This window comes from Rhineura floridana, chromosome 3, assembly GCF_030035675.1.
Source record: "Rhineura floridana isolate rRhiFlo1 chromosome 3, rRhiFlo1.hap2, whole genome shotgun sequence".
In the NCBI taxonomy this organism is placed as follows: domain Eukaryota; kingdom Metazoa; phylum Chordata; class Lepidosauria; order Squamata; family Rhineuridae; genus Rhineura; species Rhineura floridana.
The window spans coordinates 206,395,528-206,450,830 of NC_084482.1; the positions used below are offsets into that span (position 1 = coordinate 206,395,528).

Sequence of the window (55,303 nt, forward strand, 5' to 3'; positions counted from 1 at the left end):
GATCTGACCATGACACAGGAGTGGAAAGAACCACTCCCAACTTCAGAGCACTTTTCTCCTCTCCCAGGACAAACACAAGGTCGAGAGCATGACCGGCTACATGGGTGGGCCCAGTATTACTGAGGTGCAGTTCCCAGGAAGCCATGGTTTCCAGGAAATCCCGAGGGGCTCCAGTGAGAGTGGTCCCGGCATGCACGTTGAAGTCACCCAGCACTAACAATTCTGGGGACAACGCCCGTACAGCCGAGACCACCTCCAGCACCTCGGCCAGGGAGTCTGCTGTGCAGCGGGGTGGGCGGTACACAAGCAGGATCCCTAAACTGCCCTTCGGGCCCAACCTCCAGTACATACAGTCAACAAACTTGGTCCTATGGAGAGGAGATCTGGCAAAAACCAAGGACTCCCGGTAAATGACTGCCACACCCCCTCCCCGCCTACCCACCCTCGGCTGCTGTGCGCAGCGGAAACCCGGCGGACACATGGCATCGAGAATGGGTGCAGAGGCCTCATCCAGCCAAGTCTCCGTAATACATGCCAGGTCTGCACACTCATCCAAGATCATGTCGTGGATGAGTGAAGTTTTTTGTACCACAGACCTGGCATTGCACAACAGCAGACGAAGGTCGGTAGGAACCTTGCGTCCCCCAGTTATCATCTGGTTTTGGGCAGACCCGGAACAGGGGATGGGTATAATGCATCTACCCCCTGTTCCCCTATGCTGGCGTGGTCTGCCCACAGCACCTTTCCAGCGCCTGCCGCCCAGTCTTTCAATGACTTGGCCCCTCACCTCCCCTGTCACATCCCCTCCTGACTTGCACATACTCTATCCCTGCCCGCCAATCAACAGGCCACCCAGTCTAAAACAATAATAGACCATAAACCCACCCCAAGTGATAAATAACAAAAATAAAACAAAATAAAATACAGTTAAAATCAATATAATTAAAAATTACATCTCAGTCACACATCCAGACATCCATGTATCCATACACACTCCAGTCAACCCAGCACAATATCCTTCCACACCAGCGTCCAAGCCCCGCTCCACAGTAATAGCGGGCAGCAGCAGCAAGAGCCGCTGCGATGGTAGCCCAGCAGCGACAAAACGGACCCGAAGCGATCCAACAATGGCAGAGCAGCAGCAACAGTCACAGCAGCCGCACCCAGCCGCACCAAGAACGACCAGCAGATGGCAGCACCAAGCCCGGCGAGAGAGGTTGCAGCGGCAACAACAGCACCAGAGGCCCCGGCGCGATAGGCCGCAACGAAAAAGCAGTGGCGGGAACGGCGGCGGCAGCAACAGCACGGACAATGATGTTCTGGGCGGCAACACAACCGGGCGAGCTAACGACGGCGGCGATAACACCAGCGACGGGCAGCAGCACAGTCCGCAGCAACAGAAGCGGCGACACACGGGCGGGCAGCGACGGCGATGATGTGGCGGATCCGGCTGCAGCAATGGCGTCCCGAGGGGCGGCACGACCGCAACGCCGCCCCAGGCAGCAAAGCCACGGTAGCGACGGCGACAACGGGCCGGCAGCAGCACAGCCCAACAGCAGCAACAACGCACACAGGCGGCACCAACAACAACAAAAACGAGGCCGGCCCAGGCAGCATGCCCCGCGACATCAGCGACAACAGCGAGCAGCGGCAGAGCCAAGGTCCCCAGCCATGCAGATAGACAACAATAGCTAGTCCGTGGTGACATGCAGACAGGTAAACAGGCAGATAGATGGCAATGTAGTAGGTGGAATAATGGCATCTGAAGGTTTTTTAAAAGCTGAAACGCGGAGCTCCCTGCCGGGCGTCCGTCTCTGCTGCCATCTTAGCCCAGACTAAATAAAAATGTTGAAGAGCACTGGGACCAGGACTGAGCCCTGTGGTACCCCACTCGTTACTTCCGCCCAGTTTGAGCAGGAACCATCTATAAGCACTCTTTGAGTACAATTCTGCATCCCCTGTGGATCCACCTGACAGTTGTTCCATCCAGCCCACATTTAGCTAGCTTGCTAATCAGAATATCATGGGGCACTTTGTCAAAAGCTTTGTTGAACTAGGTGGCGACCATCGGAGCAACAGGGTAAGCTGTGAGCTCTGCTAACCCTGCAGCCTTTTCTTCGAAAAAAAGCCTTGACACAAATTCCAAAACTCCTCTTAAAAATATCTGACGGAACCAGGAATATCTCCTGCAGAGTTAGATCAACAGCAGTAGTTCTTATCTTGACAAAACAACCTCTCGCTGGACACATTGTGAATCAAAGCAACCTGAAAACCTTAAAATGGCGGCGAAAACATCAACATCATCAAAAAGTGAGTTAATACAACCCTTAATCCCTGACTCAGAGCAAGACCCAGCTACAAGCCTCCTCTCTCCGCAAATTGCCTCCTTACAAAGTTCACTATTTCAAAAATGGGACGATAGCTTTAAAATCTTAGATGAAAAAATCTCATCCTTGGCAACCAAAATGGCCAACGTTGCTAAAACTGCAGATGAGGCCTTAGATTTAGGCACTCAACACACAGAGGTGATCAAACACATTATTCTCAATCAAAAAGAAATATTAACCCGCGTCGATGACCAGGAAAATCGAAGCCGTCGCCGGAATTTAAGAGTGCGTGGGATTAAGGAATGGACTGATAATAAAAATATTATTCAGGCTTTAATATCTTGGTGGTCAGCAACCATGCCAGAAGCAGGCATTATTGCATCAGACATAGAACGCGCACACAGAAGCCTGGGTCCTCGCCCAAAAAATAATGCCCCTCCTAGAGACATTATAATTGCATTTTATAATTTTGCAAAAAAAGAACTGCTTAAAATTGCACGTTCAAAAACTCAAATCGAATTCGAAGGCAGTCCCGTCTTATTTCTACAGGACCTGAGCACTGCAACACTGCAAAAACGTAAAGCATTTCGCACTGCTACAGAACTACTAAGAAAAGAAGGCATTAAATATCGGTGGGGCTTCTCATTTGCGCTAATAACAGAAATTGATGGCATTCCACATAAAGCATCAACTAAAAAAGACATGCTAAATTTACTGGCACTATTCAACATCAACTCTCCGTGGGACGAAGAAGAAACAGAATCAGATGAGCTGTTCAATATGTTACTGGACTGTGACAATTTGAAATCCTTCCCTCATACCATGAGACGCAGAAGACGTCCAAGAGTGGACACAGTCAGCAACTCAATGACTACTCAAAGAGCACTGAGATCCACATCTACAAGGAAAAAATGAACATTCACGGATGGAACACTACAAGAATCAACATACAAACAGATTTCTCAAGGACAAAATCACAAATTTCTAATACGCACAAAGGCTAAGTTGGTGCAATTTATCACAGGCCAGGGTTGGCAGAAACATAATGAGCTATTTAGTTAAAAGTTTTATCTATTTGCTACTATTCAAATTTATACTATTTTATTCTTCTCAGAGGTAATAAACCTCAGAAATTTGACCGACTAATACAGGGCTGTCAATGACAACACCTGTAAGCAGAGTAAGTTTACTCTGTCTTCTATTAGTCAGGTACGGGGGCTACATGTTGGGGGGAAAGTTATGTTTTACTTGGGGTTCTCAGAGCTACACATTCAATATAAGCTATAATATATGGTTAAATACAGAAATATTAAGATGGAAATGGTACAAAGATAAAGGATATTGGTATGTTCAGGTGATCAAAACAATCAATGTACTTATCTCTAATGGCTGAACTTAAAATACTAACTCTAAATGTAAGGGGCATGGGAGACGTAATCAAAAGACGGAGAGTTTCAGACTATATCAAAAGTCAACAACCCTCAATTATATTTCTTCAAGAAATATATAAACCAAAACCTAACTATCATCTTCTTCCACATAAATATTTTGGTAAGCAATTCCTAGCTACGGGAGGAAATCACTCAAGAGGAGTAGGAATTGTTTTTGCTAAAACATTAGATTTTCAGATTCAAAAACAACACATAGACCCAGAGGGCAGATATATATTCCTCTCAGGAATATTACAAAATCGTAATTACACTCTAGCTTCAATTTACTCCCCTAATACTAATCAGCTAAATTTTCTATCTAAAACACTCAAAAAACTCCAGAAATTCGCCACAGGTGAAGTTCTTATAGGCGGAGATTTAAACATGAGCAGTGACCCTATACTAGACAAAAGCATAGAACTACCAAAATCGCTTGCAAAAACGTCATCTCCCATGCAAACTCTACTACAAAAACACGGGTTAATAGATGCATGGCGCCACATAAATACTAATATCAAAGATTACACATATCAATCACCCAGATTTAAAACTTTCTCGAGACTAGACTACATCCTAGTATCTTCCACACTCCTCACTAATATCACCAAAGCAGAAATATACCCCAAATTGGTATCAGATCATGCTGCAGTAGGAGTAAATCTAAACACCCTAAAATACACTCCATACAACTCAATATGGAGATTTGATTCCTCCCTTGTTACTGATCAATCAGTCACTAACACACTACAAGAAAAATTAAAAGAATATTTTTATTCAACACCACCCCTGACATTACGATGAACATTTTATGGGACGCAATGAAAGCAACAATGAGAGGTCACTGTATAAATGAAATGGCCAAAAAGAAACGTCACACCGACCCAGTAAAACCCAATTATTAAAAGAAGTGGACAAACTAGAATCTCAATATAAACAAAATAATTCAGACACCACATTAGGAGAACTACAACAGAAAAAAAAAGAATTAGAAGCTATAGACTCTACGAAAATAGCTAAATCACTCTGGTATACTAAACAAAAATACTATGAATGGGGAAATAAACATTCCAGATTACTAGCTCATGCTCTAAAATCACAATATACAGCCACTACAATTACAACAATTTCACATCAAGAGAACATGACCTCTGATATTAAAGAAATCAATAAATGCTTCATGGATTTTTATAATAAACTATACAATACCACACCTATCAAAACAGAGGAACTTCACAATTTTCTCATTGACTTTTCCCCACCCACTCCTTCAGATGCTCAAAAAACACTTCTAAACCAAGATATAACAATATAAGAGGTTTCTACGGCAATCAAACACCGCAAACACAATAAGGCACCTGGACCAGATGGCTTTAATAGCACATTTTATAAAATCTTCAAAGACATACTAACCCCACACCTCACACAATTATTTAATTATATCTGGTCAGGTGGAATTATCCCAGAAACCTGGAAAACATCCCGTATAATAGTTATACCTAAACCAAATAAAGATAAATCAAAAGTGGAATCCTATCGCCCAATAAATCTTCTTAATCAAGATCAAAAATTATTTACTTCTATATTAGCAAACAGAATCAATTCAATGATAACTGATCTTGTTCATGTAGATCAAACAAGATTCATTAAAGGAAGTCATATATCTGACCCCATCAGAAGACTGCTTAACATCATATATCACGCCAAAACAAACAAAAAAACATTAGGTATTTTATCCTTAGATATATACAAAGCCTTTGATTGTTTAAACTGGAACTACCTAATTAAAGTACTAGATAAATATAAATTAGGAAATAGGATACTAAAAATGATTAACCGATTATATGACATCACTACTGCAGTAATTCGCACTAATAATTTGGATTCTGACCCCATAATAATACAAAGAGGAACGAAACAAGGATGTCCTCTCTCACCATTACTATTTGCTCTGGCTCTGGAACCTCTAGCCATGAAATTACGCTCACATGCTCAAATACAGGGTTATAAAATTAATAAAACTGACGAAGAACATCTATTAAATTTATATGCAGATGACATGACATTAATGTTAGGAAACCCATCACAATCAGCCTCAACACTTAAACTGATGCTTGAAACATTTACAGAAATATCTGGTCTTAAAATAATTTCAACAAATCCTCTATAATGTTTTTTCATGTTGGACCTCAAGACCAATTGATCACCCGCAAAATATTGGGAATTAATATATGTAACTCTGCTTTTAGATACCTGGGAGTCTTGATTCCCAAAAATACATCAAAACTGTTTTATATTAATTATTACCCTTTAATACGAAAAATGAAACTAGATCTCAATAAATGGAAAAAACTCAATTTAACCATAATAGGCCGAATAGCGACCGTTCGCATGAAAATAATCCCCAGATTTCTTTACTTATTTCAAGTACTCCCTATTCTTATCACACATACTACTATTCGCAAATGGCAAACCATGATAAATAACTTCATCTTTCAAAATAAAAGACCAAGACTAGCAATGACATCCTTTTACACACACACAAATTCTGGAGGTTGGGGTCTTCCGAATTTACATTTATATTACATAGCATTTCAACTTTGCCAACTTAGCTTCATCATAATGAAATCAAACAAATCTTGGATTAGACTAGAAGAAAATAAGTTATCGAAAGACAATCTACCCTTCTTACCAATCAACCACAAATGGATTAAAACTATTAATAATCCATATACAAAATCCACATTCTCCATCTGGAAACAATGGCAATTAAAATTATCTTCAATATATTCCCCTTTAACTCCCTTACCCGCTTACCCGAAAGTAGGAGACGATTTCTTGAAAAAATATATAGAAATAGGAGAGGAGAAAAATTATTTTAGATTGAGGGATTTTTTTCCACAAGGTAACCCAATCACTATTCAACAACTAAAAATTGATATTCCAGCTTGGAACTTAGATTGGTTACATACATACCAATTACAAACTATCTTAAAGGACCCTCAAATCAAAACATACGCTACTAAAAATATCACACAATTTGAAAAAATATTACTAGATAGTGGTCACTCTGGTAAAGGAATAGTCTCTAATCTATATAAAATGTTACTAGAAATTGATATGGGAAAACTGACAGGTCTGAAAAACCAATGGGAAAAAGATCTGGGATATCAACTAGAAACATCTGAATGGTCTTCAATTTTTCATTCTAAACATAACAAAACATTTTCTGCAGCACATAAAGAAACTCTGCTGAAAACAATTCACAGATGGTATTATACACCAGTACAACTCTCTCATGTATCTTCATCAACATCCCCCTTATGTTGGAGAGGATGCAATCAGAAAGGAACATACTTCCATCTGTGGTGGAGCTGCCCACAGATCAAAAACTTTTGGACTTCAGTTCATACCGAACTTAACAACATTACGAAAGAAAAAATACACTTAACACCGGAACTATTTTTATTATCTTTGTTCAAAGATGAAAACAAAACATTAAAATCAAAACATCTGCTATGTAAACTACTCATAGCAGCGAGACTAACAATATTACAACTCTGGAAAAATCAAGATGGACTTAACCTGCAAATCTGGTTCAACAAAATATGGACGATAGCTATACTAGACAAAATCACGCTACATCTTCGATTTCTAAGAGGTGCTGCAAAACCGGAATTGTTTACGTCAGTATGGTGGAACTACATGGAATACACCTCACAACGAGACCTACATACCCAGCTTTCTTCATCTGCAAAAACTATCTGGTTTTCCTAAAGAAATAATAATACTCCTACAATTTTAAACCATCTCATGTTAATATTGTATTTAATTTTCATTCACTACAATAATCACCTGTATACCAATACTTACCAATATACTTTCCATAACATAGCACATAAACCGAATCAAAACAGGAATTGGCTCTAAAGTAGGGGGAGGGGGAAGGGTATTAAAGATAAATTGATGTATTTTTGTATCATTATATTATTCATGTTAAATTACTATAAAATCAATAAAAAACAACTTAAAAAAAAAAAGCTTTTCAGTGGTGGCCCCTAATCTGCAGAATGGTGTCCCCAGAGAGGCATGCTTGGCACGTTCTTTATCCATCTTTAGGTGCCAAGGAAAGACTTTCCTTCTTTTTGGGGGTTTTTAGATTTTTGTATATTGTGTTTTTAAAATTCATTTTATATCATATGATTTTAAAATGTGTTGTAAATCACTCAGAGACTACTAAGTATGCGGTGACTAAATAGATAAGTTTAAATACATGGAGATCTTAGTATATATCAGGGAACTGATAAGAAGGCCAAGTAGAGGAGGGAAATTGGATGTTACCAGTGGGTCAGATCCAGAACAGGCCCACCTTCCATGGACCTCTTTTGACAGGTGGGTGGGGTCAGCTGATCACCAGGTCCAGGTGGCATCCACCCAAGAGTTCCCAGAGAACTCAAATGTGAAATTGCTGATCAAAAATGTGTAATGTCGCTAAGATCAGCCGCGTACCTGAGGACTGGAAAGTATTCAGTTTAACACCAGTTTAAACATTTTTAAGTGTAAATGCATTAAATCTCTCCTTCCAGCTCCCATTTTATTCCTGTAGTCGTGGTGCTGCAGTTTAGATGAGATTTAAAAATACAAAATTGCACATGCTCAGAGGTATTCCTCTTTTTAGCAGGGCTGGCAAACTGGATTCTGTTTCTTTGCTACTCTAAGGTATCAGGAATGCAGAAGCAGTTGTAAAGCATGGAAGGTTGTAAAGCATGACAGAACTCTATAAATTAAGCCTGGTGTGGAGAAAATGGATAGAAGATTTTCTCAGAATGCTAGAACTCAGTCGGGTTGGGACATCCAATGAATGTTGGAAGGTTCAGGACAGACCAAAGAAAGCACTTCTTTGCACAGCGCACAGTTAAACTCTGGAATTGACTCCCACAAGAGGCAGTGAGAGCCACCAACTTGGATGGATATAAAAGAGGATTAGACAAATTCATGGAGGAGAAGGCTATCAGTGGCTACTAACCCTGGTGGCTCTGTTGTACTTCCACTGAATACCAGGAGGGAAGAGAGCTGGTGCACTCTGGTCCTGCTTGTGGTCGCCCCATATGTATCTGGATGGCCACTGTGAGAATAGGGTGCTGAAGTAGATGGCCCACTGGCCTGATCCAACAGGCTCTTAGGTGCTTATGAAAGGTGGTTGCGCTGGGGAATTAGGTCTTGCCAGTTTGTCCAGAGCCTCCAATTGATCAGGCTTGGAGGAATGGGATACTAGCCTGAAGAGTCTGAGACCACACCACTGTAGACGTTTTAAAAGGTTTATTGAAAATTACCAATGAACACAGCCAGGATGCTCTTGTGAGTCATCCAATGCAAGTAAACAAGTGTGCAGAACTCAGGATGCCCAATAGTCCTAATCTTTCACACAGACACAATCACACAAGCAGTGGTGGCCAACCAGTTGCTGCTGCGGAAAGGAGAGACTTGGAGAAGGAGGTGGTACGCTCACTGGGTCTCTGTTGCAGGCCGTGGTGGAATACTTCCAGAATATTCTGTGAAGATGGGGCTGTCTTTATAGCCAAAGTAACCTTTGAAGTTTTTTAATGTCTTCACCGAGTCCCTGGTATCTCACCCATCAATCTGTGAATTGGCATTCATGATGTCAATATCCTGGCACATCTTTGCCCTCAGGAGCTCATGCCTACTTTCCTTTACCAGCTTGGTGCCTTGTCAAGTCTGCTGATCACAGGATCTTTTGAGGTACATTCCAGTTGTAACATTTGTTTATATTTGATGTTCTCCATACACCCCCAGGACCTGGCCTCTCTCTTTATGACCTTCAGTGCCCTTGAAGTCTCCTCCAAGTCTGGCCTTGTTGCCTAGAAAGAAGAGCCATTCACTCTTCACACCCACACATCCACTACATCCACTACATGTTCTTGCAGGATTCAGGTCATGCTCTCATTTCTGGCCTTGGAGCAATCCGTTAGTTCCGAGTTACATGCAAACATTTGGTCCACTTCAGACGTTGTTATTTAAACAGAATGGAAAGAGATGTGAACCTTCCCGGCTTTATCTGAAATGCTCCTACATTAGAGGAGGCTGTGTCAGATGTTAACCTCTAAAATATACAACCATGGTGTGAAATACGGCACTGCAATAATGCTTCCTGTTATTAAATTCAGGTGCGCTTACACTATGGTTTAGAACTAACAAGCAGGGTAACAAAATAATGCCTCAACAGCCTATACACAGATCCATTCACTAATACTGCAAATACATGCTAGATAGAAGCATATAGTGGTATAGTTCAAAAGAAAATAGAAATATCGTGCATACCGAAATGGGAAAATAGGCTTTAATTCGTGTCAGAGAGTGTGGGAGTGCAAGAAGAAAAAAGTTAATTATGTCCCTCACAACTGACGGGAAGCACCCAAACACACATACACCCCACCTCACAGCTTGCTCTGTAGCCTCATGCAGAGCTCGAGAGCTGGGTTTCTCAGTGGGGTGAGGCAGGAGCCACCAGGGGGCCTTGGCCTCTGTCTATGTGGGTCTCCTGCCCCCTGCCTTCTCACTTGCCGGCACCATCCACTAGCCATCCCACAGCCTTGTGGTTGGACCAATGCCAGCACCAGCACCTCCTGACATGCTGAATAAAGGGGCCCCAGCAGAAAGGGCCAGAGGAGATATTGAAGGAAATGGAAAAGGACAATATTGGTATTTTTTTTAAAAAAAAAAAACCCTGCTGGGAATAATAAATAAACAAAGTAAGTAAGCAAGGGAGGGAATGAGATGAAAGGCATTCTAGGGGAAAGAAGTGAATGTGAAGGGGCCAGGAAGGAGGGATGAAAAACTGGCAATTGTGTGTGTGGGGGGAATAAGGAACAAGGAAATTACAGGAGACAGATAAAAATAGTTTGGTTTTATCCAAAGTAGCGCTACATCACGGACCCATTCGTGCAAGCATTTCTGCTTGTGGAACAAGACTTCCCCCAGTTTCTCCTCCCTTCATGCCCCAGGCCGCGCAATCTGTTCTGGGGTTCCCCTAACCCTCTGGAGCAGAAACGTCCCATTGCACAAACAGGAATCCTTGGGCGGAGTGGACATGAGAGGCATGTGAGGGGGAAGTAGAAAAAGGCTTCTGCACTTGGATACCTTAGATACCTTCAGAGCAAATGTGTGTATTTCACTTAAGGAAAGCTGAGCTAAGGAACTCCTTGCCACAAGGAAAATGCTGTGGCAAAGAATATTGGTATTTCCAAAGATCAATTAGATATCAATAGGAAATCCGGTTCCTAGAGAAGCAGGAAGTTTGATCAGTGGGGGGAGACAATAGGGCATGCCCCCTCCTTTCGAGTAGCCTGGGTGGGAAAACGACACTGAAGTTGGTTCCCAGTTCCTTATTTGCTTGAAAGTTCAAAACAATAAAAAAGAAGAAAAGTTGACAGCTACAGCAACTCCAAGCCAAAGTTAACATGTCTCTCAACCCCAAAATATATGTTGGGGTACCCCATGTGATATATAACTGTGATTGGGGGACTCTCCCCGTCAAGAATAACAATAAATTTATTCAATCAAAATGATCAGGCTTCTGAAATTGTCATAAATGCATAATGATGTCATAAAATCATAAAACAATAAGTAGCTGTGGGTGGCCACCCCACAACCTGCTCTGGGCCAGGACAAATCATACACTCCAGGAAAGGGGAGGGTGTCCTCTACAAGACACCACTGCTTCCCGCCTGGCCCAGGGCATCTGCTGGGCGCAGGGCACGGATAAGGGCATCTACGTGCAACCAAATTAGTCAAAAACATGCAGGAAAAAATAAGTAACGGGGTGCTCAGGAAAAATGATACACCCCAGGAAAGGGGAGGGTGTCCTTTATAATGTCAGAAATAAAGAAGGGGGAACCCCCAAGATACTGAAAAATGTGTAGTTTGTTTCCAAAAAAGCCCAATGCGTTTTGGCCACTGGATAATCTGGCCTTCATCAGGGGCTATAATTGAAATTACAAAGCCACACTACATTATTACAATTGCTTGAAATTCTTGACGACCACAAAGAACTCACATGAATTCACATGAGTGTGCTTATGTGTATGCATCTAAATCTCTTAAATCCAGTGTGACTGATTGAACATAGGGGAATTAACGAGCAAATGAGGAAAAGGAATGTAAAAGGGATCATCAATAATTGTAAAAATTAATAAGAGAGGAAGAAATTCTAACCTAGTTTCTAATTTCTTCCTCTCATGAATTTTTACAATTATTTTCTAGTAATTTTGCTAGAAAAAGAACATTGCATACCACTCCATGTATGTAAAAACATATTTGTACAAATTAGTTATGTAAGACATGGTTTTATACTGTAATGTATTTTGTGTTATATGTGTAATAATGTAGTGTGTCTTTGTAACTTTAATTATATCCCCTGAAGAAGGCCAGATTATGCAGTGGCCGAAATGGATTGGGATTTTTTTGAAAATAAATTACACATTTTTCAGCATTTTGGGGTTTCCCCCTTTTTTATTTCTGGCTCTTCGGATGCTTGCCACTTTCTGTTTTTGGTCCTCTGTAATGTGCCAGGGCATCCTGTCTGGCCCAGGGCATCTGCTAGGGGCAAGGCACGGATAAGGGCATCTGTGCACAACCAAAATGGACAAAAAGATTCAGAAAAAAATAGGTAACTGAGGGTGCCCACCCCAAAATCTGCTCTGGGCCAGAACAAAACATACACCCCAGGAAAGGAGAGGGTGTCCTCTATGAGATGCCACTGCTTCCCGCCTGACCCAGAGTTTCTGCTGGGCACAGGGCATGGATAAGAACATCAATGCACAACCAAAGACAAAAATGTGTAAAAAAATAAGTAACTGGGGCTGCGCATCCCAAAATCAGCTCTGGGCCAGGACAAATCACACACCTCATGAAAGGGATGGGCAACCTCCATGAGCTGCCAGTGCTTCCTCACCCAGAGTTCCTGCTGGGTGCAGGGCACAGATAAATGCACCAATGCCAAACCAAAATAGACTAAAAAGTGCAGAAAGCAATAAATAATTGAGGGTGCCCACCCGAAAATCTATTCTGGGTCAAGACAACTCATGGATCCCATGAAAGGGGAAGGTATCCCCTATTATTTATTTATTTATTTATTTATTGTATTTATATACTGCCGCATAGTCGAAGCTCTCTGGGTGGTTTACAGTAACTAAAAACATTAAAAACAAATATACAAATTTAAAACATCTTTTAAAAACAATTTAAAAATTCAAAACAATTTAAGAACACATGCTAAAATGTCTGGGAGAAGAGGAAAGTCTTGACCTAGCACCGAAAAGATAACAGTGTTGGTGCCAGGCGCACCTCGTCACAAATATCATTCCATAATTTGGGGGCCACCACTGAGAAGGCCCTCTCCCTTATTGCCAGACTCCCAGCTTCCCTCGGAGTAGGCACCAGGAGGAGGGCCTTTGATGTTGAGCATAGTGTACGGGTGGGTTCGTATCGGGAGAGGCGTTCCATCAGGTATTGTGGTCCCAAGCCGTAAAAGGCTTTATAGGTTAAAACCAGCACCTTGAATCGAGCTCGGAAACAAACAGGCAGCCTATGCAAGTTGATTGGAAGGGGTGTGGCTTGTTAGCTATTGGCTTAAGGGTGTGGCCTGAGAACTGCTGAGGGCAACAAGCAGCAGCTGTGTGTGCTGGGACTTTCAGTCTGTTTCCTGACTCACAGCAGAGCAGAGCAGAGCAGAGCAGAGCGAGCTGTCTCAGTTGGTCTACAGGTGAGGACATATAAACAAGCCAGCTTTCAGAGAGCGAGCGAACAGAGTGAGCGAACAGGGCGAGCAAACAGGAGTTTGACAAAGGAGTTCTGCCAGGAAGGTCAAGGGGGAGGTCCCTAAAAAAAACAACCAGACACAAATTACTAATTCTCCTTGTACAGCGCACCACATACCAGTGGGACTCTCAAGTTTACCCTGTAGTAGGACAGGCCACTCCAAAACAAGTAGAAGAAACAAAAGATAGAAGAAAGTATGGATGGGAAGGATACTCCAGTGGTTGTGACCTGCAAGGTGTGTGCCATGTTTGTTTTCTTGCCTGAGAACAACATGGCGTACAGGTGCAACAAGTGCAAGCTGGTGGCACTGTTGGAAGAAAAGTGAGAGGCCTGGAACGGCAGGAGGCCACACTGAGAACTGTAAGAGAAGACACAGAGTTCTTAGACAGAACGCTGGAACAACAGCAGCAAAGAGAAGTGGATGTGGAAAAGCAACAGCATGTGGTAGCAGAAGAGGAGACTGCTTTGGAGAGGAACAACAAAGTGGAGGAAACTCCGTGGGAAAGGGTGACAGTTAGGAGCAGAAGAGCTAGAAGACACCCTTCACCAGTGGAGCTATGGAACCGCTTTCGACCACTCGAGGAGAAGACTGGAGGACAGCCTGTGGTGGAAGAATTACAGGAGACCCCGTGTGACAATGAGCAAGAGGCTGAAGCTCAATCAAGCAGGGCCAATGAAACCTCACCCCACAACAACAAGAAGAGAAGAGTACTAGTAGTGGGAGACTCCCTAGTGCACGGGATTGAAACCCAAGTATGCAGAGAAGATCCGTGGACTCGCCAGGTATTCTGTCTACCAGGAAAACAGATTAGAGATGTGACGGAAGGGTTGCTATCACTCATCAAGCCCACCGACAGGCATCCCTTTCTCCTCATCCACGTAGGAACAAATGATACTGCCAAACGGAGCAATGAAGAAATCACATCAGACTTTGAAGCTCTCGGAAGGAAACTCAAGGACTTTGGGGCCCAGATAGTTTTTTCATCCATCCTTCCAGTACTTAGAAGAGGAGTAGAAAGGGAAAGAAAAATACTCCATGTGAATGAATGGCTATGAAGGCGGTGCAGACGTGAGAGATTTGGATTCTGGGACCATGGGCTATGGTTCCTGGAAGATGGATTGCTGGCAAGTGATGGGTTGCATCTCACAAGGACTGGGAAGAATGTGTTTGGCCACAGTATGCAGAAGTTCATCAGGAGGGCTTTAAACTGAATCCTAAGGGGGAAGGAAACGTAAACTTGGTGGTAACGACTGATGAAGGCTTGTGCACAGTAACGGAAACAGAGAAATCAGCTGTAATAGGGACCAGTGACAGTCCTCAGAAAAATGTAGTAAGGAAGCCAAGCCATAATTCACATGGTCTTTGATGCCTGTATACTAATGCACAGAGCATGGGAAGCAAGCAGGACGAACTTGAACTCTTAATACAGGAGGGCAATTACGACTTGATAGGTATAACTGAAACTTGGTGGGATGACTCCCATGACTGGAATACAGCAAGTGAAGGATATAACCTTTTCAAAAAGAACAGAAGGAATAAAAAGGGAGGTGGAGTCGTGCTATATGTTAAAAATATATATCCCTGCACAGAAATACAGGAAGGTGAGCTTGGTAGTTCCACTGAGAGTATCTGGATTAAAATTAATGGGGCAAGTAATAAAAGGAACGTGGTGCGTGGAGTCTATTACTGACCACCCAATCAAGGAGAAGACAAGAATGTAACTTTTGAAAAGCAAATTGCCATTGTTTTGAGGAGGCATGATGTAGTAGTAATGGGGGATTTCAATTATCCCGATATCTGTTGGGAGACAAATTCTGCCAAACACGGCCCCTCCAATCAAGAGGCAGCTGGACAGCCATCTGTTGGGAATGCTTTGATTTGCATTCCTGCATTGAGCTTGATGGGCTTATAGGCCCCTTCCAACTCTACTATTCTATGATTCTAAGCGGGCCAGAATCAGTTTTATATGTGTGGACCATCTGGTCCCTGTTACCAATCTGGCCGCTGCATTTTGCACAAGCTGCAGTTTCCGAACTGTCTTCAAAGGCAGCCCCACGTAGAGTATATTGCAGTAATCTAACTTGGAGGTTACCAGACAACTGAAGTCCGGTTACCCTGTCCAGATAGGGGCACGGCTGGGCCACCAACCAAAGTTGGTAGAAGGCACTCAGTGCCACCAAGACTACCTGAGCCTCAAGTGACAGAGATGGTTCTAGGAGAACCCCCAAGCTATGAACCTGCTCCTTCAGGGGGAGTGCAACCCCATCCAGGACAGGTTGGACATCCACCATCTGGTCAGAAGAACCACCCACTAGCAGCATCTCAGTCTTGTCTGGATTGAGCCTCAGTTTATTAGCCCTCAACCAGTCCATTGTCACAGCCAGGCACCGGTTCAGCACATTGACAGCCTCACCTGAAGAAGATGAAAAGGAAAAATAGAGCTGTGTGTCATCAGCATACTGATGGCAACGCACTCCAAAGCTCCGGATGATCACACCCAATGGTTTCATGTAGATGTTGAACAGCATGGGGGACAGAACTGACCCCTGTGGAACCTCATAGTGGAGAGTCCAGGGTGCTGATCAATGTTCCCCAAGCACCACCTTCTGGAGCTGACCCACCAAGTAGGAGCGGAACCACCTGTCATGGTCTCCCGCCCCCACAGGGCACGGATTGCATGCTTCAGACCCAATTCCCACCCTTGGGGCTATTGATCTGGAACCCAATCACCAAATTCTGCTTGCCAAGGCTGTGCAAACCAACACCAACCCTGCAAGGTAGAAGATAGGCTGCCACCACCCCTTCACTGGTTCAACTCTGAACTAGGGGAACTCAGAGCCCAGAAATAGGTAAACCAAGGTTCAATACAACAAGAGCCAAACTCACACTCCTTGTCCAGAAACCTCTGGTAAAACCCCAAAATATACTTAGGCTTAACTTCTTTGTCCTTGGTAGTTTCGTGGTCAAATGGTCAAGGTGCTAGATTCAGAACCACCCTTACCCTCAATGAACACACCAGGTTAAATGGAAGTAGCTTTATTGATAATATAAGTGCACATCAAAATATATAGCAGCAAAACAATTCCTCAAAACCACACACCCAATCAAGGGTTCAGATACAACATAAGAGGTTTCAACACACAAGAAGAAAATAACAAACTAGCTATCCTGTCTGCTTACTTAGGAGGTAGTTAGTTGTAATCTCATTTCTCCTCAAAGAGAATAGCATCAGGTAAGAAACAATGGAACCCCACCTAGGTGACCACCAGCAAGATGGACACCCAAAGAAACCCTCCCAGGGAACCCATCCAGGGAACCAAAGCTGTGGGTCTCAGACCCTATACTTAAGGAAAAAGAAACCCAATGGTCCAGGATTAATTAACCAATCAGGGGCTTTCTGATGTAATCAGATTCTTGAAACTTCTTCACTTTTTCACGCCTCGCAGGCCCCCCTCCCAACTGTGTTCTTCACCTTCTCAGGCCTGCATGTCCTTGAGTACCAGGCTCCTACTGATCAGCAGAGATAACCAGGTGTTTCTATTCAGGCCTCCCCAACTGCTTACAGCTGGAAACAAAACTTAATTTTTTTTCCTTTGCAGAGGCCTGTCTCCTGATAAGATGTAACTCCCAGAGTTCTTTGTAACTGAGCCATGATATTAAAAATCAGATTACCAAATTCACAGAAATTTACAATTTCATGACAGAGACAATAGTCAAGAAATCAGAAGAAGGCAAGGACTGGGGAGGGCAGCTGTGAGAGAACTAGAAAAGGTCCTCAAATGCAAAGATGTATCACTGAACACCAAAGTCAGGATCATTCAGACCATGGTATTCCTGATCTCTATGTATGGATGTCAAAGTTGGACAGTGAAAAAAGCGGATAAGAGAAAAATCATTTGAAAGATGGTGTTGGAGGAGAGCTTTGCGGATACCATGGACTGCGAAAAAGACAAATATTTGGGTGTTAGAACAAATTAAACCAGAACTATCACTAGAAGCTAAAATGATGAAACGGAGGTTATCATACTTTGGACACATTGGGTGTTAGAACAAATCGAAACAGCTGGTATAGCATAGTGGGGAGGAGAGCCTGGCTGGGAGTCCAGAGTCTGTGAGTTCAAATCCCCGCTCGTGTCTCCTGAGTGTAAAGGGCCAGCTAAAGATCACCCCCACAGGGAGTGGCTCAGGGGTTACGTGCCCTGCCACCTGTGCAGCCGTGGGCAAGTTGCAGAGTCCCAAGGAGCCCAGTTGCCCCCCAGCTGGCAGTTGCGGACAAGGAAGGGGCTGGCTTGTGCAGCTGTGGCAAGCTGACCAGGCCCTAGCCAGCTGGGGAGGACCAGCCTCAGAGGGAGGCAATGGGAAACCCCCTCTGAATACCATGAAAACCCTCCTCATAGCGTAGCCGTAAGTCAGGATCGGAAGGCAGTCCATTTCCATTTTCCAGAACAGATTAAACCAGAACTATCACTAGAAGCTAAAATGATGAAACGGAGGTTATCATACGTTGGACACATCATGAGAAGACCTGATTCACTAGAAAAGACAATAATGCTGGGAAAAACAGCAGGGAGTAGAAAAAGAGGAAGGCCAAACAAGAGATGGATTGATTCCATAAAGGAAGCCACAGACCTGAACTTGCAAGATCTGAACAGGGTGGTTCATGACAGATGCTATTGGAGGTCGCTGATTCCTAGGGTTGCCATAGTTGCGATCGATTTGAAGGCACATAACAACCTCCCAGACAAAGGAACAAGACATAGTCTGACCTCTTGTTCAACTTACAAACTGTATGACAACAGAGGATACCACTCCACCTTGCATTGAACTCACATTACAGGATGCAGCTTGGCCTTGCCTTCAACTTTGCGTTATCCTCGTTACTATGGCAACATCTCCTCAGTCATTTCCAATCACATCCTCAGTCTAAGAATAAGACTTTGCTTCTTCAGCGCATTAACAGTTGAATCTGAAACTGCAATTTGATGTAAAATCAGACTGATTACAGTATGTTGCTACTTAAGCAATTAATCTAGCTGTTGGGAAAAAACAAATTTGGCCTGCCCAAAATGCAGGTTTTCAGCCTGATATGCTTAAACCGCTTCACTTAAGGAAAGGTGGGTATGGTCAATTAAAAACACAGAGCACACCTAGAATTTTTCTAGAATATATTTCAACTCCCACTGTTTTATCTTGTGCAAACTGAGACACTCCTCATGTCCACTGGAGACTATTCTGCAGAATAGTCAGTGCCATTATTCCAGTTTTCTTAGTATAAATTTTGCAAAGTGTTGCTGAGCTTCTCATATTCATCCTTATTGTTCTGCTGTCCCCTTGACTGATGTTCTTGAGTCACTTGAATCTTGACCCAATTGCTACCGAGCATAACATTATATCGTTGTTCCTAATTTGCCAAGCATACTCGACACACCTGTTGCTATAGAAACATTTTCTACACACCTACTGCATTTAAACAATATAGCGGTTAATCATATACAGATCTATTGCTCTTTATAATTTCCTTTTACTTCTTCTAGCTCCTAAACTATATTTCCTAATATATGGATATATATAAATTCCCCATTATTCCCACTGTTTTATCTTGTGCAAACTGAGACACTCCTCATGTCCAGTGGAGACTATTCCAGAATAGTCAGTGCCATTATTCCAGTTGTTTTAGTATAAATATTTAAAGTGACTATCTGAACTATATTAACTGTCTTAATATTGCTGCTTCCTTCTGTTATTTGGGGTGATTGCAAGTGTTACCACCACTCACCATATGCTCAGAGGCACATGTTACCAAATTCTTCCAACCTACACAGGAAGTGGATTGGACTGTGAAAGACCAACCCAAACTGTGTTTGCATTTTTACAAATTTGTAGGGCAGTACAAGAGGACAGGTCTCCTGCCTCACTGGTGAATTCACTGTAGCTGCCCAATTTCCCTGCTTCTTTAAAGTTTGATAGAAATATCTGATGGCTACACAAACGTTCTTAAACCGCAGCTTTTTTTGCTTATTAGTGAATTTATCTGCTTTTTAATCTGGGAGGTAAGAAATGGGACCACAGCTGGTATAGCACAGTGGGAAGGGTAGCCAAAAGTCAGGATCGACTTGAAGGCAGTCTATTTCCATTTTCAAGAAATGGGATCCTGTGCAAGTTTGCTGAAAATGAATGGATCATTTGCATACTGTTGAAGAAATTTGGGTCAGGTTTCTCTGAGCTCTACAGAATGGCTAGGCCTGAACTTTATTGTTATGCATATTGCTGAAATTGCTCTTATTTGACTAAGAAAGGAAGTGGGATAAGAGTTATATTCAGATGCGAAATGATAGCTTGCAAAGCCACATATTATCAAGGGAGATATAAAGGAAATGAGGAGGGGGGAAATTGGAGTCGTTTGTATGAGAAAGGAAAGGACAAGTTATCTTGACATTGCATAGTTCTAGAAAAAGTAGCTACATGTTTATGCCAATTAAGGAATATCTATGCCAAGTTATTGTATTGAGTGACATATGTTTATGTATCATCATGTGATAATTGTGTAATCCAGGTAACCTTGAAAACAGTTTATAAGGATGATGAGTGGAACATGAAGGGCAACCTCCCAAGCAATTGCTTGATAATAAAGCTATCTAATCAAAGCATCAATTCTGTGTCTTGAGAGTATTGGTGGATAGGGCCAGCATTGAGCTCAGCAGGGGTTAGCCCAGTTGGGCTCCTGCAACAATACTTATTGAGTTCAATGGGATTTACTTCCCTGCAATGATTTTTAGAATAGGTGAAACTGATCATGGGGGAGATGGGGGAGGAGGAGGAAGGGCTGAGGGGAGGAGGTGGATGGGAGCAGGCGGGGCGGGGCGGGCTTGATCATTTGCATGCTTATTGAGTTCAATGGGATTTACTCCAGTTCAATCATGCTAAGGATAGGTGAAACTAACCGGGGGGGGGGAGGGAAGAGGGGGAGGGGGAAGGGAGGGCCGGAGTGGGCAGGGGAGGAGGAAGAAGGAAGAGGGGAGGGAGGAAGAAGGTAGGAGGAAGGAGGAGGAGAGAAAAAGGAGGGGAGAGGAAGGAGAGAGGGAGAGGAAGGGGAAGGGGAAAGGCAGGTATGAACTTTTACATGCTTATTGAGTTCAATGGGATTTACTCCCGTGCAATCACGCTTAGAATAGGTAAAACTGACCATGGAGGAGGAGAAAGAGGAGGGGACAGTAGAGGGGAGAGGGAGGGGAGGAGGAAGGGAAGGGTGAAGGAAGGGGGAGAGAAGGGGCAAAAGGGCTTGGATAGGAAGGAGGCAGCGGCAAGGGCAGTTTTGATCATTTACATGCTTTTTCAGCTCAAGGGATTTACTCCTGTACAATCATGCTTAGGATAGGTTAAACTGACTTGGGAGAGGAGATTGGGTGGGCAGGCACTGGGCAGAGGGGAAGCCCCTTTCCTTTCCAAAAGGAAAACATTGTGAACAGTATCGCTGTTTTTCAGGGTTCCCCCCACCTTTTTATTCTACAGCAGGTATATGTAGCCTCCCACCCAAATTTAAACCAAAGCTATCCCTGGCCATGTCCACACCAGACCTTTATTTCACTGCAGAGAGTCATGGCTTCCTCCAAAGAATCATGGGAAGTGTAGTTTATGAAGGGTGCTGAGAGTTGCTGGGAGAGGCCCTATTCCCCTGACAGAGCTACAATCCCCAGAAGAGAGGCTGACTCTTCAACCACTCTGGCCACTGGAGCTCTGTCAGGGGAATAGCAGTCTCCTGACAACACTCAGCACCCTTCACAAACAACACTTCCCAGGATTCTTTGGGGGAAGCCATGACTGTCTACAGTGAAATAAAGATCTGGTGTGTGTGTGGTCCCCTGATTAGCCTAGCCAAACAGCTGTGAGTCTGGCTTTTACAACACTGACGGTTCTTACTGAGCATGCCCGATGCTATAATAGACATCAATGTTAAATTTCTTAAATTAAAAATCAGCCATGCATTTTTCTTAACTTTTAAACTGCAGAAGTTGAAGGGGCAAGGTCAGCAATAGGATTACAGGTACTCTGTGAACATGACTGATATTTAATTAATTTCAACCAATTGTGACAGAAAAAAGTCCAACAGGGCTCTGGATTCCCCCCCCCTCTTGTTTTCCACTTTGAACTCTAGATTCCCTCTGTCTGTTTTGTGTTTCACCATGAAAACATATTAAGCAAGTGTTTCTGAGTTCAGGACTATACGTTTTGTAAGGTTTTGTTTCGAAATGTGCTTAGGGGAGGCATCAGAATGGCAATCAAAATTATCAGGCTTCTGAAATTATCATAAATGCATAATGATGTCATAAAATCATAAAAAATAAGTAACTGAGGCTGCCCACCCCAAAATCTACTCTGGGCCAAGACAAATCATACACTCCAGGAAAGGGGAGGGTGTCCCCTATGAGATGCCAGTGCATCCCGCCTGGCCCACAGTTTCTGCTGGATGCAGGACATGGATGAAGGTATCTACACAAAACCAAAATAGAAAAAAATGCAGGAAAAAATAAGTAACTGGGGGTGCCCTCTCCTCAGTCTGCTGTGGGACAGGACAAATCAAACACCCCAGGAAAGGGGAGGGTGTGCTCTATGAGATGCAAATGTGTCCCGCCTGGCCCACAATTTCTGCTGGATGCAGGGCATGGATGAGTGCATCTATGTATAACAAAACTAGACAAAAACACACAGTACAGGGCTACTGCTGGCGCCAGGCATGATTAGCAGAGCCATAATACATGAACACTCCCCCCCATTCTTAAAACCCTGGAACACGCCAGGAACGGGCCAACAGCATCACATAGTTGCCTGCCTTGGACTGGAGCTTGCGCAACCACATTCAGTCCCCCTAGAGATCCCCATTTCTAGGTTCCGGATAAACGTCTCTGCTGTTTTGAGAAAAGGGAGCAACTCTGTACATTGAACCCTTTCCTCGTTGGTTTATTGACTTGAGAGAGCTCTGTCTCTGCCAGGCAAGGAAAAACTTTCCAGACAAATAGATTAGCACATTGCTAAGAACATAAAAACCAACAACAAAAAATTCTATAAATACATTCAAAGCAGGAGACCATCTAGGGAGACAATTGGACCCTTGGGTGATAAGGGAGTCAAAGGTGTCCTAAAGAACGATAAGGAGATTGCAGAGAAGCTAAATGAATTCTTTGCATCTGTCTTCACAGTGGAAGATATAGGGCAGATCCCTGAACCTGAACTAACATTTGCAGGAAGGGATTCTGAGGAACTGAGACAAATAGTGGTAACGAGAGAGGAAGTTCTAGGCTTAATGGACAATATAAAAACTGACAAATCACCGGGCCCGGATGGCATCCACCCGAGAGTTCTCAAAGAACTCAAAGGTGAAATTGCTGATCTGCTAACTAAAATATGTAACTTGTCCCTTGGGTCCTCCTCCGTGCCTGAGGACTGGAAAGTGGCAAATGTAACGCCAATCTTCAAAAAGGGATCCAGAGGGGATCCCGGAAATTACAGGCCAGTTAGCTTAACTTCTGACCCTGGAAAACTGGTAGAAAGTATTATTAAAGCTAGATTAACTAAGCACATAGAAGAACAAGCCTTGCTGAAGCAGAGCCAGCATGGCTTCTGCAAGGGAAAGTCCTGTCTCAGTAACCTATTAGAATTCTTTGAGAGTGTCAACAAGCATATAGATAGAGGTGATCCAGTGGACATAGTGTACTTAGACTTTCAAAAAGCGTTTGACAAGGTACCTCACCAAAGGCTTCTGAGGAAGCTTAGCAGTCATGGAATAAGAGGAGAGGTCCTCTTGTGGATAAGGAATTGGTTAAGAAGCAGAAAGCAGAGAGTAGGAATCAACGGACAGTTCTCCCAATGGAGGGCTGTAGAAAGTGGAGTCCCTCAAGGATCGGTATTGGGACCTGTACTTTTCAACTTGTTCATTAATGACCTAGAATTAGGAGTGAGCAGTGAAGTGGCCAAGTTTGCTGACGACACTAAATTGTTCAGGGTTGTTAAAACAAAAAGGGATTGTGAAGAGCTCCAAAAAGACCTCTCCAAACTGAGTGAATGGGCAGAAAAATGGCAAATGCAATTCAATATAAACAAGTGTAAAATTATGCATATTGGAGCAAAAAATCTGAATTTCACGTATACGCTCATGGGGTCTGAACTGGCGGTGACCGACCAGGAGAGAGACCTCGGGGTTGTAGTGGACAGCACGATGAAAATGTCGACCCAGTGTGCGGCAGCTGTGAAAAAGGCAAATTCCATGCTAGCAATAATTAGGAAAGGTATTGAAAATAAAACAGCCGATATCATAATGCCGTTGTACAAATCTATGGTGCGGCCGCATTTGGAATACTGTGTACAGTTCTGGTCGCCTCATCTCAAAAAGGATATTCTAGAGTTGGAAAAGGTTCAGAAGAGGGCAACCAGAATGATCAAGGGGATGGAGCGACTCCCTTACGAGGAAAGGTTGCAGCATTTGGGGCTTTTTAGTTTAGAGAAAAGGCGGGTCAGAGGAGACATGATAGAAGTGTATAAAATTATGCATGGCATTGAGAAAGTGGATAGAGAAAAGTTCTTCTCCCTCTCTCATAATACTAGAACTCGTGGACATTCAAAGAAGCTGAATGTTGGAAGATTCAGGACAGACAAAAGGAAGTACTTCTTTACTCAGCGCATAGTTAAACTATGGAATTTGCTCCCACAAGATGCAGTAATGGCCACCAGCTTGGACGGCTTTAAAAGAAGATTAGACAAATTCATGGAGGACAGGGCTATCAATGGCTACTAGCTGTGATGGCTGTGCTGTGCCACCCTAGTCAGAGGCAGCATGCTTCTGAAAACCAGTTGCTGGAAGCCTCAGGAGGGGAGAGTGTTCTTGCACTCGGGTCCTGCTTGCGGGCTTCCCCCAGGCACCTGGTTGGCCACTGTGAGAACAGGATGCTGGACTAGATGGGCCACTGGCCTGATCCAGCAGGCTCTTCTTATGTTCTTATTGTGCTCCAAAGGACAGAGTTTATTGATCAATAACAACAAGCAACCAGTAGTGCTAGTAGGAGAGCCAATTCTTTCAAACTTCACTCTGCCATTACAAGATAATACACAGTCTTTTATAATAATCCATACCCCGGTACCCTCCCGAAGAGGGTGGACCTTCTGACCCTGTTATGACATCCCAGAAGGCACAACAGAAGATGTACAGAGACATTTCTGAAAAGCTTCAAACTAGACCCAATATATAATTTATGGGAAGCAACCTTGTTTGAACAAACATTCTTTGTATACTAGTTCCTCTTTTAGTACAATGTTATCCTGACGTTGTATTAAGGAAACTACCCAAACCACAAACCACTGTTTTCTTCACAATTGTGCTAGTACCACGGTATCCAAATGAATATGCTTCTTCTTTTATGCAAAACACTGCAACCATTTGATATACTTTTATTATAACACACAGCACTCAATTTACTGGAAAGGAAAACAAGAAAGCTTCCAGGATGAATATTTAAATCAGAAATCTCCTTCCACACACGCCTGGTTCTTCTGCCCCAACGCGTCCCTCCTCCTCACCCCAAGGGACCATTTTGGTTGCGCGTAGATGCCCTTATCCATGCCCTGCGCCCAGCAGATGCCCTGGGCCATGTGGGAAGTATTGGCTTCTTGTAGAGAACACCCTCCCCTTTCCTGGGGTGTATGATTTGCCTGGCCCAGAGCAGATTGTGGGGAGGGCACCCTCAACTACTTATTTTTTATGATTTTATGACATTATGGATTTAGGACATTTCAGAAGCCTGATGATTTTGGCTAAATAAATTTATTGTTATTCTTGATGGGGAGAGTCCCCCAATCACAGCGATAGATCATACGGGATACCCCAACATATATTGTAGGGTTCAGAGACACGTTAACTTTGGCTTGTAGTTGCTGTAGCTGTCAACTTTTCTTCTTTTTTAGTGTTTTGAACTTTCAAGGAAATAAGGAACTGGGAACTAGGAATCAACTCCAGATGATGGTTAGGGGTTGTAGGGAAGTGGTAGCCCATCTGCCTCTGGGAGGGCCACAGATTCTCCTTCCCTGTTCCAGAGAGCAGATGCCCAGGAGGCTTTGCTCCTACCCCTCCACGGCTGGTGGTATTTAAGTAAAAGGAGGGGAGATCTGTCTATAAACGTGCTTGAAGGAAGAGGAGGCTGTTTGTACTTTGAGGCTTCGAGAAACTGCCTAAGTGACTCTGTTGATCCATTCCTGGGGTGTCCCAGGGTTGTGTGCCTGGGGCCTTTGGAGTTTTATGGCTACGCTAAGCTTGCCTGGTGCTAGCGCTTTCCCCGGTCAGGCCCTGTTCAAGGGCCCCAGGACTCAGACTCAGCCCTTAATCAGCCCACCCTGCTGCCTGCTCACTCATCGCCAGGCACAGAATCCGGGAATCGCAGAGTTGGAAGGGGCTTACAAGGCCATCGAGTCCAACCCCCTGCTCAGTGCAGTCATCCAAATTAAAGCACCCATCTGCACAGACGGCAAGCCAACCGCCTCCACCTCACTGCCCCATTCGGTCCCTGAGAAGGGTGAAATGGGGGGGTCTGTCGTCTCAGAGCCTGACATTCTGGGAAAGGTGTCCAGGCATTGCCTATAAAAAAAGAAAAGATTTTGGAATCATAAAAGGGCTCCAGCTGGTCCAGAGCAGGACAGAACGAGTCTAGTCCCCCTACCTGAACCTCTGGGAGCTACTGCCAGTGTAGAGAATGCAGAGCGAGAGGCTGTCTTAAGGAAAGGGCTGTAGCTCAGTGAGAGAGCATCTGCCTCTCATGCAGAAGGTCCTGGGTTCAACCCCAGCATTTCCACGTAGAGCTGGGAGAGACTTGCATGTGAAACCCTGGAGAGCTGCTGCCACTGAGCTTGAGGAAAGGTAAGCTATGGAACTCCTTGCCACAAGGGAAAACGCTGTGGCAAAGTACACAGGAATTTCCAAAGCTGGATCAGATATCAACAGAAGCGGCGCCGCTAATTGCCAGCTGATCACGCCAACCTCTGCACCAATCTGAATGCAGAGGAAAGTTTTGGTAGGGGGGAGTCTTTGAAATACCTCTCCTACCACTCAGTCCTCCAAGGGTTATTGAGCTCCGGATCCTAGAAAGGCAGGAAGTTTGATAAGCGGAGGGAGACTATAGGGAACGTCCTTTCCTTCCTTCCTTCCGAGTAGACAGAGAGGGAAGTCGGTCTGGGGAGAAAACTTGGTCGAGGCTGATGCAAGGACAGGAGAGAGAGAGAGAGAGAGACACAGAGAGAGAGGTAAAAGTTCCACGTGGGGGGAAAAGGACCCAGAAGGTGCTTTTGGGGGAGGGTTGGGGTGAAAAGAGGGGAAATCCTCCCCAACTCCCGTCGCGGAGTTTAAGGTAGGGGGTGATCCTTGCAACGTGGGTCTCAAAGTGATGCGGGGTTTCCATTGCAAGGTCCTCTTTGAAGCCACCCCCCCCTTGAAGATCAGCCCGGTTCCCTGGGGTGAAGAGGGGGGAAGCGCTGGGGCAGAGGAACCGGCCGTGCTTGCCTGGGGGAGGCAGAGACCTCTGAAACAGAGGAAGGGATTAAGTGTACAGAGTTGCTCCCTTTTCTCGTAACAGCGGGATGTTTATCCTTAGCCCAGAAACGGGGATCTGCACAGACGGCAAGCCAACCGCCTCCACCTCACTGCCCCATTCGGTCCCTGAGAAGGGTGAAATGGGGGGGTCTGTCGTCTCAGAGCCTGACATTCTGGGAAAGGTGTCCAGGCATTGCCTATAAAAAAAGAAAAGATTTTGGAATCATAAAAGGGCTCCAGCTGGTCCAGAGCAGGACAGAACGAGTCTAGTCCCCCTACCTGAACCTCTGGGAGCTACTGCCAGTGTAGAGAATGCAGAGCGAGAGGCTGTCTTAAGGAAAGGGCTGTAGCTCAGTGAGAGAGCATCTGCCTCTCATGCAGAAGGTCCTGGGTTCAACCCCAGCATTTCCACGTAGAGCTGGGAGAGACTTGCATGTGAAACCCTGGAGAGCTGCTGCCACTGAGCTTGAGGAAAGGTAAGCTATGGAACTCCTTGCCACAAGGGAAAACGCTGTGGCAAAGAACATAGGAATTTCCAAAGCTGGATCAGATATCAACAGAAGCGGCGCCGCTAATTGCCAGCTGATCACGCCAACCTCTGCACCAATCTGAATGCAGAGGAAAGTTTTGGTAGGGGGGAGTCTTTGAAATACCTCTCCTACCACTCAGTCCTCCAAGGGTTATTGAGCTCCGGATCCTAGAAAGGCAGGAAGTTTGATAAGCGGAGGGAGACTATAGGGAACGTCCTTTCCTTCCTTCCTTCCGAGTAGACAGGGGTTTCCATTGCAAGGTCCTCTTTGAAGCCACCCCCCCTTGAAGATCAGCCCGGTTCCCTGGGGTGAAGAGGGGGGAAGCGCTGGGGCAGAGGAACCGGCCGTGCTTGCCTGGGGGAGGCAGAGACCTCTGAAACAGAGGAAGGGATTAAGTGTACAGAGTTGCTCCCTTTTCTCGTAACAGCGGGATGTTTATCCTTAGCCCAGAAACGGGGATCTGCACAGACGGCAAGCCAACCGCCTCCACCTCACTGCCCCATTCGGTCCCTGAGAAGGGTGAAATGGGGGGGTCTGTCGTCTCTCGAGGGACTGAATGTGGTTGTGTGGTGTATACAAATGTTTGGAAAATGGCAATGGGGGAATCACACCTGAGAGAATAAGTATAGGCAAACTACGTGATTTTTAGGCAGTTTAGGCAGAGGAACCACCAGGCTTGCGAGGGGAGCCAGCGGGGGAGGGATAGCTGTGCTTCTTTTCGTTTGTCAGAGAGCTGGGGGATTTCACAGCCTCTGAATTCCCTTCCCCTCCGAAGAGCCTTGCCGATTTCCCCTTCTGGGCAAAGAAAAGCGGAGGGAGCTTTAAAGTGACCAGGCTCATCTCTTCCCTTTGCAAGCTCCAGTCTCAAGGCAGGCGATGGTTGGGGGTGGGGGGAGTGGTAGCCCCTCCTGGGAGGGCCACAGGCTCCCCGTCCCTGTCCCAGAGCGTTGCAGAGCTTGGAAAAGTTACTTTTTTTGAACTACAACTCCCATCAGCCCCAGCCAGCATGACCACTGAATTGGGCTGATGGGAGTTGTAGTTCAAAAAAGTAACTTTTCCAAGCTCTACCCCCTCCACAATTGATGACAATGATGCGCTTGAAGGAAGAGGAGGCTGTTTGCGCTTTGAGGCTCCTGGGATTTGCATGAGTGATGCTGTTGACCCTTTCCTGGGCTGTTCTAGCATTTTAAGAATGGGGGCTTTCGTGTTTTATGGCTCTGCTAATGACGCCTGGCACCAACAGTTGCTCATGTCAGGCAGCGACCAAGGGCTTCAGGACTCAGAAGGCCCTTAACCAGACCAGCCAGCTCACTCGTCCCCAGGGCCAGCTTCCATTTGCCCCCCACCCCAGATATATTTGTTCAACACTTTTTACAAAAGTCTCAAAGTCTCTTACAAAAAATATTAAAATATAGAACATCTTATTGTGGAAGAGCAAAGTCCCCTGGGGTCATTGCCTCTATGTAGGGATGTCTTGTGTATGTGACAGGATGGATGGGGGGGGGACTTAAACCACAGATGTTCTGTAACTGCACTAACCACAAAGAAGCCAGTTTAAACTGGTAAAATGCTTCAGTGCTTGATGCTGTGGAAATTTCCATTGGGTAGCTAAGACGAGGGAGTAAACTACCCTTGCCGCCTTGCTTCATTTCAGCGGAGAGATGACAAAATCCTTGCTGTTAGAGCTGCTTGGAAGAGCCGGGGTGCCCCTGCCGTCGGGCAGTTTTTCCTTGCATGCTTGACCCCTTGTTGCAACAATAAAAGGTGCCTCTGGCTAGCTTGTTACCATAAGCATCTTGTGTGCCTCTTTTTCCACAACAGTTCCTTGGTGTCAGCAGTGGAATGCAAGCACCTGGAGACTAACCGGTGAGGACCACGGACCACTCCTTCTCGAACCACAGTGCATCACATCTAAGGTGAGAGACCTTTTTAATCTCTGTTGCGGGGTTTTGAGGGGAGGCTGCCCGTAGGCTCCAAATCCATCCGTAGGCTTACTGCCTCCCGAACCTTGAATCAACAAGCAGTCCAGACTCACCTCTGGGCATCCAACTTCTGTACATTGTCTAGTCTATGCTGGGCTGGACCTGGTTAGTCGGCTGGTCTGAGGGACGGGAAGAGTGCGAATGACCCTGTGTGAATGAGAAAAGTGTGGAGACAGACTTTGCTCTCTGGTCCTTGACTTAGAGGCTTCAGAGTGAATTCCGAAACTGTTCGCAGCCGCCAACAGACCTCTGCTAGACCTAAGGTTGTTGACCAGAGAATCTGGGATGCAAGGGCGGACAGTGGAAGAATAACTGCCGGGGGCCTCCCAGAGAAGCACTTCAGCATATTATATGTCCAGATGGTTTCCAAAGGGCTCTGGGGAGTTTTCCGGTTGATAGGGCTGGTGTTCATGTCAAAACCCTGGTTGAACTGTGGAATACAGAAATGACCCGTGCGGTTGACACGATTGCTCCTGAGCGCCCTCTCCTGTGTAGAGCTTGTATGGCTCCATGGTATACCCCAGAGCTGAGAGCGATGAAACAATATAGGAGACGGCTCGAGTGCAGATGGAGGCGAACTCCTAGTGGATGCAGTTAAACACTGGTAAGTGCCTATGGTAAGCTGTATTTAGGGGCAGTGAGGGCAGCAAAAAAACAATATTTTGGTGCCACTATCAAATCATCAATCTGCCGCCCAGCAGAGCTCTTCAGAATTGTCCAGGGGCTATTACACTCTGGCCCCAGGGACATAGTAGAACCATCTGAGGCCCACTGTAATGAATTTGCTAGGCACTTCCAGGATAAAATCTTTAGCATCCGCCAGGACTTAGACTCCGGTGTTATAGCAGGTGAATCAAGCGAGGTATCCAGAGCACAGCCTTGTCCCGATTTCTTGGATGAGTTTCAGTTGGTACAGCTTGAGGACGTTGACAAGGTGCTTGGACAGGTTCGTGCAACCACTTCTGTGCTGGATCCTTGCCTTTCTTGGCTAATAAAAGCTAGCAGGGATGGAACAGCCAGCTGGGCCAGGGAACTGATTAATGCCTCTCTGCGAGAGGGGGTGGTGCCTGGCTGCCTGAAAGAGGCAGTAGTGAGACTACTCCTGAAGAGGCCCTCCCTGGACCCAAAAAATCTTAATAACTATAGGCCGGTAGCAAATGTTCCATTCCTGGGCAAGGTCCTGGAACGAGTGGTGGCAGGCCAGCTCCAGACACTCGTGGATGAGACTGATTATCTGGATCCATCTCAGTCGGGTTTCAGGCCTGGTTTTGGCACGGAAACAGCCTTGGTCACCCTGTATGATGACCTTTGTTGGGAGAGAGACAGGGGGAGTGTGACTCTTTTGAATCTCCTTGATCTCTCAGCGGCTTTCGATACCATCGACCATGGTATCCTTCTGGGGAGACTAGCTGAGTTGGGAGTGGGAGGTATTGCATTGCGGTGGTTCCACTCCTACTTGGCAGGTCACCTCCAGAAGGTGGTGCTTGGGGAACATTGCTCGGCACCCTGGACTCTCCAGTATGGGGTTCCGCAGGGGTCAGTTCTGTCCCCCATGCTGTTCAACATCTACATGAAACTATTGGGTGCAGTCATCCGGAGCTTTGGAGTGCGTTGCCATCAGTATGCTGATGACATGCAGCTCTATTTCTCCTTTTCATCTTCTTCAGGTGAGGCTATTAATGTGCTGAACTGGTGCCTGGCTGCGACAATGGACTGGATGAGGGCTAATAAGCTGAGGCTCCATCCAGACAAGACTGAGATGCTGCTAGTGGGTGGTTCTTCTGACCAGATGGTGGATGTCCAACCAGTCCTGGATGGGGTTGCACTCCCCCTGAAGGAGCAGGTTCATAGCTTGGGGGTTCTCCTGGAACCATCTGTGTCACTTGAGGCTCAGGTAGCCTCGGTGGCACGGAGTGCCTTCTACCAACTTCGGTTGGTGGCCCAATTACGTCCCTATCTGGACTGGGATAACCTGGCTTCAGTTGTCCATGCTCTGGTAACCTCCAAGCTATATGGGGTGGTATACAAGTGCAATGCAGTGGGGCTGCCTTTGAAAACGGTTCGGAAACTGCAGCTTGTGCAAAATGCAGCGGCCAGATTGGTAACAGGGACCAGACGGTCCGAACATATAAAACCGATTCTGGCCCGCTTGCACTGGCTGCCTTTATGTTTCCGAGCTCGATGCAAGGTGCTGGTTTTGACCTATAAAACCCTACAAGGCTTGGGACCACAATACCTGATGGAACGCCTCTCCTGATACGAACCCACCCGTACACTACATTCAAGATCAAAGGTCCTCCTCCGGGTGCCTACTCGAAGGGAAGCTTGGATGGTGGCAACAAGGGAGAGGGCCTTCTCAGTGGTGGCCCCCAAATTATGGAATGATGTTTGTGACGAGGTATGCCTGGCACCAACGCTATTATCTTTTCGGCGGCCAGTCAAGACTTTCCTCTTCTCCCAGGCATTTTAGCATGTGTTTTAAATTGTTTGTATATTGTTTAAAATTTTTAAATTGTGTTTTAAATTGTTTTTAAAATATGTGTTTTAAATTGTATATTTGTTTTAATGTTTTTGATTGCTGCAAACCGCCCAGAGAGCTTTGGCTATGGGGCGGTATACAAGTGCAATCAATCAATCAATCAATAATGTTAAAATATAGAACATCTTACCAAATATGTAAAATCCTAAACACAGAAAAAAAAATAGAACTAAGGCTGTTTTCAATGTAGTGCTAACACAATTGTTCTATCAGCACAAGGATTTCTCCTTGTGTGATGGAAGAACCTCCCCCTCTCCTCCCCCTGTGCACTCTCTAAATCTATTCCGGGGCTTCCCCCAACCCTCCCGAGCAGATTTGGGGATGGTGTGGGGTGCATGCGGGAGGGAGGAGAGTGCTTAACCCTAGTGCTAGTACAAAAAGTAAGTTGACAATAAAAACACCCATCAACAAGAGTAAAAAGGGAAGAACCCATCTGTTTGTCCTGATGTGCAACCTATACTCTGGACAAGAGGCTACTGTAAAGACAGAATATGGAGAAACCGATTGGTTCCCCATCAGAAAAGGTGTGAAAATGATGTGTGTTCCCAATTAAACATTACTGTACTAATTCATAAGTTCGCCAATGAATGAAATTCATAAGTTTGCAAACATAAGAACATAAGAACATAAGAAGAGCCTGCTGGATCAGGCCAGTGGCCCATCTAGTCCAGCATCCTGTTCTCACAGTGGCCAACCAGGTGCCTGGGGGAAGCCCGCAAGCAGGACCCGAGTGCAAGAACACTCCCCCCTCCTGAGGCTTCCGGCAACTGGTTTTCAGAAGCATGCTGCCTCTGACTAGGGTGGCAGAGCACAGCCATCATGGCTAGTAGCCATTGATAGCCCTGTCCTCCATGAATTTGTCTAATCTTCTTTTAAAGCCATCCAAGCTGGTGGCCATTACTGCATCTTGCGGGAGCAAATTCCATAGTTTAAATATGCGCTGAGTAAAGAAGTACTTCCTTTTGTCTGTCCTGAATCTTCATGTAACTATGTATCTTTTTGCTAACTAAAGGCAATACAAAAAGGTCATTTTCTTTTTACTTTATTTTATTATTCACACAAAACATGTTCCTACTCCATAATGATTTTCTTATTTGTCCTTATTTGCCTTGTTACATTTTTTATAACATTTGAATTGAAAAATGAACCAAAAAAGGTAAGGGCGCTGATTTATAATTTGCAGGGGGGTGCCGAACTCGCCAGCACCGTCCCTGAGCTCACTGGGTGACCTTGGGCCAGTCACTGCCTCTCAGCCAAAGATGAAGGCAATGGTAAAACCACCTCTGAATACCATTTACCATGAAAACCCTATTTATAGGGTCGCCATAAGTTGGGGTAGACTTGAAGGCAGTCCATTTCCATTTTCAAACATGATTCCACAGAACTAAATCCCACTGAACTCAAAAAGTATGCAACTGGTCAAACCTACCCTCCCTTCTCCTCCCTCCAGTCCCCTCCCTTTTGCCCCTTCCCTCCCCTGTGCCTCCAATCCTCTCCTTCCCCCTCCCCCCCTCCTCCCCATGGTCAGTTTTACCTATGTTAAGCATGATTGCAGGGGAGTAAATCCCACTGAACTCAATAAGCATGCAAATGATCAATCCATTCTCAGCAAGCTTGGACAGGATCCCATTTCTTACCTCCTAGATTAAAAAGCAGGGAAATTAACTAATAGGCAAAAAACCTTGCGGTTTAATAAAGTACCTATAGCCCACATATATTTCTATCAAACTTTAAAAAGCAGGGAAATTGGGCAGCTATAGTGAATGCACCTGGGGAGCAGGAGACCTGGCCTCCCTACAAAGTTGTCAAAATGCAAACACAATTTGGGTTGGTCTTTCACAGTCCAATCCACTTGCTGTGTAGCTTACAAGAATTTGGTAACGTGCCTCCAAGCAGATGGTGAGTGGTGGCAACACCTGCAGTCAGCCCAAATAATAGAAACAAGACATGTGCTGTGCTGATCTTGTTTTAGCAGCGATGAGCAACATTATTAAGACAGTTGACATAGTTCAGATAGTCACTTTTAATATGTCTGATTTACTTTGCCATTTTAGTGTAGTTTCCTATCGGAAGAGAGCCAGAAAGAGAGCCAGTGTAGCGTAGTGGTTAGTGTGGGACTACAACCTGGGAGACCAGGGTTCGAATCCCCACACAGCCGTGGAGCTCACTGGGTGACCTTGGGCCAGTCACTGCCTCTCAGCCTCAGAGGACAGCAATGGTAAACCACCTCTGAATACCGCTTACTATGAAAACCCTGTTTGCAGGGTCGCCATAACTCAGGATTGACTTGACGGCAGTCCATTTACATGATCCTATAGGAAATCATTTTCTTTTGCTTCTATTTCTGTGAATATGTGAAATACAGCAACACTTTACAAAATTTACACTAAAAAAACTCCAAAAATAATTGTGGAATAATTGCACTGACTATTCTGCAGAATAGTCTCCAGAGGACATCAGGAGTGTCTCAGTTTGCACAAGATAAAACGGTGGGAGGTGAAATATGTTCTAGCAAAATTCTAGGTGTGCTCTATGTTTTTAATTGATGATGCCCACCTTTCCTTAAGTGAAGTGGTTTAAGCATAGCAGGTTGAAAACATGTATCTTGGGCAGGCTCAGTTTGTTTTTTCCAACAGCTAGAGTCATTCCTGAAGTAGCAACATGTTGTAATCAGTCCCATTTTACATCAAACTGCAGTTTCAGATTCAACTGTTAATGCACCCAAAATAGAAATAGAACATCACCTCCAATTTGAAACACAAAAGGCTGTCTTCACCATCATATCACACTGACCAATAAAGAGGCTTTGAAATTAATAAAAATAAGCTTGACACAGGTTTCTAGAATGAGAGAAACATTTTCTATATTCGATTCTCTATAGAAATAGTAACACAGGAATGAAGAAGAGGAACATTATGTTAACTTTTTCTTTGAAATGTATTTTGATATTACATATGTTATAAGATAACTAACAAATATGATAGAGGAATAAATACCTGCCTCTAATAGACTAGATTTATAGATTACAAGTGAAATATACACCTTGCTGAGTATTAACTGGTGAGGCATTCCCCTTATAGTACAGAACAGCAGAGCAAACCTCTGCAGTGTTAGTGGAGCAAGAAAAGAGGAGAAATGATTAAAGAGTAGCCACTTATTATACAATCCTTTGTTTCTGATTTGGATTCCTATTTTTTTCTCTCCCATGCAGTGAATGGGCAGGAGAAGGAGAATTATTGAGAGCCATCTGCAACATCATTGGGAACAAGCTAGTATAACATGGCGAAATGAATATTGGGAAATCAAAGGGATTTAAAAGGGACGAGGGAAATCAGTGTACGATTCAGAGGAAGAAATCTTCTACTCCTTAGGGTGTTGACATCCACGAAAGCTTGATTCAGCAAGAAGACCAGAAAGAAAACAGAAGAGAAAAGCTTCCAGTGTGAGGGGGAAAATTGAAATATAAATTAAATAGACGTTGCATAATTCACACAAGGGGAAAACCATGTAAATGAATGGAGTGTAGGAGGAGCTTGAGTCACAGTCATAACCTAATTGAGCATAAAGGAATCCACACGGGGGGAATTAATCTGCATGAATTAAATCCATGAAGTGTGCAAAGAGCTTCAGTCATAGCAAAAGCTGTATTTCACATCAGAGAATCCACAGAGGCATGAAACGTTTAATGTGTTGAGTAGGGAAAGACCTTCGGTGATAGCACGAAATTTATTTTGCCTCAAAAAACCCATACAGGGAAGAAGCCATGCAAACTTATGGAATGTGTAAAGAGCTTCAGTCATAGCTGGCTTTATGACTAATAACCAGTACAAGGGTCTAGCCATTTAAATGTGTGCAGTGTGGAAAGTGTTTCACTCATAGCGAGAGCTTTACAAAGAACGCACACAAGGATGAAGGCATATAAATGTGTGGAGTGTGGAAAGAGTTTCAGTCGTAGTGACAGCCTTACTTTACATCAAAGAATCCATACAGGGGTGAAGCCATATGAATGTGTGGAGTGTGGAAAGACCTTCAGTCAAAGTGGAAGCCTTAATTTACATCAAAGAATCCATACAAGGGTGAAACCACATAAATGTGTGGAGTGTGGAAAGAGCTTCCGTTCTAGAGGAGACCTTAATTTACATCGAAGAACCCACACAGGAGTGAAGCCATATGAATGTGTGGAGTGTGGAAAGACCTTCAGTCAAAGAGGAAACCTTAATTTACATCAAAGAATCCATACAGGGGTGAAACCACATAAATGTGTGGAGTGTGGAAAGAGCTTCCGTTCTAGTGGAGACCTTAATTTACATCAAAGAACCCACACAGGAGTGAAGCCATATGAATGTGTGGAGTGTGGAAAGGCCTTCAGTCAAAGCGGAAACCTTAATTTACATCAAAGAATCCATACAGGGGTGAAACCACATAAATGTGTGGAGTGTGGAAAGAGCTTCCGTTCTAGTGGAGAACTTAAGGTACATCAAAGAACCCACACAGGGGAGAAGCCCTATGAATGTGTGGAGTGTGGAAAGAGATTTAGTCAAACAGGAACCCTTCATGTACATCTAAAAACCCATGCAAAGGTGAACCCATATGGATGTGTGCAATGTGGAAAGAGCTTCAGTCGATATGGACAACTTTTTCACCATGAAAAAACCCACACAGGGCTGAAGCCATTTAAATGTATGGAATGTGGAAAGAGTTTCACTCGCAGGGCTGTCCTTATTATACATCAAACAACCCACACGGGGATGAAGGCATATAAATGTATGGAGTGTGGAAAGCACTTTAGTCAGAGTAGTGGCCTTACTTTACATCAAAGGATCCATACAGGGGTGAAACCACATAAATGTGTGGAGTGTGGAAAGAGCTTCCGTTCTAGTGGATACCTTAATATACATCAAAGAACCCACACAGGAGCGAAGCCATATGAATGTGTACATTGTGGAAAGAGCTTCAGTCAAAGTGGGACCCTTAGCGTACATCAAAGAACCCATACAGGAGCAAAACCACATAAATGTGTTGAGTGTGGAAAGAGCTTCCGTTCAAGTAGCTGTCTTTCTTCACATCAAAGAACCCACACAGGGGTGAAGCCATATGAATGTGTGGAGTGTGGAAAGGGTTTCTCTCATAGAGATAGTCTTACTACACATCAAAGAACCCACACAGGGGTGAAACCATTTAAATGTGTGGAGTGTGGAAAGACCTTCAGTAACAGAACAAACTTTCATACACATAAAAAACTCCACACAGGAGTGAAGCCATATGAATGTTTGGAGTGTGGAACAAGCTTCACCCGTAGACATCACCTTACTTCACATCAAAGAACGCACACAGGGGTGAAACCATTTAAATGTGTGGAGTGTGGCAACAGTTTCAGTCAGAGATACAGCCTTACTGTACATCAAAGAATCCACACAGGGGTGAAGCCATATGAATGTGTGGAGTGTGGAAAGAACTTTAGTGACAAGAGTAGCCTTACTTCACATCAAAGAACCCATACAGGGGAGAAACCATTTAAATGTATGGAATGTGGAAAGAGCTTCAGTCAGAAGGGAAGCCTTACTTTACATCTAAGAACCCATACAGGGGATAAACCATATAAATGCGTGGACTGTGGAAAGAGCTTCACTTGTAGTGGCTCCTTTACTAAACATCAAAGAATCCACACAGGGGTGAAGCCATATGAATGTGTGGAGTGTGGAAAGAACTTTAGTGACAAGAGTAGCCTTACTCCACATCGAAGAACCCATACAGGGGAGAAACCATTTAAATGTATGGAATGTGGAAAGAGCTTCAGTCAGAAGGGAAGGCTTACTTTACATCTAAGAACCCATACAGGTGAGAAACCATATGAATGTGTGGAGTGTGGAAAGAGTTTTGCTCGTAGACATCACCTTAGTAGCCATGAAAGAACCCACACGGGAATGAAGCCATATAAATGTATGGAGTGTGGAAAGAGCTTTAGTGATAGTAGTGGCCTTACTTCACATCAAAGCATCCATACAGGGGTGAAACCACATAAATGTGTGGAATGTGGAAAGAGTTTCCGTACTAGTGGACAGCTTACTATTCATCAGAGAACCCACACAGGAGTAAAGCCATTTGAATGTGTTGAGTGTGGAAAGACCTTCAGTCAAAGAGCAAACCTTGCTAGACATCAAAAATCCCACGCGGGGTGAAATCATATGAATGTGTGGTGTGTGGAAAGAGTTTCAGTCATAGCAATTGCCTTACTACACATCAAAGAACCCACATGGTGATGAAGGCATAGAAATTAATGGAGTGCAGAAAGAGCTTTAGTCAGAGTAGTAGCTTTACCCTACTCAAAGAATCCATACCAGGGAGAAACCATATAAATACATGGTTTGTGGAAAGAGCTTCAGGAATAGTGGAAATCTTGTTGTTGTTGTTATGTGCCTTCAAGTCAATTATGACTTATGGCGACCCTATGAATCAGTGACCTCCAAGAACATCTGTCATGAACCACCCTGCTCAGATCTTGTAAATTCAGGTCTGTGGCTTCCTTTATGGAATCAATCCATCTCTTGTTTGGCCTTCCTCTTTTTCTACTCCCTGCTGTTTTCCCCAGCATTATTGACTATTCTAGTGAATCATGTCTTCTCATGATGTGTCCAAAGTATGATAAGCTCAGTTTCATCATTTTAGCTTCTAGTGTCAGTTCTGGTTTAATTTGTTCTGGAAAATGGAAATGGACTGCCTTCAAGTCGATCCTGACTTATGGCTACACTATGAGGAGGGTTTTCATGGTAAGTGGTATTCAGAGGTGGTTTACCATTGCCTTCTTCTGAGGCTGGTCCTCCCCAGCTCACCAATTATTTGTCTTTTTCGCAGTCCATGGTATGCGCAAAGCTCTCCTCCAGCACCACATTTCAAATGAATTGATTTTTCTCTTATCCGCCTTTTTCACTGTCCAACTTTCACATCCATACATAGTGATTGGGATTACCATGGTCTGAATGATCCTGACTTTGGTGTTCAGTGATACATCCTTGCATTTGAGGACCTTTTCTAGTTCTCTCATAGCTGCCCTACCCAGTCCTAGCCGCCTTCTGATTTCTTGACTATTGTCTCCATTTTGGTTAATGACTGTGCCGAGGTATTGATAATCCTTGACAAGTTCAATGTCCTCATTGTCAACTGTAAAGTTACATAAATCTTCTGTTGTCGTTACTTTAGTCTTCTTGACATTCAACTGTAGTCCTGCTTTTGTGGGTTGTTGCAACTTATAGCCTGTGTCCATATCTTTACCATAATCAGGAAGGCACAATGGGTTAGGAAAATGAGGCAGGAGAGTAGCCCAGGGTGCTTTTGTGGTTGCCCAATCCCTGGCCTGGTCCTGAAACTCCAGCTAGACATCTCTTGAGGACCTTTTTATATAAGGCCTAGGTAACGGTATAATTTTTAGAATAGCTACTCATTTTTATGATCGTTTTGTAATGTTTTGTAATGCCAGATGATGACTCTTGTTGGGCCGAATATGGCCCACGGGCTGTTGTTTTCCTATGCCTTCTGTACTAGGATAGCTGGGAATGTAGTATGCATCCACCAGAGGGCTGATAGAATTTAGGTAGAATTTAGCAATGGAAGCTGTAATTAATTATAATTATGTAACCGGGGTCATGAACATTTTTGACCCAGCAGGGACGTTTAATTCTGAGAAAGTGCTGGGGTGCCAATCACAAAAATGGCTGCTGTTGGGGGGATGGCATTGCATATAATGGCTGTCATTTCTCAAAAAGCTGAGGATCAGGGAAAGGTAGGCCATAAAAATCTGTAGGCATATCCCATCATCAGTGGGAAGAAGGCCCCTCTCCTGTACTTAGAATGGGTGGGGGGGTGCATGTCCAATCCTGGCATCCAGTGAAATGTGAAGATGCCTGAGGAGGCTTGTTCAGTGTAGAAAAAGGTGAGCCAGTCTTGCATATATTGTAGAATTTTGAGGGGCTATATATTCAGATCTTTCACATGTGCCATATGAGGGTGCACTGGCACCCACGGGCACCACATTGGCAACCCCGTAATAGGCATTTTACCTGATGTTTTAATACTGTATTTCCCACTTTAGTTTGCCATGTAACTTTACTATTGCCTGCATGCACTGTTTCCATATATTTTACCTTCCCCAAGATTCATCTATGTATCATGTGCTTTTGATTTTGCTTTGCTTTTCTTTGTAGATGATATTTTAATCTTTAATAAAATGAAATTCATGGTCTGTTACGGAAGTAGTCTAAATAGTATTTCCAAACTGATTCCAGCCTTCGCTCATATCTGGTCACAACCCTCTTGCTCACTGGGAAAAATTAAGAAACTCAGTTTCACATATAAGTTTATGGATAGCGGAAAGGGCTTCAGCAACACAGTCCACGAGTGGGAGAAACCACGTAAATGGAGTCTTTAAAAAGCACAGAAGCCTTGCTGTACAGGAAAGAATGCTTACAGTGTGAAATGATCATCAGTCAACACACAATCCTTACGTCATACCACAAAAACAAGAGAGAGACCACTTTACATAGTTATATATGAAACAGAAAAAATGGAGGTTCGCTAGACCGAATGGATGAGTTATGGCCTGCTCTGGATGGGGTTACACTCCCTCTGCAGGAGCAGGTACGTAGCTTGGGGGCCCTTCTGGATCCATTACTGTCGCTTGAAGCTCAAGTCTCAGTGGCGTGGAGTGCCTTCCACCAGACTCAACTGGTGGCCCAGCTACACCCATATCTGGACAGGTATAGCCTAACAACAGTAGTCCATGTTCTGGTAAATTCTGTGTTAGACTACTGCAATGTGTCATACATGGGGCTGCTGTGGAAGACAGTTTGGAAACTCCAGGTAGTGCAGAACACGGCGGCCAGATTGGTGACCAGGGTAGGTCTGTGAACAATCAATTGAAACAGAAATATCCCACTACCTTCAGACCAGCCTAATGGGGGATTTTAATGCAAGAATTGGACCTAATAATAATATACTTTCATATCTCCCCTCAGTCTTCTCTTCTCCAGGCTAAACACGCCCAGTTCTTTCAGTCTCCCCTCATAGGGCTTTGTTTCCAGTCCCCTGATCATCCTTGTTGCCCTCCTCTGAACCTGTTCCAGTTTGTCTGCATCCTTCTTGAAGTGCGGAGACCAGAATAGAGTGCTGAATAGAGGGGAACTAGTACTTCGCACGATTTGGAAACGATACTTCTTTTAATGCAGCCTAATATAGCATTTGCCTTTTTTGCAGCCACATCACACTGTTGGCTCATATTCAGCTTGTGATCAATGACAATTCCAAGATCCTTCTCACATGTCGTACTGCTGAGCCAAGTATCCCCAATCTTATTGCGCATTTGGTTTCTTTTTCCTAAGAGTAGAACTTTGCATTTATCCATGTTGAATTTTATTCTGTTGTTTTCAGCCCAATGCTCCAGCCTATCAAAGTCCTGTTGAATTTTGTTTCTGTCTTCCACGGTATTAGCTATGCCCCCTAACTTTGTATCAACTGCAAATGTGATAAACATGCTTTGTACCTCCTCATCCAAGTCATTAATAAAAATGTTAAAGAGCACTGGGCCCAGGACCGAGCCCTGTGGTACCCCACTTGTTACTTCTGCCCGGTTTGAGCAGGAACCATAGATAAGCACTCTTTGAGTACGATTCTGGAGCCAACTGTGGATCCACCTGATAGTTGTTCCATCCAGCCTACATTTAGCTAGCTTGCTAATCAAAATATCATGGGGCACTTTGTCAGAAGCTTTGCTGAAGTCAAGATATATTATGTCCACAGCATTCCCACAGTCTACAAGGGAGGTTACCCGATCAAAATAGATGAGATTAGTTTGGCAGGATTTGTTCTTCATAAATCCATGTTGGCTCCTAGTAATCACTGCATTGCTTTCAAAGTGCTTTATAATCTGCTCCAGAATTTTTCCAGGGATTGATGTTAGGCTGACTGGTCTGTAGTTCCCCGGTTCCTCCTTCTTGCCCTTTTTGAAGATAGGGACAACATTAGCTCTCCTCCAGTCATCCGGCACTTCACCAGTCCTCCATGATTTTGCAAAGATAATAGACAGCGGTTCTGAGAGTTCTTCAGCCAGTTCCTTCAGTACTCTAGGATGCAGTTTATCAGGCCCTGGAGATTTGAACTCGTTCAAAGTGATTAGGTATTCCTTGACCATTTGTCTATCAATCTCAGGCTCCAATCCTGCCCCTTCTACTTCATGTTTCTCGGGAGGGTCATAGACCCTTTTTTGGGAGAAGACTGAGCCAAAGTAGGAATTGAGCACTTCTGCCTTTTCTTTGTCATCTGTTATCATTTTGCCATTCTCATTGAGTAGCTGTGCCACCATTTCTTTTCTCTGTCTTTTACTATGGACATACCTGAAGAAAGCTTTTTTGTTGCTTTTAGCATTCCTCGCTAACCTCATCTCATTCTCAGCTTTAGCCTTCCTGACACCATCCCGGCAATTCCGTGATACCTGCCGGTACTCTTCCTTTGTGGCCTGGCCTTCTTTCCACTTCCTGTATGTGTCCTTTTTTGTTTTCAGATCAATCTCTAAGCTTTTTGTGAAGTCACATTGGCTTCTTCTGCTGTTTTCCCCCCTTTTTTCCTTGTTGGAATTGCTTGCCATTGTGCTTTTAGAATTTCCTTATTTAGAAACTCCCACCCATCTTGGACTCCTTTTCTCATTAGGGTTGCTTGCCCTGGAACCTTACTTACAATTGTTCTGAGTTTATTAAAATCAGCTTTCCTGAAGTCCAGGGTGCGCATATGGCTACTCTCAGCTTTTGCTTCTGTTAAAATCAAGAATTCAAGTATGGTGTGGTCACTTTCCCCCAATGTTCCTTTAACTGCCACTTCATCCACCGAATCATCTCTGTTGGTTAGAATCAAGCCCAGGATAGCTGATCCTTATTTGCTTGAAAGTTCAAAACACTAAAAAAGAAGAAAAGTTGACAGCTACAGCAACTCCAAGCGAAAGTTAGCATGTCTCCGAACCCCAAAATATATGTTGGGGTACCCCATATGATATATAGCTGTGATTGGGGGACTCTCCCCATCAAGAATAACAAATATATTCAATCAAAATAATCAGGCTGCTGAAATTGTCATAAATGCATAATGATATAAAATCATAAAAAATAAGTAACTGGGGGTGCCCATCCCACAACCTGCTCTGGGCCAGGACAAATCATACACTCCAGGAAAAGGGAGGGTGTCTTCTTTGAGATGCCAGTGCATCCTGCCTGGCCCAGAGTATCTGCTGGGCGCAGGGCACAGATAAGGGTATCTATGCAAAACCAAAATAGAAAAAACATGCAGAAAAAGTAAGTGGGGGTGCCCACCCCACAATTTGCTCTGGGCCAGGACAAATCATACACTCCAGGAAAGGGGAGGGTGTCCTCTACGAGACGCCACTGCTTCCCGCCTGGCCCAAGGCATCTGCTGGGTGCAGGGTATGGATGAGGGTATCTACACACAATCAAATTAGACAAAAACATGCAGGAAAGAATTAAGTAACTGGGGGTGCCAACCCCACAATCTGTCCGGGCCAGGAAAAATGGTACACCCCAGGAAAAGGGAGGGTGTCATTTATAATGTCAGAAATAAAGGAGGGGGAAACCCCAAGATGCTGAAAAATGTGTAGTTTTTTTTTTTAAAAGCCCAATGCTTTTCGGCCACTGGATAATCTGGCCTTCATCAGGGGCTATAGTTAAAATTACAAAGCCACACTACATTATTACAATTGCTTGAAATTCTTGACGACCACAAAGAAGAATTCACATGAGCGTGTTTATGTATATGCATCTCTAAATCTCTTAAATCCAGTGTGATTAATTGAACATAGGGGAATTAACGAGCAAATGAGGAAAAGGAATGTAAAAGGGATCATCGATAATTGTAAAAATTCATAAGAGAGGAAGAAATTCTAACCTAATTTCTTCCTCTCATGAATTTTGCAGACCACTTCATATAAGTAAACACTCTTTTGTACAGATTAGTTATGTAAGACATGGTTTTATACTATAATGTATTTTGTGATATATATGTAATAATGTAGTGTGTCTTTGTAATTTTAATTATATCCCCTGTAGAAGGCCAGATTATTCAGCGGCCAAAACGTATTGGACTATTTTTTAAAATAAATTACACATTTTTTCAGGGGGAGTGTGACCCTGTTATTCTTACGTGATCTCTCAGCGGCTTTTGATATCATTGACCATGGCATCCTTCTGGGCTGACTTGGTGAGATGGGTATTGGAGGCACTGTTTTACAGTGGTTCCGATCCTATCTCCAGGGTCACTTTCAGAGAATAGCATTGGGTGACTGTCTTTCGGTCCCCTGGCAGTTGTGCTGTGGGGTGCAGCAGGGTACCATCTTGTCCCCCATGCTGTTTAACATCTATATGAAGCCCTTCGGAGTGGTCATCAGGAGCTTTGGGGCGAAGCGTCAGCAGTATGCTGACGATACTCAGCTCTATTCCTCCGTAACATCTGAGAAGGGCACAGATAAGGGCATCTATGCACAACCAAAATAGAAAAAAATGTGTAAAAAAATAAGTAACTGGGGCTGCGCACCCCAAAATTGGCTCTGGGCCAGGACAAATCACACACCTCATGAAAGGGATGGGCGACCTCCATGGGCTGCCAGTGCTTCCTCACCCAGAGCTCCTGCTGGGTGCAGGGCACAGATAAATGTACCAATGCCAAAGCAAAATAGACTAAAAAGTGCAGAAAGCAATAAATAATTGAGGGTGCCCACCCCAAAATCTGTTCCAGGTCAAAACAAGTCATGGATCCCATGGAAGGGGAAGGTGTCCCCTATGACATGCCAGTGCTTCCTGCCTGGCCGATTTTCTTTTGGGTGCAGGGCATAGATAAGGGCATCAATGCATAACCGAAAGAGACAAAAGGTGTAGAAAAAAATTAACGGTGGGTTCCCAACTCAAAATCTGCTCTGGGCCAGGACAAACCATACATACAGGAAAGGGGAGGGTGTCCTCTATGAGATGCCAGTGCTTCTCGCCTGGCCCAGAGCATCTGTTGGGCGCAGGGCATGAATAAGGGCATCTATGCACGACCAAAAGAGACAAGAACATGCGTAAACAAATAGATAACTGGGGCTACCCACCCCAGGAAAGGAGAGGGTATCTTCTGTGCGATTTCACTGCTTCCCATCTGGTCCAGAGCTTCTGCTGCATGCAGGGCATGTATAAGGGCATCTATGCACGACCAAAAGAGACAAAAAGCAAAGAAAAAAATAAGTATCTGGGAGTGTTCACCACGAAATCTCTGGGCCAAGACAAATCAAACACCCCAGAAAATGATAGGGTGTCCCCTATGATATTGCAGTGCTTACGGCCAGAGCTTATGATCTATGTGGAATTTTTTAATGTTTAATTTTTGTATTGGTCTTCCCTGTTACCTTGTTATAGCTGTTATTATTTTTAAAAGCCATTGATGTGGGTGACTCGTGGCAGGGTCAACAAACAATGATTTCTTGAAGATGATGTAATTTAGTAGATGACACTCTGAAGTATGCATGGATGGCATCTCATAGAACGCACTCTTTCAGATGCATGGAAGTATTATTTGTGGTGTCCCAAATCATCTTTTAGGATGGGCACCACAGTTTCTGATTTTCTTTCCTCTATGTAGTTGCTATTTTTCTACTGCATATATGCCCTTGTCTGTACCATAAATACAAACGAAGCCCAGAACTGGGTGGGAACTTTCTCCCGCATGCATGGATGTACAACTTGTAGTTCCCAAAGCATGCTTTGAGATGGGAACCTGCAGTTCCTTATATACCTGCTACATTGCTTGTTGTGCATAGATGCACATATCCATTTTGTGTTTCCACAAGAAAATCCATGCCAGGCAGTATGCAGTGGCATCTCATTGAGGACACTCTCCCCTTTTCTCAGGTGAATGATGTTTCATGGCCCACAGCAGATTTTGGAGTGGTCACCCCAAATTACATATTTTTCTCTAATGAAGAGTAAGAGTTTAGTTCTGCATAATTGCCCTTATGAGTACCCTGTGCCCAGCAGGAACTCTGGGCCAGGTGGGAAGTACTGGCATCTTGTAGAGGACACCCTCCTGCTTTCTGCGATGTATATCTACCCTGGCCCAGTGCAGATTTTGGAGTGGGCACCCTCAGTTATTTTTTTCCCGGCATGCTTTTGTCCATTCTGGATTTGCACTGATGCCATTATCCATGCCCTGCACCCAGCAGAAGCTCTTGGCCAGAATGGAAGCACTGGCATCTCATAGAGGGCACCCTCCCATTTCCTGGGGTGTATGAGTTGCCCTGACCCAGACTCTATTTTGGTTGTGCATAGATGCCCTTTTCTGTGCCCTGCGCCCAGCAGATGCCCTGGGCCAAGCGGGAAGCAGTGGACACCCTCCCCTTTCCTGGAGTGTATGATTTGTTCTGGCCCACAGCAGATTTTGGGGTGGGCACCCTCAGTTACTTATTTTTCCCCATGTGCTTTTGTCTATGTTGGTTGTGCATAGACACCTTCATCCGTGCCCCGGGCCCAGCAGAAACTCTTGGCCAGGTGGGAATCACTGGCATCTCGTAGAGGGCACCCTCCCCTTTCCTTGGGTGTATGATTTGTCCTGTCCCAGAGCAGCTTGTGGGGTGGGCATCCCCAGTTACTTTTTACCTGTGTGTATTTATCTATTTTGGTTGTGCGTAGATGCCTTCATCCGTGCCCTGCGCCCAGCAGAAGCCCTGGGCCAGGCGGAAATCAGTGGCATCTCATAGAGGACACACTCCCCTTTCCTTGGGTGTATGATTTGTCCTGACTCGGAGCAGATTGTGAGGTGGGCACCTCCAGTTACTTATTTTTCCTGCATGTTTTTGTCTACTTTGGCCTGCCCTGCACCCAGCAGAAGCTCTGGGCCAGGTGGGACTCACTGGCATCTCATAGAGGACACCCTCCCCTTTCCTGGAGTGTATGATTTGTCCTGGCTCAGAGCAGATTGTGGGATGGGCACCTCCAGTTACTTGTTTCTGCATGCTTTTTTTCTATCTTGGTTTTGCATAGATGCCGTTATCCATGCCCTGCGCCCAGCAGATGCCCTGGTCCAGGTGGAAAGCAGTGGCATCTCATAGAGCACACCCTCCCCTTTCCTGGGGTGTTTGATTTGTCCTGGCCCACAGCAGACTGAGGAGAGGGCACCCCCAGTTACTTATTTTTTCCTGCATGTTTTTTTCTATTTTGGTTTTGTGTAGATACCTTCATCCATGCCCTGCATCCAGCAGAAACTGTGGGCCAGGCGGGATGCACTGGCATCTCATAGGGGACACCCTCCCCTTTCCTGGAGTGTATGATTTGTCCTGGCCCAGAGTAGATTTTGGGGTGGGCAGCCTCAGTTACTGATTTTTTATGATTTTATGACATCATTACTCATTTATGACCCTTTCAGAAGCCTGATGGTTTTGATTGAAAACACTTATTGTTATTCTTGATGGGGAGAGTCCTCTGAACACAGCAATATATCATACAGGATCTCCCAACATATATTGTGGGGTTCAGAGACATGTTAACTTTGGCTTGAAGTTGCTGTATCTGTCAACTTTCTTCTTTTTAGTGTTTTGAATTTTCAAGCAAATAAGGAACTGGGAATTAGGAACCAACTTCAGCTCTGTACACGAAGAAGGGCTTCAGATGACAAAAGCTGGGAAAGTCAGCAATCTGGCCACTGAATTCTGCACTAGCTGCAGCTTCCAAAGTGTCTCCTTGTATAATGCGTTGTAGCAAACTAACCCAGAGGTTGTCAGAGCATAGACAACAGAAGCTAGGCTATCCCTAGCTAGGCTATCCCCGTGTCCAGAAAGGGTCACAGCTGAACCACCAGCTGAAGGTGATGCAAGGCCACTTGTGCCTCCAGTGTCAATAACGGATCCAGAAGTCCAGGTGCACCTGCCTCTAGGGGGACTGCCACCCCATCCAGAACAGGTTGAACCCAAACTATACGGTCAATGGAACTACTCACTGACTTGACAGTCTTATCTGGATTGAGCTTCAGTTTATTGGCTCTCATTCAGTCCATCACTGAGGCCAGACACTAGTCTAGCACATCTGCTGCTGTAAAGGAGAAACAGAGGTGTGTGTCGTATGCATACTCAACATATTCCAAATCCCCGGATGACCCTACTAGTGGTTTCATGTAGTAGCATGCAAGATAAAACCAACCCCAGTGCATCTCAAACTGGAGGATCCAGTCTCAAAGAACTTTAATGGTTACTGAGACAGAACTTACCGTTGCATAAGCCATGTTGCCTTTGCTTCAGCAAGACTTCTTCTATGTCCAAGATAATTCTATCTTTAATAATGCTTTTCACCAGTTTTCTTAGAAGAGACATTAAGCTAACTGGCCTGTAAGTTCCCACATTCCCCCTGGATACCTTACAAAATATATATATATATTAAAATCCACTCTTGGTGGGATGCCATTTGGATCTGGTGGTTTGTGGGTTTTTATTTCAGCAATAAGGCCTAGAATTTTATCTCTTGTCACCATTATTGTCTCAGTTCCTCAGACTCCCTTCCTAAGAAAATTAGTTCAGGTACAGAGAACTGCCCTGCATCTTCTGCCATGAAGACAGACACAAAGAATTCATTCAGCTTCTCTGAAATCTCCTCATCCTCCTTTAGCATGTTTTTGACTCATCATGCAAGGATCCAGCCATCTCCCTAGCTGGAATCCTACTGCTAATGCATTTCAAGAATTTGGTTGGTTTTTTTTACGGCTTTAGCAATGTGATCCTCAAGTATGTTTTCAGCATCCATCATTGACTTTCATGTTCCATTTTGTTATTTACACCTGGACCAGACTTTCTTGCCGCTAAAAGCTTCATGGACTCCGCTTGTTATCCATCCTGGCATCCCCTTGACGCTGGTGGTGCCTTACCTGATCTGTGGCACACATTGATGCTGAGGAGTCGTTATAATTAGTATAATTAGTCTATGTTGGAATTGCTTTTTAAGATGTGTTTGTACCTTTTTTTAAAGATGTTTTTAACAGTGTTTTATTTTAATGTATTTTCAACTCTGTTTTTAAAGATGTTTTAGAGTGTTTTTAGTGTTATGCTGCCCTGGGCTCCTATTGGGGGGCAGGGTGGGACACAAATGCAATAAATGGTAGTAGGTGTCTACTACAGACCCCCTGGCCAAGAGGTGGTAGACGAGGCCTTTCTCAAACAAATCTCTGAAATCTCAAGGAGGCAAGAAGTAGTAGTGATGGGGGACTTCAACTACCCGGATATTTGCTGGGAGACAAGCTCTGCAAAGCACAAAGCCTCCAACAAATTCCTGATGGGCCTTGCTGATAATTTCCTCTTTCAAAAAGTAGAAGAAGGAACAAGGGGATCGGCAATCCTGGATCTGATCTTAACTAACACGGATGAATTGGTCACAGGAATTAAAGCGGTTGGTACCTTGGGGGAAAGTGACCACGTAATGCTGGAATTCGGGATTCTGGGGAAAGCCAAAGAAGAATATAGTCAAACATGGACCTTGGATTTCAGGAAAGCCAATTTTAGCAAGCTCAGGGAAATGATGGGTACAATCCCGTGGCTAGATAGACTAAAGAAAAAAGGAGCCCAAGAAGCATGGGAGTTCTGTCCCCCATGCTGTTCAACATCTACATGAAACCGTTGGGTGCGGTCATCCGGAGCTTTGGAATGCGTGGCCATCAGTATGCTGATGACACGCAGCTCTATTTCTCCTTTTCATCCTCTTCAGGTGAGGCTGTCAATGTGCTGAACCAGTGCCTGGCTGCAACAATGGACTGGATGAGGGCTAATAAACTGAGGCTCAATCCAGACAAGACTGAGATGCTGCTAGTGGGTGGTTCTTCTGACCAGATGGTGGATGTCCAACCTGTCCTGGATGAGGTTGCTCTCCCCCTGAAAGAGCAGGTTCGTAGCTTGGGGCTTCTCCTAGAATCATCTCTGTCACTTGAGGCTCAGGTAGCCTCAGTGCCACGGAGTGCCTTCTACCAACTTCGGTTGGTGGCCCAACTACGTCCCTATCTTGACAGGGATAACCTGGCTTCAGTTGTCCATGCTCTGGTGACCTCCAAATTAGATTACTGCAATGCACTCTACGTGGGGCTGCCTTTGAAGACGGTTCGGAAACTGCAGCTTGTGCAAAATGCAGCGGCCAGATTGGTAAAAGGGACCAGATGGTCCGAACATATAAAACCGATTCTGGCCCACTTGCACTGGTTGCCTGTATGTTTCCGAGCTCGATTCAAGGTGCTGGTTTTGACCTATAAAGCCTTACACGGCTTGGGACCACAATACCTGATGGAACGCCTCTCCTGATACGATCCCACCCGTACGTTCAAGATCAAAGGCCCTCCTCCGGGTGCCTACTCCAAGGGAAGCTCGGAGGATGGCAACAAGGGAGAGGGCCTTCTCAGTGGTGGCCCTCAAATTATGGAACGATCCTGTTGACGAGGTGTGCCTGGCTCCAACATTGTTATCTTTTCGGCGCCAGGTCAAGACTTTCCTCTTCTCCCAGGCATTTTAGCATGTGTTTTATACTGTTTAAATTTTTAAATTGTGTTTTAAATTGTTTTTATAAGATCTGTTTTAAATTGTATTTGTTTTAATGTTTTTAGTTACTGTAAACCGCCCAGAGAGCTTCGGCTATAAGTATAATAAAATAAAATAAATAAATAAATAAACAATACCAAAGAGGAAGAAAAATGGAAGACATCGGAAAAAGCCAATGTGGCTACACGGAAGACTGGTGGAGGAGGTAAAAGTAAAAAAGAGCATGTATAAAGAATGGAAGGAAGGACGCATCACCAAGGAAGAGTACCGACGAGCGGCTCGGGCTTGCAGGATAGCGTAAGGAAAGCTAAAACCCAGAATGAGCTGAGGCTGGCGAGGGAAGCGAGGAACAACAAAAAGGGGGTTTTCAGATATGTTCGAACCAAGAGAAAGACCACGGAAACGGTGGGACTGCTGCTCAATGAGGATGGCAAAATGTTGACAGATAACGAGGAAAAAGCAGAACTGCTCAACACCTATTTTGCCTCCGTTTTCTCCCAAAAAGGGAACAGTGTGCAACCTTGCATCGGTAGCAATCTCAGTAAGGGGTCGGGACTGCAGTTCGAGATTGATAAGGAGATAGTCAGGAAATACCTAGTTAACCTAAATGAGTTCAAATCTCCAGGGCCTGATGAACTGCATCCCAGAGTATTGAAGGAACTTGCGGATGTACTCTCGGAACCTCTTGCCATCATCTTTGAGAAATCATGGAGAACGGGAGAGGTGCCAGAGGATTGGAGACGGGCAAACGTCGTCCCGCTCTTTAAAAAGGGTGAAAAAGAAGATCCGGGGAATTACAGGCCGATCAGTCTGACTTCAATACCGGGAAAGATATTAGAACGGATAATAAAAGAGTCCATTGGCAACTATCTAGATGACAATGCTGTGATTAGAAGGAGCCAGCATGGGTTTGTCAAGAAAAAATCCTGTCAAACTAATCTCATCTCTTTTTTTGATCGGGTCACTAGATGGCGGAAATGCTGTAGATGTCATCTATCTAGATTTCAGCAAGGCGTTTGACAAAGTCCCCCACGACCTTTTGATTAGCAAACTAGTCAAATGCGGACTACATGGAAATACTGTCAGGTGGATTCACAACTGGTTGGAAAACTGTACTCAAAGAGTGGTCGTCGGTGGCTCTGCTTCCGACTGGAAGGAGCTCTCGAGTGGAGTGCCACAGGGTTCTGTCCTGGGGCTGATACTCTTCAACATTTTTATCAATGACTTAGATGATGGGGTGGAGGGAAGCCTTATGAAGTTTGCGGATGATACAAAACTGGGAGGGATAGCTAACACAATGGAAGACAGGAATAAAATCCAAAGGGACCTGGATAGACTAGAAAATTGGGCTGAAATTAATAAAATGACATTCAATAAAGACAAATGCAGGATTCTGCATTTAGGCCACAAAAACAAAATGCACGGGTACAGGATGGGAAATATCCGGCTTAGCAGTAGTGCGTGTGAGAAGGACCTTGGAATTGTAGTGGATCGCAAGTCGAACATGACCCAGCAGTGTGATGCTGCGGCAAAAAAGGCAAACGCGGTTTTGGGCTGCATAAACAGAGCTATATTTTCCAGGTCGAGGGAAGTAATAGTCCCACTATATTCTGCATTGGTCAGGCCTCATCTGGAATACTGTGTTCAGTTCTGGGTGCCTCATTTTAAGAAAGATATAGACAAGTTAGAGCGGGTTCAGAAGACGGCGACGAGGATGATCGCCGGTATGGAGAACAAGTCTTATGAGGAAAGGTTGAAGGAACTTGGCATATTCAGTCTGGTGAAGAGAAGGCTGAGGGGCAACATGATTACACTCTTTAAGTACCTGAAGGGCTGTCACATAGAGAAGGGTACAGATTTGTTCACTGCTGCCCCAGAGGGTAGGACTAGGTCTAATGGTTTTAAGTTGCAGGAGCGTAGATTCAGATTGGACATTAGAAGGAACTTCTTGACAGTAAGGGCAGTTCGGCAATGGAACCGACTGCCTAGGGAGGTGTTGGGATCCCCTTCGCTGGATGTCTTCAAGCAGAGGCTGGACAGCTATCTGCGGGAGATGCTCTAGCTGTGGATTTCCTGCTGTGACCAGGGGTTTGGACTCGATGGCCTACAAGGCCCCTTCCAACTCTATGATTCTATGATTCTAAGAATATTATTACTTTGTAGCATTAGCCTTTCAAGACCTGAGTCTCTTCAGAGAAGAGAAAGAGCCACTTTTTGGAGGGATTCAATGCCCTCTAAAGATGTTTGACAGAGCACAATCCCTTCAGATATATATCTTGCATTCTAGAAAGCCATCTTTGTCCTCAGTGGCCTGAAACATCTTTTACCAGATTAGGATAGTATATCAATGACAACCCTGCTTGGATGACTATAGCCTGGCTTCAGTGATCCATGTCCTGATGACTTTCCTGTTAGATTGCTGTAGTCACACAAGGGGAACCTCCATAGACCAAATTAGGCCCTCCAGTATTCCTCCAGCAGTTTTCTCCCAGCCACTCCCACCTATCACATGCCAAGCCTGATAGAATGTTCAGGTGTGCAGCAGGTAAAGCCATGGCTGCAAAGGACTGTAAGCCCTGCTGGAATTGCTTCCAATCAGAGCTCCCAAGTGGAATTTGTCAAGAACACTGGAACTGGCCTGACTAAAATGGCTCAGCACAGAGAATTGTGGGTAATATCCATGGATTTCTGGGACACATCAGCCTGGGAAAAAGTAGGGCCATCTCACTAGCCCCAGCTGAACCTTGTTACCAGTAACAGGAGGCAGCTGCGTTATCAACTTCTGGATTATTCCATCACCAGAAAGTCCTGTGATTGGCTCACAGACCTTTTTGCTGTTGCTGGGCTAATTCTCATAAAAGTAGGGTTTATCCTGAAGTCAGTTACCCCAACTATCGTAGAGTAGGTTAGTCAGATGTATTATTTTATCTGTGTTTGAATCTTCTCACTGTTTTTTCATATAGCCTGTTGCTCATGCCTAACCATTTGAGGGGTATTTGCTTTAAAGGAACTGTCTCGCTGCTCTTATATGCATTTATTTTTTATTAATAAACTACATTATATTTACTTTGTGTGTTTATTGGTATCAGTGTGGCTCTAAATCCTGTCCCTTGACCACAAGGCTGCTAGCTGCTGAATAACTATTTTGGCTTGAGGCTCCAGAAGCAAGAAGTGCTATTTTTGGCTCTCGTTTGTTGGAATTCTGGCAGTCTACTTTAGATTTCTCCTTGATCTCAAGTGTGGACCAGATAAGGGGTGGTGGTAGTCTACCATTTTCCTTGCAGGGTCAGCCTTGGCAAGGGGACAACAGTGTGGGTGCTAGCCAGGATATTTGGTTTCTATGGGAACTTGAGTAGTCTTGGTGCAACAATCCTTTACAGAACCCATCCCTGTCTAAAGCAGGGCTTGCAATCATAGCTGAATGCAAGCCCTGCTTTCAGAATGAATCTTTTCAACCATGGCTTGAGCTCAAGCTGTGGCAGCATGGGAGGAAAGTAAGACAACAGGTGATTGACAGGAGACCGACCACACTCACCTGTAAAAAGTGGTCCATGCAAGGTGGGCGTGTTCTTGACTGACCCATTGGCAAAATCCAGAAACCCATATCGGGTATGCCTTATTATGAGTTCCCCAATATTTACTATGCTCTCCATGTATTTAAAGGGATTCTCTCCTGTATGATTTTTGTGGCCTGAAGTAAGGCTTGTGTTTAGATATTTGCTTTGTTGAATGGGTTCTTTCATGTGAACTAAGGCTTCTGCTATCACTGAAGTTTTTCAGATTCCATACATTTACATGGTTTCTCCAGTTTCTGCATTCTTTAATCTGAAGTAGGGCTTGCAGTTACATGTCAAAGTGATGTTGAAAATTTGCCCCAGTGGGCAAGACAGTTGTGGCCAGATATGATCAAAGGATGCTCTAGGATGCACACCTTAATGTGGTGAGGGGGTTTGAAAGTGTCAAAGAAGCTGAGAGCAATGATGTCATGAGTCTAGACCAAGAGGCTAGACTCCTAGCAAGGGCACCCAAGGTGGAATGGCCAAAGCTGAGACACCAGACCAAGATGCATCCAAACTCAGAGGAAGGCAATACCTCTTACCACGAAAAACCTATGAACAGAGTATCCAAAATGCAACACGAGATAGTGCTGGAAGATGAGACCCCCAGGTCAGAAGGCACTGACCGAGCTACTGGGGAAGAACAACGGACAAGTACGAATAGCGCTGTAACTAATGATGCAGCTGCATCAAAGCCGAAAGGAAGCCCAGAGGCTGATGCGCACAGATGTGAAAGGAGAGTCCGGAGTTGTACGACATACACAATAGGAACATGGAACGTGAGAAGCATGAACCAGGGAAAGTTAGAAATTGTCAAGCAAGAAATGGAACGTATCAATATTCCAGTACTTGGTGAGAGTGAATTAAAATGGATAGGAATAGGACATTTTCAATCAGGCAACTACAAAATATTTTATGTAGGAAATGAGAAATTAAGAAGAAATGGGGTTGCTTTAATA

The 55,303-nt window shown here is 44.5% G+C and overlaps 1 protein-coding gene across 2 annotated transcripts; it reads left to right on the top strand.

Moving 5' to 3' along the window:
• Positions 1-26,720: 26,720 nt before the first annotated feature.
• LOC133381295 (zinc finger protein 850-like) lies at positions 26,721-40,434 on the top strand. 2 transcript variants are annotated; one of them, XM_061620238.1, is made up of 3 exons: positions 26,721-26,870; positions 29,508-29,602; positions 35,419-40,434. In XM_061620238.1, the coding sequence occupies exon 3, from the start codon at positions 36,116-36,118 to the stop codon at positions 38,384-38,386; it is 2,271 nt and encodes a 756-aa protein (XP_061476222.1). In that variant the 5' UTR covers positions 26,721-26,870; positions 29,508-29,602; positions 35,419-36,115; the 3' UTR covers positions 38,387-40,434. The 2 variants fall into 2 exon arrangements, with proteins under 2 accessions (XP_061476222.1, XP_061476223.1); XM_061620239.1 differs by lacking the exon at positions 26,721-26,870 and adding an exon at positions 27,531-27,632.
• Positions 40,435-55,303: the final 14,869 nt, after the last annotated feature.

Bases quoted from the DNA above. Each gene is read 5' to 3' on its own strand.
- LOC133381295 (XM_061620238.1), top strand. From the start codon at position 36,116: ATGAAGGCATATAAATGTGTGGAGTGTGGAAAGAGTTTCAGTCGTAGT.